Source organism: Pomacea canaliculata, linkage group LG2 (genome assembly GCF_003073045.1).
Source record: "Pomacea canaliculata isolate SZHN2017 linkage group LG2, ASM307304v1, whole genome shotgun sequence".
NCBI classification, from domain to species: Eukaryota; Metazoa; Mollusca; class Gastropoda; order Architaenioglossa; family Ampullariidae; genus Pomacea; species Pomacea canaliculata.
In genome coordinates, this window is record NC_037591.1 from 44,625,950 (window position 1) to 44,696,052 (window position 70,103).

At 43.2% G+C, this 70,103-nt stretch overlaps 6 protein-coding genes across 16 annotated transcripts in view; 1 reads left to right on the plus strand and 5 right to left on the minus strand.

The window, feature by feature from the left end:
• Positions 1–8,836: 8,836 nt before the first annotated feature.
• Positions 8,837–16,256, minus strand: LOC112556072 (thyroid hormone receptor beta-like). Its single transcript, XM_025224687.1, has 8 exons — positions 15,536–16,256; positions 12,666–12,772; positions 11,810–11,951; positions 10,986–11,182; positions 10,573–10,710; positions 9,738–9,872; positions 9,507–9,618; positions 8,837–9,225 (listed from the first exon to the last, which is right to left on the minus strand). Exons 1-8 carry the CDS (start codon positions 16,071–16,073, stop codon positions 8,987–8,989), a joined length of 1,608 nt encoding a protein of 535 aa, XP_025080472.1. The 5' UTR covers positions 16,074–16,256; the 3' UTR covers positions 8,837–8,986.
• Positions 16,257–20,670: 4,414 nt separating this feature from the next.
• LOC112556722 (serum paraoxonase/lactonase 3-like) lies at positions 20,671–31,827 on the minus strand. Of its 3 annotated transcripts, none has more exons than XM_025225979.1 (10): positions 30,900–31,827; positions 28,886–29,154; positions 28,538–28,608; positions 27,843–27,898; positions 27,267–27,462; positions 26,038–26,170; positions 24,265–24,465; positions 23,259–23,340; positions 22,707–22,844; positions 20,671–21,331 (listed from the first exon to the last, which is right to left on the minus strand). In XM_025225979.1, exons 2-10 carry the CDS (start codon positions 28,966–28,968, stop codon positions 21,161–21,163), a joined length of 1,131 nt encoding a protein of 376 aa, XP_025081764.1. In that variant the 5' UTR covers positions 28,969–29,154; positions 30,900–31,827; the 3' UTR covers positions 20,671–21,160. The 3 variants fall into 3 exon arrangements, with proteins under 3 accessions (XP_025081764.1, XP_025081766.1, XP_025081767.1); XM_025225981.1 differs by lacking the exon at positions 30,900–31,827 and adding an exon at positions 30,525–30,666; XM_025225982.1 differs by lacking the exon at positions 28,538–28,608 and having other exon boundaries at positions 30,900–31,826.
• A 3,659-nt stretch (positions 31,828–35,486) lies between these two features.
• On the minus strand, positions 35,487–57,629 carry LOC112556723 (serum paraoxonase/arylesterase 1-like). 5 transcript variants are annotated; one of them, XR_003097812.1, is made up of 11 exons: positions 41,602–43,423; positions 40,958–41,078; positions 40,042–40,112; positions 39,716–39,771; positions 39,070–39,265; positions 38,439–38,571; positions 37,908–38,108; positions 37,458–37,539; positions 36,777–36,914; positions 35,790–36,571; positions 35,487–35,746 (listed from the first exon to the last, which is right to left on the minus strand). XR_003097812.1 is itself a non-coding variant. In XM_025225986.1 (10 exons), the coding sequence occupies exons 2-10, from the start codon at positions 41,038–41,040 to the stop codon at positions 36,401–36,403; spliced, it is 1,131 nt and encodes a 376-aa protein (XP_025081771.1). In that variant the 5' UTR covers positions 41,041–41,078; positions 57,430–57,629; the 3' UTR covers positions 35,487–36,400. The 5 variants fall into 5 exon arrangements, 4 of the variants coding, with proteins under 4 accessions (XP_025081771.1, XP_025081768.1, XP_025081769.1 ...); XM_025225986.1 differs by lacking the exon at positions 41,602–43,423 and adding an exon at positions 57,430–57,629 and having other exon boundaries at positions 35,487–36,571; XM_025225983.1 differs by having other exon boundaries at positions 35,487–36,571.
• On the minus strand, positions 43,575–57,403 carry LOC112556724 (serum paraoxonase/arylesterase 2-like). Of its 5 annotated transcripts, none has more exons than XM_025225989.1 (11): positions 56,673–57,403; positions 55,230–55,316; positions 54,744–54,854; positions 54,308–54,378; positions 53,337–53,392; positions 52,857–53,052; positions 49,721–49,856; positions 48,183–48,383; positions 45,677–45,758; positions 45,267–45,401; positions 43,575–45,135 (listed from the first exon to the last, which is right to left on the minus strand). In XM_025225989.1, exons 3-11 carry the CDS (start codon positions 54,821–54,823, stop codon positions 44,965–44,967), a joined length of 1,128 nt encoding a protein of 375 aa, XP_025081774.1. In that variant the 5' UTR covers positions 54,824–54,854; positions 55,230–55,316; positions 56,673–57,403; the 3' UTR covers positions 43,575–44,964. The 5 variants fall into 5 exon arrangements, with proteins under 5 accessions (XP_025081774.1, XP_025081773.1, XP_025081772.1 ...); XM_025225988.1 differs by having other exon boundaries at positions 55,226–55,316; XM_025225987.1 differs by lacking the exon at positions 55,230–55,316.
• Positions 57,630–63,630: 6,001 nt separating the features above from the next.
• Positions 63,631–65,614, plus strand: LOC112556349 (40S ribosomal protein S26). The gene is made up of 4 exons (XM_025225267.1): positions 63,631–63,782; positions 64,600–64,777; positions 65,255–65,388; positions 65,535–65,614. The coding sequence occupies exons 1-4, from the start codon at positions 63,780–63,782 to the stop codon at positions 65,574–65,576; spliced, it is 357 nt and encodes a 118-aa protein (XP_025081052.1). The 5' UTR covers positions 63,631–63,779; the 3' UTR covers positions 65,577–65,614.
• Positions 65,615–69,394: 3,780 nt separating this feature from the next.
• Positions 69,395–70,103, minus strand: part of LOC112556348 (cell division control protein 6 homolog) — an 11,819-nt gene continuing 11,110 nt past the window's right edge. Inside the window, exon 13 of the mRNA XM_025225266.1 lies at positions 69,395–69,678. Within this exon, the coding sequence (XP_025081051.1) occupies positions 69,586–69,678 (93 nt within the window). The 3' untranslated portion in view covers positions 69,395–69,585. The remainder of the gene's footprint in view (positions 69,679–70,103) is intronic.

A 70,103-nucleotide genomic window follows, 5' to 3' on the forward strand; every position in this document is an offset into this window, starting at 1 on the left:
AATGTCCGGCCTCATCGTAGAGACACCAAGTCGGAGAACTGAATCGAAATGCTCGTCCATCGAAAAAAAGATTGAGAGACGCCCCTAAGTGGGGATAAATACTTCTTCTTCACTTTTTTCGGTTTTTTTTTTTTTTTTTTTTTTTATTATTATTACTAACATGGCCGATTTCCTGCACTGTGGGCAGAAGTTTCGCGGGCCGGATATGGCCCGCGGGCCGTAGGTTGGGCATCCCTGCTGTAACATAACAGGCAAAAGCTGAATAAACAACACCGGCATAAACAACAGCACTGGAATAAACAACATTGGCATAAACAACACTGAAATAAACACTGGCATAAACAACACTGAAATAAACAACACTGGAGTAAACAACACTGGAGTAAACAACACCGACATGACCACGGCTTGCATGGCCTGTAGTGGAGGTAGCCATGGGACATGCGCCGTGTCCTACAGGGTGGCCAGGGAGGGCCCTGCTAATACCCCCATCGTGTGCAAACTACTGGCTGAAAGCAAGATCATCTCCCCCTGGTGGCTGCCTGCACTCTGTGATTGATCTCCATCTGTAGCCTCTAAGCTTTTGTGTCTTGGTCATTTGCAATTCAAATCCCTCTGATGAACGACATGATTTCGTTTGTCCTGCGTCGTGTGAAGTCCGCTGTTCGTTAGACCAGAAGGTTCCGAATCAGGAGGTCGCGCTCAATAAGAAATTCTAAAGCAGGTCTTCCTTAACACACCTTTATTTTTTTCAATATTATTACAAATTCACAAAACAACTTTGTTAGTCGTGGCTCAGCTCTCACCTGTCAGCGTGTCAGCCATTCAGGACTCAACTCTCGTCACCTGTCAGTCGTGGTGCACATCTCATCGCTTGTTATCAACAGTTTGACCTCGTCTCCGTACCTCAGGGTGGAATACGAGTACATGTACATCCGGCAACACCCCGTGGTCCCCTGAAAGTATCAGCGGGAAGGACATGTATAGGGTGGTGATCTCACACCACAAGGTTATGTCTGTGTACAGAGAAGATCTCACACCACAAGGACATGTGTGTATAACCTGATAATCTCACACCATAAGGACATGTGTGTATAACCTGATAATCTCACACCATAAGGACATGTGTGTATAACATGATAATCTCACACCATAAGGACATGTGTGTATAACCTGATAATCTCACACCATAAGGACATGTGTGTATAACATGATAATCTCACACCATAAGGACATGTGTGTATAACATGATAATCTCACACCATAAGGACATGCATGTACATCAACAAGACAGTCTGATACCACAAGACATGTGTGTATAAGACGATAATTTTCTCACACTACAAGGACATGCATGCACCTGATGGCAATCTTCTCGCACACGTTAGTAGGTGGGGTAGCTATATGTCTAGCAAATGTCATGTATAAATACAAGTCGTATACAGCTAGACTTATAGGCTAATACTTCACAAAATTATTTACTAAAATTATAATGTTATAGGTTTGTTAGATTTGTTGAGTGAAGATAATTCAGACAGACAGGTAGTCATCAAATGCTCTTTATCAGCGAGCATGCCGGCATTGGCGCCCACAACTGTGGAAGACAACTTCTTTCTCCAGACATGAGCAACATCTATGACAGGCTTCCTACATTAATCTAGCATTTATTTTCTTATCAACAGACTATTATATAAAAGGTTTCATAGAAATGATGCCAGCTACGTTCCACAAGGGTTTTCATCGAGTTTTGATCAGCTTCTCTTTCTTCTTGTTCAAAGCTCACTGGCGGAAGCTCCAGGCTTGTTCATCATTACAGAAGCAATAGCTGATCACCTTTGTCACTTTGTTTCTCTCAAGGCCTGTCTTGCAGGGGGGCAATTTTTCCTCCCTGCATGTTTGATATAGTGAATGTAAATGTGGCCACATAGCCACATGTTGTCTTAAATGAGACAAGCCAGACAGTGATGTAACACTCTCTGCTGCCCACATCCTAGCTCCATATTTAATTAAGGTTCTGTGTTGTGAATCTTTAGAGTGCTCAATGAATGGAATTAATTAATCTTAAGAAATTCAAGGTACTTTTCTCTTCTCTTTTTTCAGTGTTAAAATAATACATCTCAATCAAAGTCAGCATTTCAAACGTCCAGATCTCTTGAGACAAATCAGAAATAAACAAGAATATTTTGTGGTTTGACATTCTTTTCCGATAATCCACACTAAATTTGGAAGCCCAAATCTATACTTCCATAAATTTTACTTGTCATAGAAAATACTGAAGAAAATGGTCATTTTGATAAATTAACCCCAGACTTTTGATTTCTCTTCTGATTTCTAATGGGCTAATCAATATGTGATGTAAGCCTTCATGGTCGTGCAGTGAAAGGATATGCACTGAACACACGCAGCTACATGCACTGAACACAAGACTACCTAAATGCACTAAACACAAACCTATCTACATGCACTAAATACACGTAGCTACATACACTGAACACAAGGCTACATACACTGAACACTTGGTTAGCTACATTCACTGAATGTAAGGAGCTGCATGCACTAAACACAAGACTACCTAAATGCAAGGCTAGATAAGTGCACTGAGTACAAGGCTAGCTACATCTACTGAACACAAGTAGTTACATGCACCAAATGTAAGGTCAGCTACATTAACCAAACACAAGTAGCTACATGCACTGAATACTTAGCATTAGTACGTTTGAATCCAGCATCCACTAAACACTGCTAAACCCACGAAAAGCACTTTTGCACATTTGATAAAGCCATGAGTAACAGTTGAATCTAACATTACTAAGCATTACTTCAGCCATCAGTAACACTTCTACAGGTGCTTTGTTAAGACAGACACACACACATACACACTGTACATGCGCGCGTGCGCTCTCACACTCAGTGGTATCGGGTGAAGACTGTAATTTCCGTGTTGACTAGAAAGACGGGCTGCGTGGAAGGATGGAAATTGGGCTAAAACCTGGTTTGACCAGCTCCATTTGGACTCGTTTCCTTCCTACAGCTATGGTGAAATGTGGTTAGAGAAAGAAAACTAAAACCTTTCAAGCAAAAGACAAGGCAATGGGAAATAAATGACCGTCTGCTTCAGGCGTAATGTCCTCCACTTTTTGTGAGGCTCTGTCTGATCTCCAGCCAGGAAAAGTAATTTGCCCGTCACTTTATGAGAGCAGAAGTGAATCAGGGACCAGCACGAAGTAGGGCGAGTAATGTGCCAAGAAGGTATTGGCATGCCACAGCCACGATGCCATTCCAAAAGGGACATAACCTTTGTTCTTTCCAGGCTTTTACACGGAGTTATCGTTATTGTGTGAAGGGAGAGAGGGCTGGGTCACAGCCATGTTGGTGAACGAGGTTATCTTGTTTGTCTCTTAGTACATGTGCACATCTCCTTGTGTTTAGTAAACTACAACATGCTGACTGTCATGATCAGTATTCACTACAACATGCTGACTGTCATGATCAGTATTCACTACAACATGCTGACTGTCATGTACAACATGCTGAATGTCATGATCAGTATACACTACAACATGCTGACTGTCATGATTCTGACTGTCATGATCAGTATACACTACAACATGCTGACTGTCATGATCAGTACAACATGCTGACTGTGTCATGATGTACAACATGCTGACTGTCATGATCAGTAACACTACAACAATGCTGTACAACACATGTCATGATCAGTATACACTACAACATGCTGACTGTCATGATCAGTATACACAACAACATGCTGACTGTCATGATCAGTATACACTACAACATGCTGACTGTCATGATCAGTATGCACTACAACATGCTGTCTGTCATCTACCACATGCTGTCATGATCAGTATATACACTAAACATGCTGACTGTCATGATCAGTATACACTACAACATGCTGTCATGATCAGCATACACCATAACATGCTGACTGTCATGAAGTGTGATTAGTAAACTACAACATGCTATATGTCATGACATCCATTCATTCCTTCATCCGTTGCTTTACCTTCAACCCTTGTACCTCATCTTTATGTTGTTCAGTGTGTCTATATTAGACTTACCTCACTGTCCACTGCTGTTATCTTGTACCTCATCTTTATGTTGTTCAGTATCTGTACATACCTCACCAAAACTACTTTTGTATACTTTATTTTAGAATGTTTTGGTTTACTTTTCAAAATTGTTTAACTCAACCTAAACCTAAATGCTATGAGACTTTATTTATTCATGACTTGTTGTTGCCTGTTTTGCCTCACTCTCACCTGCACTATCAGAGCCCGAGTTACAAGCTTTATGCTACGACATGCAAAGGACACGAGCTCATATAGCAAATGTCCACTCGTAAGTAAGAACACAATTTGCCACTAATTGTTGGCTTGTATCTTGATTTAATCATCTATTGGTTCACTCGTATGTACAGGTCTTACTGCAGTCTTAGTAATTGTTTGTTACGTAAGCATTCAAAGGGCATGTGCGGGGCCCTCACGCCACGATCACACTTGGGATCTAAAGTCACTTTTGTTCCTCTATCTCGTCTTTATCACTGACAGCACGCTGCATACACATTACAACATAAGCCTACGATTATTTATTGTAACACTTCATAAGTCAAAGCGCGGGGCCCTATGCTCGTCCGCCTGCCCCTAAACTGAGTGTAAATATAGTGTTGTTGTCTCCTGTCTGTTCTCCGGCTCCCTCCCTCCTCCCCCCAACATCTGCCTCCTCCAAGGTCAAATTGATAAATATAAAATATTTTTATTATCTTATTATCTATATTATTGTGCCATTAACATTTACTATACAGGGCTGTATAGTATGTCGTATTTACATATAAACTGTGTTGTTGTGGAAGGGTTGAACGCATTAATCCTGCTTCATTTATTTTGTATGTGAAAAGTAGTTTCAATATACCAGATTTTTGACACGGAACCTAAGTTGTGGAACGGATTAAACTTGTATGTAGAGGTACTAGTGTACTTAAACAATCACTGACATCGGTGGTATAACTAATGTTAGTGTAGCAGTGTTACTGACCAGTGTGTCAGCTGACCAGTGTGTCAGCTTAGTATCACAACACGTGACCCTTTACTATGGTGTGCAAAGTGTTTCACTGTTAATCTGTAGCACGCGCTGCTGCTTGTGAAACAACAAACGTCATTGTGAAAGCCAGACGACTTCACCTTCACAGTTCCCCGGTGATGACTCCGTTCGCATCGCCTCTGTTCTTTCTCACCGTTTAGGGGAATAATATCTTTGCTACCTGCAGAAGTACTAGTGTCTGAATATTACTACTTGACACCTGATCATTGCTGTAAAAGGTGTGGAAAAGATTTCCGCTTCAGCGCTCCCTATGGAATCATTCCACATTCCAGGGGAGATAATAAAGGCAACCTTGACGATTAAGACGCGCTTAATTCCCTTTGTGAGATCATCTTGAGCAGCTTTGGGGGTACAGTCAAATCTCGCTACTATGCCACCTACCGGGACCGAGCAAAAGTGGCATAGTAGCGAGATTTGACTGTATTGCCAAGAGCAAAGAATACAACTGTTTTCTCGTATCTGTCGAGAGCAGAAGGTTGCTGATGTGTATGTCGTTTCATCCTCATTAATGTCTCTGTAGATGACACCACGTGGTGAATGTGTGGAGACTAGCTTGCCCTTAAGCTGACCCAATAGGTCAGTTCTACCACCAACGTGTATTAATGGATTGCTGGCAGATGACTGTTTTCCCCAGTTAGCTGCTAGAACGAGACACAAAGTTGAGTGACATTCATGGTTTAAACTCGCTTCACCTTCACACAGTCAGCGGCCGGTAGTGATCGCCACACACCACACACAGCTCCACACCGTTAATATAGATAGGAAAATACTGCTGGCATGTGCACACACACACGCACACATATAAACACACAGACACACAGGTATGTAGGTAGTTATGTAGGCAGGTATGTAGGTATGCAGGTATGTAGGCAGAGTTTTATGCGAGTGACCTGCGTCTTTTGTTGCTGATCTTTCAGTGGCTTTCTGGACAACACCAACTACTAGCTCAACTCTGTAGGCAACAGCAACACCGGTTTATTCGAGATAAAAAACATTACAATGGAAATGGTAAAATCACACGAATGAAAAAGGCACATAATCATGCATATCGAGGTTCATGGAGCAGAAAAAAACTTCTCCGAAATAAGACAATGGAAACTGTCAAGGGTGTGGCACCGGTTTCTATTCCAATTCATATGTTCGTAGTTGTTTACAGAAATGCAGCAATTTTTTTATTTTTTAATTTCTTTTTATTTGTTTGTAGCACACAGTGGTGTAAATCTTGATAGAAATAGCGAAGGCAAGATACAGAGCGACACAAGTGTGTGAACAGCACCAGTCACGTGTGCGTATACGCCTGCGAGTGTTTAAAGAGACACAGAATATCTGAATAATTACAATTGCATGAATAATTACAACATGAATGGTGCGACTGTCTCAAAATAAAAAAAAAAAACACAACTAAATGTCCTTTCTAGATTATGTCCTTAATTTCCTTTGAGCTTTTGTGTTCTGCTGTACAGAGGCTGGACCTAGTGACTTTTCAACTGAAAAGACTTGTAGGAAAGACTGATCATTTGTCACAGAAAATTCTACCATCATCCTCTGTAATCAGCTCACACAGGCAGCAGGGGGCAGGGACGAAAATATAACACTAAAGGCACTAAAGACACAAAGTGCTAAACAGTAAAAAGTTAGCGAAAAGCTACTAAGAAAAAAATGGCGTTGATGATCTCAGAAACTTCTTGGTCTGGACAACAAAGCCTTACAATGGTCTAAACAACTATGTTGCTAAAAGTGAAAAGGGAAGCATTGCAATGGTCTCCACGTTAGTGGACCTGTAAACAACACATTTCTTCATGTTGTTGTTTATTGGATGAGCCACCTTGATCAGTCTCCGTGACATGTCGGTCGGTCTCCTATTCGCTCGGACTAACACCACAACTGGAAGCAGCGATTCACACAAGAGACAACTGGAGACGACTCACGGCTACTCACCTCCCACTCTCTCCCTCTCTCCTGTTGTCAAGTGCGCGCTGCTGGACTCACACAAATAACGACGTAGACTCACGTGGTTGTTTCACTATTTCCAGAGAGGATGAATGGTCAACAAAGAACCCGTAATTAATGGTCAGGTGACCAGCTGAGTAAGTAAACAAAGTACCCGTTAGTAAAATGTGTGCGCAAAGAATCTTTGGTAAAAACCAGAAAAACAAAAAGTAGGTAACAAAGTCACTAGCACAAAATATTTTAAAACAAAGCAAACAGAAGTAAATTCTGCTTTTGACCGTTTATGATTAAAAACCAGATAATAATATAAATGTGATCGTGGAGTGCGGATTTCATGAGCTGTCAGTAGTACGCGAGTTTGCAAATCTCACAAAAACAATATGGCCTCAAGAAGTGCACTCTTGTTTCAACAAACATATCAGGACTCCCTTTTGCTGTTAATGAAGGGAAGTTGTTACAGGAAATGTCCAAAGACAATCATCCCGTCATCCAAATAATCTCTTCTTTTATACAGGCAATCTCCAAAGTTTCAATGAATCATCCATAGCCATATTCTCTTCAAACTACCCCATTATCCACCCGTCTTTAATTCACAGACTCTCTCAAAGTACACTACTGAAAACAATTATCTTTATACTTACACGATACTGACCCCTCACAACGCGACCGTTCCTCACTGACCCCTCTCCTCACTACCTGCTTCTGTCTGAACCCTTCTCGCTCCCTATGGACAACATGTCACGACCTCTCGTTTGGTGTCCTGTCAACTGCCCCGTTTCCTGGCACAAACACGGTATGGACTAGTATTACTGACCTGTCCTTGCTGACCTGTCCTGGCGCTACAACTCTACTGACCTGTCTCAGTATGACAGCACGTGACTATACTCCCGATGACAAGCATGTCTGCTCTCGGAGTAGTTAGAATACCTTCCCAGAAGTAACACTGGTGTACAAGAAGTGTCTTCTTCAGCTGCACTAACCCCTTGTAATCACCGACCACAGCTCACACACCACCCGATACCCAAAGGTTCCCAGCACTAGGCAACCTTCACCTTCACTTGTTGTGGAGCCATTAAGCAAATTCTTCTTACTAAGATGAGTTCGATGGTCATTTAAAGCTGGAAAGTATAAAGGAAAAAACTGCCTTTATAACTGACACACTCACTTCTGAATGCACTGCGAGAGGTACCCTATGATCCCAAAATTGATAACAATTTCGAACCATCCTACACATCACAATCTCTCGGGCTGCTGAAAACAGAAAAATATCCCAAGAAAAATCAAATAAAAAATATGTTGGCATCACTGATTATGACGGTCACCCTGAATCGCCATCTGAGGTTGTGTGTCGTAAAAAATACTGACAATGTCACAATTGCAAAAAAGGTGAAGCTGAGAACAGACGTGATGACCAGCATCATATCGTCCGAACCACCGGAAGTACATCACCGGAAATACATATTAGCCTTCCTCTCCCCAAAACACACACGTGCACGTAAAAACACCCACACCCACACACTCACCCACACACCCACACTCACCCACACCCACACACTCACCCACATACTCACCCACACATACACACCCACACACATAAACCCACACACACCCACACCCCCACATACACACCCACACCCCCACATACACACCCACACACCCCACATACACACCCACACACCCCACATACACACCCACACACACACACCCCACACACACACCCACACTCGCTCTCATCGCTGTCCGACGTTTGCACAAGTGAGGAAGCCTCCATGGTCCCTGTCCGAGTACTGTGTGCGAGTGTGTGTAGACTTTGTATACTGTACGAGATGTATGCGGTTGTTCTCGCAATGGGTCGAGCTGACGTGCGGGGCTGACCTAGTCGACCGGCCCGATGTCTCGGTCAGCCGCCGGACTAAGCAAGCAGCGGGTAGAGCGATGACGTCACTTCATCTGCATTGTCGTCAAGCGGCTTGTGCATCAGCTCATTGTAGTGGCCAGTGCTCAAGCCTCGAATTTCTCTCAAAAGCATCAGAATGCGCGGCCATCGCAGCGGCTGGTCGGCGTGCTGCTGCCTCATGTGGCGGCGAAATGCGGTCAGCAGGTTGTCTTGGTGCTGGTCGATGGCCGCCCCCTCTTCCAATCCCGTCAGGTCTGAAAGATAAAAACATCTGATTCTTGCAACATGTCTGGTAGTTCTCGCAAGTCTTCCGAGCAGACCTGGGGATTCTTACAATTAATCCGGCGAAGCTTGTAGCAGATGAATGTCACAAACAAGCAGTTACCTACCTTGAGCCTGACTGGCAGCGTAGAGGGAGCCACTGGTGTTCACAGTTCACTTCGCATTCAAATTTATTTTTTACACCAGGAGATAAGGTGGAACAACGATACAAGACATCCAGCATCCCTTTCACCCACTAGTTGACTGTCCTCACCTGAGTGCATGATCAACAAAGCTGTCAGCAGCGACAACTCCGTGTCGTCGAGGTCAAGGCCAGACACTCTCTCGAAAAAACGCTGGAGCTCGGTCAAGGCCGGGTTCATCTCCTACGTCATAAGGAAAGACACGATCTTGCTAGTTGATACTCGATCATTGCAATAATAATAATAGCTCTCGTCAGTCAGGCTCAGCTCAGTCCCAGCTCTCATCCAATGTCTGTTCTCACCTGGTCCACCGTCATGATGCCTCCACACTTCAAGGTCAGCGCCCTGGTCGTCCTGTCGTAACGGCTGGCAGCCTGCAGGATCATCACCTCCACGCAGCAATTCCGGATCATCAGTTTCTGGTCCCCCATCGTCAGCTGAAACACGGGCCCCGAACAGCTAAAACACTGCCCACGGTCAGCTGAAACAGGGTCCCTCCCCCCAACTGAGACATTGTCCCCTCCCCCCGTCAACAACGCCCTCGTGAGTGAAGTAGCTGAGGACTGTCCTGGCTTCTGGTCACCAACCTTCACTAGTGGTCAGGGTTAGTCTTGCAGGACATAACGGAGCAAGGAGACGATCCCTGCCCTGTGTGGTGTGTGGTGTCTGCTGAGTGGTGTGTGGTGTGTTGTGTGTGGTGTCTACTGTGTGGTGTCTGCTGTGTGGTGTCTGCTGTGTGGTGTCTGCTGTGTGGTGTGTGGTGTGTTGTGTGTGGTGTCTACTGTGTGGTGTCTGCTGTGTGGTGTCTGCTGTGTGGTGTCTGCTGTGTGTGGTGTGTGTGTTGTGTGTGTGTCTACTGTGTGGTGTCTGCTGTGTGGTGTCTGCTGTGTGGTGTCTGCTGAGTGGTGTGTGGTGTGTTGTGTGTGGTGTCTACTGTGTGGTGTCTGCTGAGTGATGTGTGGTCTGCTGTGTGGTGTCTGCTGTGTGGTGTCTGCTGTGTGGTGTGTGGTGTCTACTGCGTGGTGTGTGGTGTCTGCTGTGTGGTGTCTGCTGTGTGGTGTCTGCTGAGTGGTGTCTGCTGTGTGGTGTCTGCTGTGTGGTGTCTCGTGCGTGGTGTAGGAAACAAAGTCTACTCACAGACGTGAAGCCGGGTAGAGTGTTGGCAAAGGCGTGGATGTTAGCAACTGCGGGTGCTAACCTCTTTAACACGCAGGGCAGGCTGGACCAGACCTCCTGGCCTAATGCCTCCTCAGCACAGTCCGACTCCGGCGAAACCTGTAGAAATACACATGAGCAGGGTGAGGTGAGGTGTTTATTCTTCACATGCTCCTTGACCTAGTGGCTCACACTGAAAATCGACGAATAAGGGCTTTAAACATTTATAGATGGTTCCCTATCACTACTTGCCACGGAATGCCTGTAAACATGATCTGTATGAGGTAATTTGTAGGAGAGAGCGCACACAAGAAGCAGTTACGGGACGGAGTGAACGGGGGAAGAAAGAAGAAGAATGAGGGTGAGGGAGAGAGAATGACAAGAGAAGATCTTACCGGCTTGGAGGTCATCGTGATGAAGGAGGCGAGGATTGTGGCGATGAGAGAGCTGTCGGAGTCAGTCAGATGGTCAGGACAGCTGATGGTGTCGCTGGTGTCGGTGCGGCTGCGCTTTGCCTGCTGTATCTGTCGCAGCTGACGATTCTTCTCAATCAACTTCCGCTTGGCCTGTCGCTGGGGCTCGTCCAGCACCACTGTCAACACAGCGCAGTGACCGGTGGTCAGTAAGTGGGGGGAGAGCTGTAAATAAGTGTTTACCCCGCAACATGTTTCTGGGAAGTGATGTAACTTGCAATCATGAAGTTTGTGAACCGACAGGATGCAGGGTGAGTGGAACACGTGAAGCATAGAGATGCAATCGGTGAACTATGTCATGCATGTGAACCCAGGAAACGTGTGAACTAAAATGACGTGACAGCAAGATGACTGAGCACTTATCATAAAGTGTAACTGTTTATCCACCCGACTAAAAATTGGCCATAAATAGTTACACTCTTCATTGTAATAACACAACAGTTGGATGCACGAGCACTAACAAACACTTCATTAATGTCAGTGCAGTCGGGGTAATGAGCAGTCAGCGACAGCGCTGCCCATGGCCAGCAATGATTGGATCAACATCATCTCCTGTGAGCCAAACACTAATCACGTGATCATCTACAGTGAGCTAAACACCAGGGATGTCAACAAGTTGCAGAGAAGAGAGAGAAGACAAGACCCGTTCTCTGTGATCTTTAAACCTGAAAGAATTGTATGTCAAACAACCTTAGGGGGATGAAGCTGGAGAGAGGTGGGGGTACAGGGGTGGGAGAAAAACTCACAGTCCGCGGCCATGCCGACTTGAATGCACTTGCGGTAGCGACAGTCTTGACATTGGTTTCTCGTGTTCTTGTTAATAACACAGGTCTTGTTGTACTTGCACTGATATACCAGCTTCTTTTGATTTGTTCGTCGGAAAAAACCCTGAAGGAAAAAGAAAAAAAGGAATGACTGGCACAGAATGAAAGACATCTCAGTCCAGGTCTGCGCATGCGCAAGACGGGAACGAAAGTAGCTGGCGATCCAGTTACAGGTAGTCCTCGACTTACGACGGGGATCCGTTCCTAACGCGGCGTCGTAAACCGAATTTCGACGTAAGTCGGATCATACGTTGATACAGTACTGTAGCATAATAACAGTACAGTACTGCGAACACTTAGCCTATCCAAACACCTATCCTAACACAGTATCCTACATCATTATCAATAAACATAAGTACAGTAAGATATTGTGCAGTACAGTACGCTTTGTTATCACTGTCGCTTTCATAGGAGCAGATCTTGTCACGTGTTCAAGGATGCGATCTTTATCTTGATAATCGTAGCGACAGTCGAACGACTAAGTCCTAATGACCTGCTAATTTCTGTTGCTGTTTCCACCTTCTCAGATTGCCTTATGAAATCCACTTTCACCTCCATGGTGATGGCCTTCCTTTTCTTTGATGCACTGACCTCGTAAGTCGGAATGAGCGTCGTAACCACGAAACGACGTAACTCGAGACCGTCGTAACCCGAGGACTACCTGTATTAATCTTCAACTGATTGTAACACTTGTTAAACAATTCTAGATTGTGTTATCGTGAAAACAGAGCTACTCAGGTTTGGAGAAATGGTTTGCCGCACTGTGATTTTGTCTCACCTTGCACCCTTCACACGTCATCGTCCGGTAGTGGTAGCCAGTGGACGCGTCGCCACACACCATGCACAGCTCCACCCCGTTCATGTAGTTGGGGAAATACTGCTGGCCTGTGCACACACACACACACACACACACGAACACGCACAAATACACACGCACACACACGAACACATAATCAAACACGAACACGCACACATAAACACACACGAACACGCCCACACACACCAACATGAACACAGAAAAAGAACTCAATGTAAAGTGTGCGAGATTTGTTTTCACTCATGAATTTCTAGTGAAACTGTCCTCTGCTGACTAAAGACAGACGAAAGGCTTTGAATACCTTGTCATTACAGGTACATCGTTGTGGAATAATGAGGTCACACACACACACCCTACAGTCCACCCCAAACACCTTTCACAGCCTAGCAAGCAGGGGACCAACCAACCAACCATGTTTTTCCTCACTTGACCTTTTGACTTCCAGAAACACTCCCCGGTCTGGTTATCCCTTCCCCCCTCCACATCCACTGCTCAAGGCCAGGTGTCAGGGTGGGAGGCCGTGTAGGAGGGGCCACGGCGGCCAGGGGGGCCAGGGGGCAAGGGTCAAAGTGACACGCGTGCTGTTTGTTCTCGAGAAGCGAGCCGCTAGCGAAGACGAGAGGCGGGCATCGTCGCACACGTCGATGACAACGATGACTTAAATGATAATGAGAAGAGCTCAACACTAATGAGGCAAAGAGAGAATGATGATTTTGTTTTTACTTTTCCAGTCTGCACAGTCCTTTTCTTTGAGATGGGGGCATCTTTCATCGCACATTTCTTGAATTTAGACAACTTTATGGAGCTCGCCACCTCTTTCTCTCCTTCCAGCAAATCTTCAGGAAGGAGAGTTACACAAAGAGACGGGAGGGTACGGAAGATGGAGCCACTAGGGGAGAACGGTCGGGTGGCGGGTGGGGGCAGTTGGCGTTCCACTCAGAGGTCAATAAGTGAAAGCAGAAGACGCTGTGAAGCTCATGTTTAGGCTTTTGGTACAGCCAGCCAAGTCTGGAAGTTGTGTGACGCCGAGTCCACAAAGATGGCCACCAGCGTCCACCATGAAGCTTTGTACAACTGATCGCACAAACTGGGAAAATGCACCTCACTCTACAACTGATCCGAGTTTTGTCGGGTTAGGTGGGCTTTTTTTTTTTGTTTTCACTGATAATTAAAAGTTTAGTAACAAGCAAATGTACCCAGGATTTGTGCTTGTTGTACTTTGAATCTTATTGCGTGCATTCAGTTTTCTATCAAAGTATCATCAGGAGTGTGTAGCTACAGACGATGAGCCACATGGTCATGCTCGGGAGTTACCCATACACAGAACTGAAAGGGGGTGGGGAGGTGTGCTTGTTGGTGTAGACATGAGTGTCACTAAAACTCTGTCATGGGTGTCACTAAAACTCTGTCATGGGTGTCACTAAAATTCTGTCATGAGTGTCACTAAAACTCTGTCATGAGTGTCACTAAAACTCTGTCATGAGTGTCACTAAAACTCTGTCATGGGTGTCACTAAAACTCTGTCATGAGTGTCACTAAAACTCCACTGTCACGAATGTAGCGTGCGGTTGTTGCTTGTTTATTTCTGCTTCTTTCTCACTTTGTCCAACCGATCTGTTGCACTGATCACGCCCGGGACTAGGCGGCCATGTTTGCGTGACGCACCAGACGGAAGACGCGAGTTCACTCGAGACCACGTGACGCTTGTCCAAAGGGAACTAACTCCGTACTTCTTCCTAGACATAACGTCCTTTGCCCCTCCCCACCGTCTGCACTGACACTTTAGTCTTTGCGCATGTGCGTGGAAAGCGCACGAAGAAACTGAAGAACCACTGGAGGGGGGGGGGGATAGCCACGTGACCTAAGGACCTGCTAGCCTGTTGGCGTCCACCCGGTAATGAATTGGGGGTTAGCGCCGCAGGACGAACGTGTTATGTAGACCCGGGGTGTGGGAGGTGGCAAGGTGAAGCCGGGGTCAAGGTGGTCCAGTTGTTTATGAAGAGTGCGACCAGGGGCCCCAGCAACTTGAGCCCAACCCTAACCCTGTGACGTACTGCAGCTGCCGGCGTGCACGTGCTTGAGTTTACTGGTGACTGAGACATAATATCCAATAACTGACACCTCACCTCACACCTCACACGGTCACACACTAGCACAATTAGCTCACCGGCCTGCTCTGACCTGATTGCTTTGTCAGGACAGAGGGCATTGCTGGTCAGTCATGCTTGACTCGGACACACGCCGCTGGTCAGTCATGCTTCACTGACAGACGGTGCCCCCTCCCTCTCAGTCGCGACATGTTAACACGTGGTCTCAATAGCGAGCACATGGACTGACTGACCACTCATTGCCCTCCCCTACTCCCCCACTCCCCCAGCCAAGCGGTGCGGTGTGTCTACAGAACTACGGAGGGTGCCACAGCTTCAGTCACACACACTACACACGAGCTACAAGGGTCAGCCAGCAGATAACCTGCCCTCGACCCTCAGCAAGGCGCTGTGCCATTGGTCAGAGCTCAACACATGTAAACATATGTAAACACAACCACGTGTAGTCTAAGAAGCGTTGAGTAAGTTATCCACAGCTATTTTCAAACTTGAAATTCATGTTCCGACATAAGGTGTACACAAACTCAATCCCTAACATTCCAACGAATGTTTTGAACAAGTGTGAAAATTGAAATCTGGAGGAAAAACAAAACAAGAAATAACGAGCAAACGAACGCCAACACCGATGTGACAAACATGTAAAGTCTCCAGTAAACAACAAAGCGGGATACAAGGACCGACATATGAGCAAATCTTAAATCATGAAAGTAGGTAAAATCTTACCTTTCTTGCTGCCAGTGGTGGATCTCTTTGAGGTTCCCGCGTTGCTGGCTTCATTGGAAGAGCAATGTTCTTGGGAACCGCTGCTAGAATCAGAGTCGTTGCTATCCACCCTGGGTGATCGCTGATGGAAGCTTGTGTTGCTGTCAGGCTGACTAGCAGACGCACCAGGAGGCGAGCGAATGTCCTCAAAGCTGCCCGTGGTGCCGGAGCTGTGTCCTTGGCTGGAGGAGCCGGGAATGTTTCGCCGAGAATAATTTGGAGAAATAACTTCAAGACGAGAGGAAACCAACGTTTCGTCTTCACTGTCGCCAACATTTTTCTCTGCCACAACTACCCCGTCGTCCTGTGTGAGCGGCTGTGTGACGACGTGCACCTCTGCAGCCTCAGGGGACACTGGGGACACGGACTCCGGGAAGCACTCTAAGAGTTGCCATGCTTGCGGGTGAGGAAGCTGCGTCCAAGACGACGAGAAGCGCGCAGGCTGATGCTCCCGGCGTCCTCCAGCAGACCAGTTACGTGAACAAACGCCGTTGTCCATCCCTCAGTCCGTGATGATCCCCCACCATCACCTCATGCGCATTGTTCTTCACCGACCTCTTCCCCTAGTGTCTCCATCCACCTGAAGTCTGTTAGCTTCATGCACCTGTCTGGTGTGCAGACTAACCAACGTGTCAGTAGACCCAAGCTAGCGTGGTGACCTCACAACAAATTTCAAATTTCAAAGACCGTCAACATGGTGCGCACCCAGCGACCCCTGTGCAGCCAGCGCCTAACACACGATGGAGACTTCCCCAGACAAGCCAGCCCCCGGGGCCTCCCTGGCTAGAGAGATGCCCGTCCACCAGACCATCGGGCGGCTTTGCTCAGCTGACTGTCACTGCTCGGTGGTCGTGACATGACCTCTCGGTGGTAGGGCACCGTGTCCTCCTTCCGCTCGCCGCGTGAGTGGCGTTCACGTCTCGTCTGGGCGAATCGCAGGTTTCGCTGTTTTTACAGGGGCGTGACCTTTGCACCTTGTAATACTTGCACCTTGTATTCTTAAACGAAATCAAGTTTCAGGCACCGAAACTTCCACAAGCAAAATGACCTGAAAGTCCACATGGTGCACCACTCACATCTACATGATGCCACTTAAAACTAGTCTCGTCGAACTAAAACAAGGTCACACACCCACATACACCCACACACACCCCTGCAACGAAAGCGAGGCTGTGCGCGCAATGGCTGTGTCGTCATAGAGGGGCAGGGTAGCCGCCAGATGGCCTTGCCCTTTATGCCACGTCGTATGATGGAATCTTGCTGATTGAACTCGGCATCATCAATACAAACTGAGCTCGGAAGAAAAATGAGATTAATGTGTCTTATGAAAACGTTTTGCAGTTTGTTTTCAGGATGGGTCAGCTTGACCTTTGTGTGGTCACGTGGCTCCATAAGCTGGCCTAGACGCGGACAAAGCTGCTGTGTAGCTCTGTGCTGCCTGAGGTTAAGGTGGGTGTGTCGTGACCTAGCAGGTCGGGATGGTCAGCGAGGGTCGTTCCGGGGTCACAAATATCTGTTTAGACAAAAAGCCATCGCTGACCGTAGCAGACCTCGCTGGCAATGCACGCATAAACAACTTGACCAACGGCCTGCAAGTCAACGAAAATGCTTGCATTAATACTTTGACGAACAGTCTGCAGGTAGGTGACAATACACACGTGACTAGCATGCACGAGTGACCACGAGCATTACCCAGCAAGCTCAGCGCGACTACACAGCCTGGCGAGATGACAGTCTGCACATCCACTCACTGACTTTACTTTCGGTTCAATCAGTTTTTTATGCATTTCGTTTCACAGTGAAATAATTTTCACTAACTGTTACAGTTAACTGGAAATAGTCGTCTGCCAGCAGGCCAGGGATATTAGCTCGTGGCATCACTGATGGCGCCTCAAGGGCCTCCATTGTACGTCACGTACTCACGTGCCTCAATTGACCCACAATCAACGTGCCGACGACGTAACCCATGAGGCAACTGCTCTCTCCGTCTGTCGCACCCTCAATACCCCGGGTCGGACGCGAGTGATAACATTTCTTGGGACCAGAATTTGAATCCGCACAGATAATCCAAAAGTGTCCGTGCAACTAGTTAGTGTGTTTTGTCGTCTGTTTATTTGGCATAGTGGTTGTTTATCTTTGACGTGTACATTTTATTTTCAGTTATTCATCTTGTGCTGAGGCCACATTGTGATATGAACACCCTCTTCGCAAGAAGCAGTCAAGACACGACAAACATGCGCCGTAACAACAGATACAACCCTCAGATCCTCAGGCGGACTACAGCTCTCCACCCACTCCCCACTTACACGCCCCTCCCGTCAGGCAAGTCTGCCATCTGGGCTTGACCCTTCATCCTTCTCCCCGAGCTACACCTTCCAGCGGGAAATACAGTCAGCCTGGGACAGAACAGTCAGACGGGGACAGAACGACAGGCTGGGACAGAACAGTCAGACGGGGACAGAACACTACCTTCTGTTCTTCCCTCCATCTTACGGGTGCGAAGCATGAGGGTAGCGACATAACATCGCTGCACCCGGTCCTACTTTCATGTGCTTACAATTTTTGCATCAATGGAGCATCCTCATCAGTTATCCGCATTCATCCATCAGTTACCGCGCTGTTCCTCCATCACTCCGTGCCTTTATCATGCAAACCGTATTTCGTGCAACAGAAGGGAACCAGCAGTATGGCCAACAGACATCCGAGTACATTTCCAACGACCGGTCTTGTAGAAAAACAACTGAATTAGTTTTTCAAAGTATTTATTATTTGTGATACAAACTGTGTGATCAGGTAGACTACTGACAGACTACCTTAGGTACAAAGTGATCTGATGACATGACATGACAGTGACACGTGCTATGGATATTAGCGGTTGTTGACAGCACGCTAGCAGACCTGCTCCTCTCACTTTTCTAAACGCTAATTTATTTATTAATTCTGTTAGGACCAGACAGACAATAAAGATGTATTGTATTGTAATTGTCAGTAAGACTAATGGAGCTTGTTTTCTTGTGAGAAACTGACTTTATTGCAAGTTGTGACTGGACACGGGTGGAGGCGGTGAGCGGCTTACTGTGTCTAATGTTGTCTAAGGCTGCGCTGTATTCTCACGCCATAGACTTACTGTTACGTTCCTGGAGAAACGGGTATTGCGGTTGATATTTGGGTACTTGAGTGACAAGATCAGTTAGTGTGTCTCACAGCCGCACCCTCATTCAGGCTGGCTGCTAACTCGCCACAAGTCACGTGACCAAATTGTTCGCCAAAACTGTCAACACCTCCACCCCACCCACCCGCCACCCCGACCACTTTCCTGGCCCCCTCCAGCCTAACGACTGCATGTTGTTTCTTCTTCCTCATCATCTTCGTCGTCAGCAGCTTCTTGATTACGACACAGCCGTCAAACGGCCGCCATCATCAAGGGAGACAAACAATGCGCTGACCTCTGACCCCTCAGCCCAGTGCTACCGGGATTGTGAAGGGTAAAGGTCATGACACCTACCTTGTGTACAGAATGGACCTTCAGCTAGCGCCATCTTGAGAGTAGAGCGAAGTGGGTGGTGCCCCCCCCGACCCCTCTTGTGGAAATGGACATGGTGATGATCCCAAAGTGTAAAATAATGACTTGCCCAAGCATCCTTTAATTTACATGTTAATTAAACCATGGCATTGTTTATTAAAGCAATGTTTATTCCACGTCTGACCTTCCCACGCAGTACAACCTCATCCTCAGTTGTGTGCTGTGATTGGACTGTCCTTCCACAAAATGTTTTTCAGAGGAATGAATGTTTTTTCGGTATCCCTGTTTCCTGGCTGACAGAGCTTCTGGCGCTTGAGACAAGGACAACACGGGAAGGAAAACGGAAGGATGAACAACAGAATATTAATGACTCTTGAAAGAGTAACCCGTATGAGGTCTACTGACCCTTCCCTTCTACAGCCTCAGGGGCGGTGACAAGTGGAGTGGGTGGTGAAAGCAGGAGGGCGAGGCAGGCTGTGGTAAGAGTTGACTGTAGAATCAAGAGACAAGATGGCGGTGGACAACTCGACCCACGCTCACCCTTCTGACAGCTCTGGGTGCAGCTGGCCGGGTGGAGAGAAGTATATCCCTGCTCCCGGTGCTGCTAGGATGACCAGCGGTAGGACGTGATGGTCTGAAAGTGTTGACTGTGTGGTGTATCCGTCTCTGAGGAATGTCATCTTTGTTGTTTCCTTCCTGGCTGAACTTCACAGGAAACGTCTTTCCTTATAAAAGTCACGTGACAGTTGTCTCACTTCTTGTCTTTTCTTTTTTATTTACTTTCAGCTTCCTTCTGTCTGCTGTGTGGTTCACTTCTGTCTCTTTCGTCTCATTCCTTTCTATCACTCGTGGGTAGATATGGAGGAACACCACCATTTCCTGAGCTACCCGAATAAAGTGAATGTCCACAGCGCCCTGACGCATTTCCAGGGTAGTTGGACTAACGGCTGCTGTGGGGAGAAAGTGCGCGTTGCTACCGATATTTTAAAAAGTTATATCTAGTAACATACAACGTTGACAATTATCGGGGATGCTCCGTTTAAAACGAGAATTTTCAAACATTTACGTGGTGTAAATTTTAAGAAATGTAGTTTGTTTACTGGTAGTAAAATCAAATGAAAGATTGTAACTGTATGCGACAGAGAATTCACAAATCGGATGCAGGTGAACTGTTAGAAACTAACCAAAAAATTATTTAAACGATATAAACAAACATAAAGTACCAAAGAAACACATTGTGGAATACTCGCACCTGTCGACTTGACTTCTGTTACCTCACTATAGTTTGCTTACAGCCAGGGTCATTTAGGTAGTTTGGTTGTAGCACTTGTAGCTCTACCAACAGTTGTATTCTGGCTCTGTATATTGTGATGTAGCTCTGTATATTGTGATGTAGCTCTGCTTAGTCTGATTATAGCTGTGTATATTCTGATTATAGCTGTGTATATTTCGATTGTAGCTCAGTATAATATAAAAGACAAAAGGCAAAGACACACCAGACAAACTACTTTTGTTTACAAATGATACCTGTGCTTAAACAGCTTATTCAATAAAGGGACTTGTGTCACTAAAGTTTATATTTGTAAAGACAATTTATTCAACATTCGCTGTGTCGATGTTGTTTAGCAGGTAGTGTAAACTCAGGTGAGTAAGAAACATACTACAATGATCGACAAGGGAGAGGACTAGGAGGCAGCGGTGTCAAGGTGCAATCCATCACATAGTTATCTGCCTCCTACCAACAGTTTCATGACACTGACACTAACAAACTGCCTAGTGTCATGACATACAGTCACTGCTCTGTCCTCGCCACTCACACTTGCCAAACCTTCCATCGACACATTGTGTGGATTGTGCTGTAATAAAAGTATTGTGCTCTAAACATTGGTCTTGTGTATACATCCTTCCTTCCTGCCTGTACACCATGTCGGGGGCATCACGTGTCTGCTGAAAACCGTAGAAGTTGGAGGTGAACATTGTAGCAGGCAGAGCTGGAATCACTGTCAACAAATGGAATGGAATGCCAATCCAAAGACTCGCTCTCTTCGCTTGGTGTGCAGTCGTTACATAGGAACTGTGACGTCACAGTGGAGCAGTTTGTGTAACACGGAGCCCACCAGCAGCCGACCGTTGAAGACAACGGCAGATGAGGACGCCGCCAGTTGTCCCCCGTCATCGTACAACAGCTCCTGTGCTGACACCACCCGGCCCTCCTTCACCCGTATATGTAGTACCTGAGAATATGAGACCTGACTATGCTCAGCTCTCTATATGGACTATACTCAGCTCTCTATAGGGACTATACTCAGCTCTCTATAACGACTATACTCAGCTCTCTATAGGGACTATACTCAGCTCTCTATAGGGACTATACTTAGCTCTCTATAAGGACTATACTCAGCTCTCTATAGGGACTATACTCAGCTCTCTATATGGACTATACTTAGCTCTCTATAGGGACTATACTCAGCTCTCTATAGGGACTATGCTCAGCTCTCTATATGGACTATACTCAGCTCTCTATAGGGACTATGCTCAGCTCTCTATATGGACTATACTCAGCTCTCTATATGGACTATACTCAGCTCTCTACATGGACTATACTTAGCTCTCTATAGGGACTATACTCACCTCTCTATATGGACTATACTTAGCTCTCTATATGGACTATACTCAGCTCTCTATATGGACTGTACTCAGCTCTCTATAGGGACTATACTTAGCTCTCTATAGGGACTATACTCAGCTCTCTATATCGATTATACTCAGCTCTTTATAGGGACTGTACTCAGCTCTCTATATGGACTACACTCAGCTCTCTATAAGGACTATACTTAGCTCTCTATATGGACTATACTTAGCTCTCTATATGGACTATACTAAGCTCTCTATATGGACTATACTTAGCTCTCTGTAGGGACTATACTTAGCTCTCTATATGGACTATACTTAGCTCTCTATAAGGACTATACTTAGCTCTCTATAGGGACTATACTTAGCTCTCTATATGGACTATACTCAGCTCTCTATATGGACTATACTTAGCTCTCTATAGGGACTATACTCAGCTCTCTATAGGGACTGTACTCAGCTCTCTATAGGGACTATACTCAGCTCTCTATATGGACTATACTCAGCTCTCTATATGGACTATACTCAGCTCTCTATAGGGACTGTACTCAGCTCTCTATAGGGACTATACTCAGCTCTCTATAGGGACTATACTCAGCTCTCTATAGGGACTGTACTCAGCTCTCTATAGGGACTATACTCAGCTCTCTATATGGACTATACTCAGCTCTCTATAGGGACTGTACTCAGCTCTCTATAGGGACTATACTCAGCTCTCTATATGGACTATACTCAGCTCTCTATAGGGACTGTACTCAGTTCTCTATAGGGACTGTACTCAGTTCTCTACTCAGCTCTCTATAGGGACTGTACTCAGCTCTCTATAGGGACTGTACTCAGCTCTCTACTCAGCTCTCTATAGGGACTGTACTCAGCTCTCTATATGGACTGTACTCAGCTCTCTACTCAGCTCTCTATAGGGACTGTACTCAGCTCTCTACTCAGCTCTCTATAGGCACTAATATGGTAATCATATACCTGTGAAGGAGCAGCCGAGGAACCCGGATGTTGCATAAACTGCAGCAGCTTGAAGAGGATTGGATGGCTGCCCAGGTACAGGTCGCCCGACACACGGTCGACAATAATATTGTCAGGTGACGAGTACAATGGATACACCTGCAAACACGTGCAAAACCAAAAAGTTTAATTTGAAAATCTGCAAGAAAAGAAGCGTTTGACTGATATGAAGCAAGATATTTATAAATAATTGCTAACATAAATAGTTAATTACTAACAGTCAGCCCCATGAACTGAGGAGCTGATTTCACCAAGTCTCAGGCTTGATTGCACTGACGACTGACGTCACGAGGGTCACCAGTCCGTCTTATCTTTCTCTTGTGACTAGCTTGTGACTAGCTTGTGACTAGCTTGTGACTAGCTTGTGACTAGCTTGTGACTAGCTTGTGACTAGCACTTGTTTTGTCTGTGGAACTGAGCACACTTCCTGTGTAGAGCTGCCCAGTGGAATTAATGCACTAGGCCATGATGGTTGTTATTATCAGTCTTACTGTAATGTTCAGCAAACCTCACCTGCTGTTCGGTCAGAGAGCTGTCGTTGTTCCTCTTAAAGATCCACAACTCTTGTCCAGTAATGGCGGCTACATAAACATACCTGAGGTGTAGAGAGACATCACACTATACTCATTACTCACTGACTTATAGTAGCTATAGACTCATAGTAGTCAATAGTTATTTAGGATTAATTATTAATTATCAAGATTATTTATAAAGGATAGTTTTCATCCAAATGAAATATTTATCAGTTATAATTAGTTCTACAAGACTGATTGTCTGTTAGTGGTGACTCTAGGTCTCGGTGTCTCCATGGTGTGGTTCAATCCACATAAAGCAACATATTGTGTGCATGTTGTATAGTGTGCTGAACATCCAACAGAATGTACAAATGTTTAAAAATTATACTCATTACATACTCAGTTTTGAACATCACTTTCTGTTAAAAAACTCGTTTAGTAGTAGGCAATGCTTTTGTGTAACAAGACGCAAAATGTGCTTGAGTAAACATCAGTTGTAATTGTCGTTTGTGTTGGTGCATAAATTGTTTTCTTGTGTCAGACTTCAAGTATATTGCCACGTGACAACAAATGAAGAGTGTGTTGTGGAGGGTCCAGTGTCTTGTCTGTCAGCACGCCAGGTGTGTCGTTAAGGAGGGTGTTAGCGACTTCACTTTTCTCGGTACCTATCTCCTCTCCCTCGCTGTCTTACCTTCCCCAACCCTCTATGGAGTCAGGCACCCATTCCCGCCAACTGGGTCGACTAGGAAAAGTGAGCTGCGCTACACGGGTATCGAACCGTCAGTTCGGACGCAAGCGCTCTAACCACTCGGCTCTCCGCCTCCCCAAATATTCGAATGGATCACTTGAGACATGAACAGTTGTTATGTATTCATCATATAACACATCAAGATTTAACTTCAATGTATCTCAGTTGGGTTTATTCGTGTCACGTGGAATGGCGGGTAGTATATTACACACGCAATATGTGTCCACACCTTTGTCTGTGCGCGTGCCACACTCACCTCCGGTCGTGGGACATGTAAATACCGTTGGCTGACCTAATGCCATCCGCAACAACAGAGTAAAATCTTCCGTCAAAGTAAACCACGTTTGTGCAGGGCAAGTCCAGCAGCACTTCCAGCAGAATCCTCAAGATGGAATGGCTGGCGTGCGAGTTGGTGAAGTAGAAGCTGTTGTCACTTGTAGCCTGAACGTCGTTCATCCTGAGACAAACAATGAGCTGAGGTTCCAGACAAACACGACAGCAGGCAGGCCCACAGGTGGCAATGGGGGAAGTAGGCAAATACTAATAATATTATGTTTATTTATGTAGTGGGTTTCCCCACCATTAAAGGTGGGCTCAAAGCGCTTTACTAAAAACACACAAACATAATAATGGTCTCAAAAACAATCACTGACAAATAGCCAAATTGTAGCAGTAAGATCATTGGGTTAGTTTCACAATCACCGAGAAATGGCCACATTCTGTTCAAGAATTTCCGGACTGAAATACTGGAGGCAGCCATCAGCATGTTGGGGTGGTCATACACTGTGTACAAGCCTCCTACGACTGTGGAGAGAGAGAGAGAGTTGTGGTCAGTGAGACACACCTGTCCGCTACCTGATATTAAAACATGGCTACCTTCACACTGCTGTGTATGACACCTTTATTGACTTTGAGAAAGCAATTGTCATCATACACGATGAGTCATTGGGGAAAATCATGCCTCATTATGAAATACCACAGATAATAGTAAAATGTGATAAAAGCTACACACACACTTTCACACCAGGTGGTTTGTAGAAACAACAAGCTCACGGATAACTTCAGCATTACCACTGGAGTCAAACAGGGATGAAATGTTTATACTGGCCAGGGACTGGCTCATGAAACAAATAACAGTAGACAAGAAAATGGGAATAAGTTGGACACTTATATCTGTACTGCAAGAAACATGATGGTGATGACATTGTTACACTATCCAGCCAACAAAAAGATGTTCAGGAAAGAACAACAATCTGACTAAAACTACATGAAAAGTAGGAGTTAAAATAAACACAGGAAAAATAAAAACAAAATGAGACAGAATGCCAACTCAGCAGAACCCATCACAATTGACAACAAAGTAGAGAAAGTCCAAGAATTTACATACCATGACAGTCGAGTAGCAACAGATGGAGATTCAGAAAAGGATGTGAAAAACACTCATCAAAGCAACCCAAGCCTTTGCCTTGCTAAAAGAAACTTGGAAGTCCAAAGCTCTAAGGAGGAATACACAATTAAGAATCTGTACAAGCAATGTCCTTTCGTATGGAAGTGAGTGCTGGACGATAGCAGCAAAAGTTCGGCAGAGGCTAAAGACTTTTCAAACCAAATGTCCGATGAAACTCTTCAAGATATTGTGCTCTAACACAATCACTAATGAAGAAATCCTTACAAGAGCCAGCTGGACAAATATCACAACCACAATTCAAATAAATAAAAAGAAGAAGGAAATGGCTACTGCATGTGTGCAGAATGAAACCAGAGACACCACCCAAAATACTCCTTCACTGCACAGGTGATGGCAAGAGGAAGCCAGTGGTCAGTAGAGAGAGAACTACAGGACCAGAAACTGTCCTGGAACAGCATGGCTGACCGTGCTGATGACAGTCTCTAGCGGATGTCTTATGTACCACTTTAGGTAAGTAACAGTCTCATCTCGACACACCAATATATTAACTAACAGTCTCATCTCGACACACCAATATATTAACTAACAGTCTCATCTCGACACACCAATATATTAACTAACAGTCTCATCTCGGGAGAGGAGAACGTGGCCTGATGAAGCAGCTGTTGTTGCTCGGGGTCATAGGTGAACTTCTCGATGGTGTCCACTGGCGGCTCTCGTTGTGGGTGGTTGACCACAAACACTGTGTGGCGACCTGTCAGGGAAGGGGTTAAAGTTCAACATGTGATCAAAGTGTGAAGTTTAGAGAACAGCATGCTGTCATGATGGCAGTGAAATACTAGGGTTAGAGAGGACTAACAACGAGAGAGGTCAGCATTAGAAATAGATGTTCGCAAAAGAAAAGGCGAGGGAAGTAGAGAAGAGGAGTAGGAGAAGAAGAGAGAGGAGAAAGAGAAGTAAATGAATCGCTAGTAAGAACGACCTCATGTTTGTGTTTGCATATTTCCTATCCGTGTTATTATATTTCACTTACATATTGGTGTATATCTTAATGATTTCTACACGTTTTGGGACACTTTCATGGTACACAGGTTACATGGTGGTTTACACATGCTACACTATGACACTTACTTCACACATAAACATTTTACTACTGTTTCCTAACTTCCTCCCTAACTGCAAGTTCATTTCTTATCTTTGCGCTCCTGTGGATATTACCTGAGTTTAAGGTGCACTCAAGGCAGAATAAAACTGTTTAGACTCTCATAAAGCGTGTGATCATCTTGAATCTCATCTTTTTTTCGGGTGTCTTCTAATACAAAACGTTGAAGGTTATGCAGGGTGTTGTGTTTAATGAGAGAAGATACGCCGAACTCTTCTCGTCTGCTTCAAGGCAGTCTCCTCAGTCACGTGACCTGATGACGTATGCCAGGGACTGCTTACCAAGCCAAACGATTGCCGAGAAAAAGATGGAGGGAATTCAAAAATAGTTGTTGTGTTTACAAATGCAGAAACTTGAGAAGAGAATAAAAGTAAGGAGGCCAAGACTCGGGTACTAAACTACAGTCAAAGCTCTTGGAGCCTAAAGGGTAGCACTTGTGCTCAAAGTAAACACTCTGTCCTGCCATGAATGTGTCTATTTTTATAAACATCTACCAAATGATAATAAAGTGAGGAAGGAAACAATGAAATCTTCTGTAGTGTCCTCGTGCTCTGCAATCGTAAATAAATATAATTTTTAAACGTTTTGGACTGTCGCCACAGCCTTATCAGCGCCTTGACTCTAACTTTAATATCCTTGCACCCACATGACTGTTTACATTTACCTTTATTGACATGTTTTCATCTACCTGTGATCTTGTCCTCCCATACGCTGATGCCATGAGGCGCGAATGTGCCGCGGTCCAGGTGAGGCGTGGACACAATCTTGAGCTGTCGGACACCTTGCTGGGGTTGTTTGAAGTCGTACAGGTACACGTGTCCCGCCAGGTTGTTACGCCGGTAATGTTCTTTGTACCCCGCAGCCGACGTCGTCAGGAGGAGTCCCTGGAGGGCAACGACCTTTAGTCATCTTGAAATCATTTATTAGTTATAGAAAGCCATCTTGAAGTCATTTGATAATCATCTAATAGGTCTAGTCAGCATGTATGAAACAGTAGTCCACCCTTATAGAATGACCCGCCAGAACTACAACTGTGGATGAGACGACTATCGAGGGCGGGTCATTTCGGTGTTGATGACAATTTAAAAGGTCTGCGATGCTCAACAGTACAAATGATTCAGCATTAATTTTTTTTTCAGTTAGCGTTTTTTCCTTTTGCTAAGACTTCATATATTTGTAGATGCTGCATGTGTGTGTGTTACGAGAGAGAGAGAGACACACACAGGTCGTGTCACATGTCATGCCAATGAAGGAAGCCTCTCACAGACGTGATGAAGGTCAGTCCATCTGAGAGAGTCTCCATGTCCTCTGACCCTAGTTCTGGAGAAAGGAGGAAAAGCAAATGTTAGGGATTCCTCTGGATGATAGTGTACATCAAAGACCACAAACATTCCATCCTCCTTAAATACCAACGCATTATACGTTTGTGTGTACGTGTGTCTGTATACGCGTTTCTTGCCTGTCTGCCTTGGGACGTGAGGACTGGAAGCAGGAGATGGAGCTGTACAGTGTGTCACCAAGTGTACATAGACTGTGTCACGTGTCAGCTCGCTCTTGTGTGTCACTCAGTGTACATAGACTGTGTCACGTGTCAGCTCGCTCTTGTATGTCACTCAGTGTACATAGACTGTGTCACGTGTCAGCTCGCTCTTGTGTGTCACTCAGTGTACATAGACTGTGTCACGTGTCAGCTCGCTCTTGTGTGTCACTCAGTGTACTGTAGACTGTGTCACGTGTCAGCTCGCTTTAGTGTGTCATGAAGTGTGATCACTATTCTGTATACTTAGTGTAGGTGTGGAGCTGTGTGATGTTTGAAGTCGCTCTGTTGTGTGCGGGGTGACCTTGTGGAGACACGGGGTGGACACGGGGTGGACACACACAAACACACATCAGAGTGTAAATACAACTCTTCTCTCGTCAATATAGCTTGTCAATAAAACTGTCTCTCGTCTGACTTACGTATACCCTCTACAGGTTTGCAATCTCCTGGATAGTGTGGATAGAAATGTCTGAAGACGCCCATTTTCACTCTGTAACATATGGACAACAGGACAGCACGTTGTTTAGCAGACAGAAGACTGTTGGCGTCCCGCACACGTGTTTCATTCACGTCCGTCTGTGTGTCGGTGTTATCTATGTCTGTATCCGTGCAGCTGTATCCGTGACTTAGTATCCGCTGTTAGCTGTTAGTCTGATACACCGACATGAACACACACACACACACAAACAAATATACAAACACAGTGGTACACACCAGGAGACAGTCGTGACGTGCAGACAAACAAAGACCAAACATGTGTGACGTACGTCATTTTGACAGCGTGACGTGCAATGACGCCGAGTACGGCGACGAAGATGGCAATGGTTATCAACTTTCGTGGGGTGGACATCGCTGATAATGGATGATGCTTTCTTCCTCTGTATCTCCCTCCTTCTTGACTAAGGCTCTACAGTCGGCAATGACTGATGACTGCAGGCAGTGCTGCCTTCTCTACTTTCTTTCTCTGGCTAGTCTCAAGTCTTTGAGGTCTTCTGGCTCCAAGGGAACAACTTCTTACTCCTACTCTGTCGATTCCCTGCGGATTTTATGTAAACGACATGTTAGTTGAGGTGAATCTGTGCACGAAATAAAACAACAAAACTTATCAAGCACAAAACATCTTTAGAGCACACTTTGCTTGTTGAACTGCTCTGAGGAAGACCGATCACCACCTACCTGTGCGCACGTGGTGCGCAGCCAATGGACGTCACAAGCAAGGGCTGTATACATACCTGGACAGGTGAAAATACACCTCTTTTTAACGAAAATAAAAACAAATCATTTAACATTAAGTGTATATTTACATGTCTCTTTCTACACATGTGATATAAGCAGCTGGTACTGCCACCCCATTTTTTTCAACGTCTGCCACCCGAGACGTTAGCACAGAGGCTGTAAGAAGGTACCCGACACACACGTCATCCCGCTGTTGCCAAGTGGACGATCGCACAAAACCCACTCGTTTTCAAGTTAAAGTATTTTATGAACTCTCAGAAAAATATATTACATATAAATGACGAGAAGCAAAACTATTGTGTGACTGTAAGAATCGTGTGTATTTTGTGAGAAAGCATGGTACCCAGCATGCAAATCAGCAGGAGCGAGTCGGCCAGGGTTTTGATAGTTGTGTTGGTAATTATGTCCTCGTTAATAGGGGCTTGAATGTGTATTTATATATTAAATCAAATCAGAGAAGATTGGTACCAGTTCTAAGGCATAATTAAAAGCCGACGAAAATATCCATCAACGTCCAAGCGGTGTAATGAGAACATGTACTCCATACATGCCGGTTAAAGGTCACGTAAAATAAATGGAAACTTTTAATATATATTAAAACATACATGTATTTAAAATGCTTAAAATTTCAACCCAATCTGTCCGGTAGATAAAAAATTACAGCCGTTTACCGTTCATTACCTCTAAACTTGTCGTTTACCTGCCTGAAAGATTCATTTTGTAATGTTGGAGGTGGCCTATCACGAAGAGATCCTTGAAATACATGTTTGGTGTTTATATGTACAATGATGAACAGTGAAATGTATTTTTTCAGATTTTTGTGTTTTCGGTATATCCGTCTGCAACTGAGTTTTTTTTTTAGTCACGAGTAAGTGTTAGAAATATCTTGTATAAAGGATTTGTAATGTTTCAAGATGCTGTATATGAGAGCTTCAAACATGATCCAGAATACAGTAGTTACAGCTGTCACTCAAATCACAAATTTCAAACAGCAATATCGTGAACAACAGAGATTGAGACTTGGTTTTTGTTCTGTTTTTCTTATATTTTCTTGTACTTTCATAAAACAGAGAAAAATGACTCATTCAAAAAAAATAAAGCAGTTGTATATCCCGATACCTACTGTAAGGCACACACAGTAAAATAATGGCGAATGAGACACGTGCTCACCCTGCTGAGCTTTATTCACTGTTGTGGTGGACTGGATGAGGACTGTTTGTGTATCACAGTTGTAGCGGGACCGCTTGTCCTGACATTGTTCCCTCCGCCAGCACCCCTTCCACCCCATCATTGGTCGCACGAGGCACCCAGATATGTAAGTATACACACCAGGCAACAGTCGGTGCAGCTGTTTACCCAAAGGCCGGTGGTCCTACTTTGAAAACAGCAAAACTTTGGTTGTGAGTACGTGAGCGGCCACGTCACTCACACCCCTCTTTCCCCACCCCAGGGAGTTAGATGATAGGTTTTAGTAGACTAGGTAGGTAGGTTACAATACAAACAGTGATTGTATGTGTAAATAAATCTGTCTTTAAACGTACTTACCTGTGTGAGCGTGTTAGTCCCAACGAATGCTAGTGTGTCCTCTCGTGTGAGTGAGGTGAACGTGTACCACTAGCGCGAGAGAGATTTGTGTTGTCCGTGTAGTGGTGACACAGCAGACAGAACACACGTGAAGATCCGTGGAGTTGACACACCCAAGAAAAGACTTTAGTCTGGGCAAATAAAGCAGGTCTTCAGTGGACTGCAAGGTCGGCTGAGTGCGGGTGTGTAGTGGATGGCAAACAAAAAACACAGCGCGAGGTAAAAGACAACACACCCTACGAACGAAAGCTAGAATTATATTGGAAAATTCTCCTTGGGAACTCCCGTCCTCTCCCCTGGAACACCAAAGAGGAACGCCGTTCACGGACTGACGGCGCCAGGGGTCACGGTGTTGACCTGAGTGAGGAAGCGCATGGCTCCGGCTACAAGTCCATGGCGCCGTGACCCGGAGACTTTCTGTCGAGTGTCAGCCCGGTCTTGTCTGTGTTCACTGGACACCGAGCTGCTGGGTCACATTCCTGTAGAGTGTAGAGGTAGGAGCGTTTTCTTTACGCACACACTGTGTTCATCATGTTGTTAACGGCTGCTTTGTGTGCCCTGGTGTTTGCGCTCGGTGTGTCCATAGGTATCCTTGTGCTTAAGAAAGAAAGTTGGTTTCCTCAGAAAGTGACTAAAAGCAGGAAGGAAAGACATAGGATTAGGAGTCAAAGGTCCCCCAGGTGTAGTGGACATAGAAATAGCAGCAGCAGTAGCGACGAAGGTTCGTTCAGCAGTTGTTATAGCCAGTGCTCTAGTTCCAGGAGTAGGAACAGAAGTGTTGCTAACAGCACATTTCTAAATCGCACTTTCCCAGGTAGTAGAAAGGAAAGAATACCAGAAGTGTTCACAGGCACTAAAGGCGACTTTAAGGATTGGCTCCGCCATTTTGAAACAGTCGCTAGATGGAACGATTGGGACTATACAGAGAAGGGAGTGAACTTAGCCATGTGCCTGCGAGGTAATGCCCAACAGGCAGGCCTGACGAGAGGGGGGGACAGGGGGGTCTGTTGTACCCGGGCCCGCGGCTGTCAAGGGGGCCCGGCCTTGGTCAGTGGATTTTCTTTTTCTTCTTCTCCTTTTCTTTTTCTTTTAAAGAAAGGTCTAAGGACAGAACACCCAAGCATTACACATGCAGAAGTTGAGTTTGAGTGTAGATATTGAGATTCGAATTGTAAACATACATTATATATTGGGAAAATAATTTACGATTACAAGTACAAGGGGCCCGGAGAGGTCTGTCCCGGGGCCCGGGCTGGCTCTCGGCGGCCCTGCCAACAGGTTCTAGGAGAGCTGAGTGTAGGAGAGTTAGAGGACTTTGATGCTATAAAGGCAGCTTTAGAGCGCAGGTTCGACCCTGTAGAGAGAGAAAGTCTAAAGCGTGTTGAGTTCAGGTCTAGGTTCAAAAAGGTGAGAGTGTCACGGAGTATGGTTTCGTGTTGAATCGTCTTGCTGCTAGTGCGTACCCCAACATGCCATCAGAAACTAGAGAAACCATAGTGATTGACCAGTTTGTAAGTGGACTTCCATCCAAGGACTTGAAGTTCAATCACCTCTCGCTCATTTACGAAGCTGTGGCCCTGGCGGGATGTAACTACGGCCCTTGGCTAGCGAATTGGAGTCTTTTGGCGAGAGTAGGAAACCTGAGAATCAAGAAACTGTCAGAAGCATCAGTGAAAACACATCAGAACACAAACTACTCAAGGCATTGTAAAAGATTAGCAAGTTAGTGTGTAGCATGTTAGAGCAGATTTTACAGAAGGCGGTGGACAGGAAGAATAGAAGAAAGGATAGGAACGGTAGTCTGTATGTAGCGAAGAAGAAAGATGTGATGGTGAAGAAGAAAGGTGGGTTGCCCACAAAACCCTGCAGGTGCTGTAGAAGAGAAAAGTGTGTTCACTGTTGTGAGAAGCAAATCAGGGAACTGACTCGTGCTCATGCGCGTGCGCAGGGCTTGACCGACCAGGTTGCAGCTGACGACATGCAGAGGACTTGTGACTTAGGGCTGTGTCATAGGGCAGTGGCTGTCACAGTGTGGGCCGACCGCATGTCAAGATGTCAGCGGCTGACAGTCATCATATGTCAGGTGGTCAGCGGCTGACAGTCATTACATGTCAACAAAGTGATGTTTAAATCGCCAGAGACACTAATTAGCCCAGTGTTGATGTCACACCAGTGTTGCTGTCTCCATGTCCAGCTGCTCATTGACCTGACACGCTGGCTGACCCACTTAGTATTGACGTCACAGCGCGAGCATTGCGTCATTTCACCGCGTCATCCGTTGCCCTTAGTAACGCAGTGCACGTCATATTTGTAGTCACGTGTACTTTAATAAGTGTGTTGTAAACTTATTACTGTGCTACTGTCACAGGTACACTTAGTTTTGACTTGTAATGAACCACATGCCGCCATTTAAATGTGCAATTCACGGTAGAGTGATTTTAGACCTCGGTGGGCCGCCGTACGTTTTACTTGAGTCAAGTGGTCCACCGGCCCAAATACCTTGTGAACCACTGTCCTAGGGAAGTGACGAGTGTTGTGCCTGTCGGTGATAAAAGATGACACGGGTAGGTGGGGCGAGGTGGCGCAAAGCGAGCGGGCGGCACCCGGGAGAAGTGAGACATGTCCCAGGGTGACATGTCCCAGGGTGGCTGGTGGCCTAGCTAGGGTGGAATGCAGGATAACACGGCGGGTACGTCTCTGGAGGATAGAGAGGTAGAGGAACAATGATGTGAACAAAAGGAGGCTGAAGCCAAAGGAGTAGCTGGCGACTGTAGTTCTGTGTGTGTTGCTGGGGTGCCAGTCAGTACACCCTGTACAAGTACCTGGTTCTGGCCGTTTGACGTAGCGCTTTCTACCCGAACAGAGAGAATCTTTTGAATGTTGCCCACCCCAACCCCTGTAACTCATCGAGGCCGAAGTCCTGGTGGGCGTGTTATAAAATGGTTTCGCCCGTGCTAGGGAAGGTAGGAGTACCCGGTGCTGTACCAGAGGTTAGTTTTCCCTAATTGCTACCCTGGCCCCGAGGCAGGGTGGAGATCACATGCAATCAGTGGCGTAGGAACCAGGGGGGCAGCGGGGGCAGCCCTCCCCCCCCCCAGGAAAATACAGGGGGGGGCAGGAATATCCTTTTGCCCCCCCAATATTTGAGACGTAATTCCTCACAAAGAGCAAAGACTGAAAGAAATGTAGGGGAACGTAGAGAGGAGACGGTCATCACCGTCACAAAAAGCGGGCCTGAGGCAAGTGGAGGCTCTAACACCTCTGATGATCAAGATCGTGCGTGCAGTACCCCCCCCCCCATCTTTTTTACGAAATGTGCGAGTGCGAACGCCGTCACTGTCAGCAGGGAGTTTGCCAATGCGAACATCTTCCTACGCCACTGCATGCAATAAACCGAGCAATAAAACCTCTTTCTCAGCCGAGTACTTGGTGTTGGAGTTTAGAAAGCTGAAGTGAAATATTTGCAACTGAACAACTGCCTCGGGGCCAGGGTAGCAAGTAGGGAAAAGTGGCCGCTGGTAAAAGTCAGCACCACGTGTACTCCTACCTTCCCTCGCGCCCCGTCCTCCTACATGAGCCTCATCCGTCTCTCATCACGTGGTGCTTGATGGTGCACTTCCCCACCCGCACTTTTTATAAATGTTTTAGTGTTCATGTTTTCATGCAAACATTTTCAGACAGCTTGATGGTGTGACACAGTGTCACAGCTGAATGTTCGGACTAGACCAAAACAACAACAACAACAACAACAACAACAACAACAACAACAACAACAACAAATCTGAATTTAGGAAATAAATGTAATATCAGAAAAATAATCAACAAACAAAATGGTGAACCTAATTAGCTATGCATTAAATCACAGAAACAGAAAATCGCCACGACCCCACCCCTTGTTACCATGCACATCTTTGATTGAAGTTGACGTGTAGCAAGTCTGCTTCTGAAGCTGTCGCCGTCATGTGCAGACCTCCTCTTTATTTGCATCTTCACTGTGCCAAACTGTTCGACTTTTTATTTTTTTATTCACGTCTTTGTAATTTCGTGTCGCCTACGGTCTCACCATAAGGGTTTCAAAAATGTAAGTTGTCTTTACTATTGACTCTTCCTCGGCGCCAAGCGATCGTGTGCAGGTCGATCCTCTGTCTTGTGAATACATACATCACAACAGTCTCTTGACTAACTATTTTAGTACACTTGACACTTGGCCTGAGCACCCAGTCATCTGTCAACTGCAGGCAAGTGCTTCAGGCCTTTGGTCTTTACTTTGTGTTTTTGTATTTGCTAAGTGGTGGTGCAATGGTAGTTCAATATGACATCTCACCTGCTGTTTCTCTCCACTGCCAATGACACTCACACCACGTGTCAGTGCTCTGACTCCATATTTCAATGTTGTTTGCTTTTATTTGTGTAAAACGCATTTATCTGTAGTGTGAGAAATGTGCTATTTAAATAAATCTACATATTATTATTGTTATTTTTAAACTTGAGAAACTAAAACTTCACATAAAACATTTCTTTCCACAAATCAATTTACAAAGAAGTTACTACTTTAAATGGTGTTTTTATTTGTAAAATTCAGTGACTGTCAGAAAGATACACCACATACTACAGAGAGCGGACTACCAACATGAAGTCTGACATGTCATGGCACTTGTCAAATAGGTCAAGTCACGGTGGCTGGCTGCCTGGCTGTACACACACCCAGTGAGCATATTGCTCTACTAATGTCTATACTGATGTACATACCCACTGATGTATATACCTCATAGTAAAGTTGCTCTACACACAGCCACTGATGTATATACCTCACAGTAAAGTTGCTCTACACACAGCCACTGATGTATATACCTCACAGTAAAGCTGATCTGCACACCCACTCTATACCCCGAATATATATCTACCCCTAGCTGATGACGTCACGGCAGCTGCACACTACCTCATGCTGAAGCTGTTCTATATTCACCCACTGAAGTTGACCCTGAAAAATACGTTTGCCACCCCTGACTACCTCTGCAACATTTTTGTCGGGTTTATTTAATTTTTTTCCGAAGTCCCCGCCCTTCGGCCCCCGTTCCTCTCCCTGAACTAACACGTACCCGCATTACACCCGTAACCCCAGCTGTCGCCAAGGAGCTAATGGAGGCTGCACAAGACCTACCCGCACGTAAACTGCCGAAAGAATTCACTATAACCTTGTGTCTCCGGGCTCGGCCACACAGGAATTGATGAGTTGTTAGGAACAGTCAGGACAGGGAGCTGTGTGTAATAATGACAGCTGACATGACACTGATAATACATGGCAGCTGACAGTGAATGCATTACACACACAGAAACTCAGCAGCAGCACAGCAGCAGGGACTACGACTCACCGAGAGAAAATTCTCGCAACTGATCGAGGAGTACGACGACCAGACCGAGGGTGAGAGAAAGGAGTAGGAAGCGAAGATAACAGAAGTTTTCTACACGGGTACGTTGACGTCACAAATGATGGTGGTGTGGATGATGGAGCTGACGAGCAGCTTGCCACCAAAAACGATTGCAGACGACGAGGCGGAGATCATGTGACCGTCGTCATACAACAGCTCCTGTGATGACGTCATGTTGCCCTTGCTCATCCGCAGGTGGAGCACCTGTACAGGAGACATTTCCAGACGTCAGCAATTACGTCACATTTAAGTCCACAGCCTGACAGTGTTCAATGCTTTACGAAAATACCTGACATGTGGTAACTATTTTATGATGCAAATGTTTTACCATAATACCTCTTTGGCTAACGGACCGCCTCTTGACACTTCCTACCTTTATCCGCGAAACGACATCTAACAAAGGTTTTACCTGCGAAGGTGCGATTTTGTCGATGGGTGCCTCGAGGTAGCTCAGAATCTTGAGTGGGATAGGGTGACACCCGATGTAAAGGTCTTCAGTCTTGGGATCCACCATGATGTTGTCTGGCAACGTGTGGAGCGGAATGGCCTGCAACCCAACACATGTTTATCGACTGACAGCACAAGACTTTACTGACTGACAGCCCAGAGACATGTTTACCGACTGACAACCCAGAGACATGTTTACCGACTGACAACCAAAGACATGTTTACTGACTGACAACCCAGAGACATGTTTACTGACAACCCAGAGACATGTTTACCGACTGACAACACCCTTCGTCAAAAGAGGTAGCGGCATCATCGTCTTCTTGTTTTTTCTTTAATATACGTTTTTTAATGTTCACATTATCTTAGTGCTGCTCGACTTTGACACAGGGCAAACTCACTTTAGAAAGGCTTCAAAGTGGTATTCAGAGGCTGACTTTCAAGTTTTCAACTAAGTTAATTTGCATTTTTATCCTGGAGGAAAGGCAATATTCTAGTCACTCTCTCTCTCAAACACTGACACACACTCACACACACACTCACACATTCACATAGGTGGTGTGTCGAGGAAACATACACTTGGTACCTGCCTCCACTAGAAACCTCAGTGAATGAGGTGTGGTCTATAAGTAACATTGTGTACCTGCTGTAAAGTCAGTGAGTTGTCTGTCTTCCTGTGGAAAACTCGGAGTTCTTGTCCTACACTGACTGCCACGTACACGTACCTGTGTAAGTAACGACGTACATGTGTAAATATCGAGGTGTCTGTACACCTGTAACCTGTGTCACGGTTATGAAATGTGTACATCTTGTTGTCACTGAATAAACACATCACGTGTAACAGGTAAGTCTTGTTGTTGAATGAACACATCAACGTGTCAAATGTATCAGGTAATAGATCAAGTAATATACATCACAGACATGTGTCAGACAACCACGCCACGCACTCACTGAGCACAATAATACTACAATGACGTCAGTACACGTGCGTACAGACAGCACGTGAGAGTAACTCTCACACATGGACAAGAAATGTTTGAAAGGACAGGGAGCGAGCAGAACGCAGTGTAAACAGGACGACAAACAGACTAACTTGTGGTCAGTCGACATGGCAATGCCGTTGGCAGACTTGATGCCCTCGGCAACCACCGTGTAGCTCGTGCCGTCGTAGTGCACCACCGTTGACCACGGCAGGTCCAGCAGCACCTCGGCCATCATGCCTGCTGACGTCGCGTAGTAGTGGCAGTTGGTGAAGTAGAAGCTGTTGTCACCTGTTGCTTGCACGTCATTCACCCTACAGAGTACAGTGACGTCATAAACATTGCCAACGGTGGTATCAACGTGGACAATGACGTCATACAAGTGTACACTGCAATGTCATCAACATGACCAGTGACACGATAAGCACGCACAACGGAGAGTAACGTCACACACACACACACACACCCCCATACGTCGTCGAGACCTGTAGAACAATGTAGAGTGGAGATAGTTCGAAACCCATAAACACTCCCTGACATTAGCCTAGTCCTCTCTCTCTCTCATCTACACACTCACTCTCTCCCTCCCTCTCTCTCTCTCACACGGTGAGTCCGACAACAACAAACAAGCAACATCCACCTACAAGCGCATTTCCGGTGCGGAGAAGGTGGCCAGGTGCTTCAGCTCCTGTGTCGCGGGCAGGAAGACAAACTTCTCCACTGTATCGGGTGCCAGCTCTCTAAGCGGGTGGTTGACGACAAATATTGTGTGGCGACCTGCAGGATACCAGAAGTCTGGTTATTGATGCTTCACTAATAGACGCCAAGGTGGATATGCCCTCCCAGTCCAGTCCCCGTACAACAAGCTATGCTCACCACACCAACTGTCTAGTCACTGTGGACTCAAGGTACAATCACAGTACAATCCCTGTATAGACACACTAGACCAGATAGTCACTCGCAGTCAAATCGTTGTCTATTCAGTAGAATCAAGGTGTAGTCAGTAGAACCACTGCATAGTCGCAATAGACATAATGTACAGTTAACTCACAGTATGGTGGATAAGACCAAGTCCAAGTATTGCTAGTCATTGACAGCCAGGGGACAGGGAGGGACAAGGGGACACAAACAATGAACACAGGAGGTGCATTCTCTTCACTACTGCTTTCCCTTGACAGAGAGACAGAGACAAGGAGAGACACGTGATGCTCTTCACTTCAGCTATTCTCTTCCTTCGCCCCACTTCGCTCCCCTCCGGGTGGGGATGTCTGGTACCTGAAGTGTTGTCCTCCCAAACGCTGATGCCGTGGGGAGAGAAGGTGCTCTCATCGAAAGTGTCACTCGTGACGACCTTGAGCTCTTTGACCTCCTTGTCCGGAAGCTTGAGGTCGTACAGGAAGATGCGGCCCCGGATGTTGTGTTGACGAAAGTACAGTCTGAAGTTGTCCGACACAACAGGTGGCATCGCTCCCTGAAACAAGCTGTCATGATGCAAGCTTTCCCACAGTCATCACACTCCTTCTTCAGACAAGTAAGGAGAAAAAATGGACGAAAAAAACAAAACAAAACAATGAGTCATCGTCACAGCTATCATCGTTGTTGTCCTCTTGCTAAACGTCATTATCACTATCGTCATCAAAGCTGTCTAGATGAGCGAATAACTTCAACAAACTTTCCCCCTCTTACGTTCTTCGTGTAACTGTGTGTGAGGCAGACAAACACGGAGACACTAAGTGTCCGATCGTCATTTCTTGACGAAGTGATACGGGTACATGATGGAAGCACAATTAAGTGTCTGATTGTAATTTCACGAAGTACTTAAAGTGATACGGGTACATGATGGAAGGCAAAAGTATCTGTAATTTCATGAAGTACTCAGAGTTACACGGGGACATGATGCAGTGCACACGTGCTGCCTTACCGAGGAGATGAATGTCAGTCCATCTGACAAGGTGTGGAAGTCCTCAGATGCCAGGGCTACAAAAGACATCAACTGAAAGCTAAACGTTGTGTGGAACATTACACGTGACCTTACCTATGTATATATACACACACATCATACTTCATTACACGTAGCATTACATGACGTCACTGGCACACCGTCACACAGCATCTTGTACACAAGTACATAGGTACACACCACACACGCACACGTCATCGTAAAATAACCAACACTACTGGCACTAGTCTGACATCTTAGCGTCATTGTGTTGGGTCACGTGGTCAAATAATGAGACACAAACGTACGCATTCCAGGGACTGGCTTGCAGGAGCCCGGATGGTGCTGGTAGAAGTGAGAAAACACACCCAGCCTGACCCTGCAACAGCAGCCAGCAGTTACACGCAGTTTGCAGTGGATGTGGAACACAGGCAACAAGGAGTTACACAGTTACAGGAAACAAGGAGTTACACACAGTGACACGAAACAAGGAGTTACATAGTTACAGGAAACAAGGAGTTACACAGTTATAGGAAACAAGGAGTTACATAGTTACAGGAAACAAGGAGTTACATAGTTACAGGAAACAAGGAGTTACACACAGTGACAGGAAACAAGGAGTTACACAGTGACAGGAAACAAGGAGTTATACACAGTTACAGGAAACAAGGAGTTACAGTGACAGGAAACAAGGAGTTACACAAAGTGACTGGAAACAAGGAGTTACACAGTGACAGGAAACAAGGAGTTACACACAGTGACAGGAAACAAGGAGTTACACACAGTTACAGGAAACAAGGAGTTACACACAGTTACAGGAAACAAGGAGTTACACACAGTGACAGGAAACAAGGAGTTACACAGTGACAGGAAACAAGGAAGGACAGATCGAATTGTGACATGTCAGTGTTTATTTTTCTGTTTTCTCCTCGCACTTTGCTATTTCTCTGAACTCCTCTTCCCCACATGCCAGTCAGACTACTCGCCCTTCCTCTGATGACCGCACGCTCTCAACAACCACATGCGGTCAACGGAATTTTAGTTGGTGCTCTTCCCTTCCACAGCAGCCATCTACCCACCAACGAGTCCTCTAGAAACACACCCGTTACACACACACAGAAGGGCTAGAAGTGTGTATACATACATCATCTATGTACCCACCAACGAGTCCTCTAGAAACACACCCGTTACACACACAGAAGGACTAGAAGTGTGTATACATACATCAACCGACCGAAGTCTTGTATGATGACAGCCAGAAGCACAGTTGCCATGACTACAGCCAATGTCCTTCCACCAAACGCCATTACAGATTTTTCTGCCCGCACTCACAATTCCAAGATTTCTGTTGATGTTCAGAAAGAAGGAAGAATGAATCAGATTGTTAACATAAATTAAAAAAGAAAATGTAAGTAATGTGACTTCGTGAAGTCTTTCATCTTTACAGTTTATACTTCTATGTTTTATATACAGGAAGTACATGTCGGCAAGTGTTTGTCAACAATTACAATATCTGGTGTCGGTAACAAGATTAGTAGTCTACTGGCCAACCTGCTTTACAACGAAGTCAGTTTGCTGACCCTTCTGATGGACAGTCACTAGAACAGCCACCGGACTACGTGACTATCACGGTCAGAGCCAAACAGACTACGTGGCTAAAAAGCCAGACAGACTACGTGACTATCACGGTCAGAGCCAAACAGACTACGTGGCTAAAAAGCCAGACAGACTACGTGACTATCACGGTCAGAGCCAGACAGACTACGTGACTAAAACAGAATATTCAAGACGTACACAAATATTTCTCCCGCATAGTATGGGACAGTCCAGGTGACGAGTGTCCACGTCTAAAACTGCTCCATGCCTACCTGCCAGCTGAAGCTGGGGAATACTGTCAACTCCCGGCGATGGTGTGGGCTGAGTGTCTACGTTGATAGCAGATGACAGCCGGTGTCTGCTAGGTACGTTGTACTATCATTTAAACCAACAAACTGAGAAAAATTAGGTCAGGTTTTTGTGAGTTCAACTGTGGAATGAAATGGAGGAGAAGGGGCAAGAGTCGGCTGTTGCACAAGACTGTGGAGTGCAAGTCAACATTACTCAGCGATCTTCAACACGTGGGTGGGGTCTCGGGGAGGGTGGAGGGCAGTGCGTTACCGCGACTACACCAAGACAGAGAGTAGAGTGGACCACGGAGTTACATTATTAATTAGTATATATATAACTCCGTGGTGTTGACCGTCTGATATCTCTCACACACATGCTCCTGCACACCCCCAGTGAGTGCGGGTATACCGGGTAGGCTGAGCGATACGTCACACGTCTGACTTTCTGCACGTTCATCGTGACGCACTGCTTGATGACAGCGCGAGACACCTTATGACACTCAGTCAGTGTGTTCACATGTCAAGGACTCTTGTTTCTCAACATGAGGCGCCTGTTCATACGACATGCCTTCGGTGGTTCTCGGTCTCTTCAAGAAAAATAAAAAAATAAATGCATGATTTAAATATTCACCTTTTGCAAGCAAGACTGGTCCAATGCCATGGCACACAACTTATTGACTCACTCATTCAGCTAATATCCATAATTTAGTCCTTGTTACTCCTCCAGGACAGGGCCGCAACAACAGCTCGCCAGCGGACCCGGTTTTGGGCAGCCCTCTTGCTAATATCCATATTGTATTCTTATTGTCACAACACGTTGAACTCTGAACAGCAGACATAACCCATGAAAAGATCAGATAAGGTCTAAATCGTATCGACTGTACAATCACTATCAACTGCTTCTTTAGTATTGGAAGTCAGATGCTCTCTTTCCTTTCTGATGCCTATGATTGGCTATGAAAGAGGCACATGTGGCTCAAGACATTGTAAACAGTCCATCTCTGTAAGAGCCAGTCTGATTCTGTGGTGGTATTTTTTATTAATCTGTTCGTAAAGCCTATAACCTTATCATGGCAAGGATTTCAACCACCACATGTGAAACACATGAGCTTATTACAGCAATGGTCTACAAGACCTTTACAAGAGAATGAATTCCTCACACCAACATCACTTTGTATTGAAAAACAAAGATGTGCTAGCCTTTAATTAGATTGTTCATTTTGTTGGACAAGCAGTTCAGCCAATAAAAAGTCTTGTGATAATTATAAAGCAAAATAAATTTTAATTTTAAACAAACAAGAAACTGCAGGAAATAGATCAACAATACTGATATTTTCTTGCTGTGGGTAACACTATATAACAGACTTGGATAGCACTGCAATGCTATCTCCCCAAACATGCAGTGATGGAATACACACAAAACTACAAAAGCAACACAGGAGATAATGGTGTAGGGTTGAAGAAAATGAAAAAAGTCTTGAGGAACCATACAAAAATTACAGAGCATGACATGTATGAGCAGTTCTTTGTAAAAGAACAATTAAGAGACATAAAAATACTTTGAGAGATTTTTTAAAATTTAGTTTACTGTTTTAAATGTGAGAGATTATGAAGTAGAAGAATCATCCTGCTTTACTGGAGTAAAGGTTCAGAATACATAAAGCTCTGGCTAGAAATGAGATATATACTTTCTTGTAGCCACAAAAGTATGCCTTTTTTATAGATTCAAATATGTTACTAATGTATTTTTCATGATTACTATGTACTTTTCTTCAAACTAAAGTTTGCAAATTTCTTTGTGACTGTTTTCATTACTATCTCTGCAATGAGGCATCTTCACGTTTCTGCTTGTCTTTGTGTGTACATCCTTTTTGCTCTGTAGTCAATGTAATCACAATAACAGCCTCCCAGCAAAATTTAAAAAACAACATTTGTACCCAGGAAAACATATACTGTATGTTACTTTAATAAACGTGCAAATGAAGCTTGTACAGCCTACCACAAGCTATCTAAGGTTGCTTGTAATTATGGTGCTTATATGGCGCTGGTATGGACCAGATAACCTTTAAAAATATCATCTTCATCAAAATAATTTGTTTCGAAAGCACAGGTAACAAATTAGTAAGTAAAACCATTCTTCTGAATGCCACAATTTCTAACTCTTGTGTATGTATATGGCAGCTACTCAATCACAGATGAACTATCAGCGGTGTGTGTGTGTGATGGGTAGGTGTGCATGTGTGTGGGTGTGTGGTTTTTTTGTTGTTTTTTGTTGTTTTTTTTTTTGTTGTTTTTTTTTTTTCTCATATACATATATTTTGGAAACAGGGCACAGTTCCCATCTTAATTGCCCGTTGGGATTAATAAAGTCGGTTGTTATTGTTATTGTTATGTTTTAATAAAAAAAAAAACACTCCGACTAGTGCACCAAATAGCTGATGTCAAAATGTACGTGTGCTGTTTGCTAGTTTTATTTGTAGAATCTAACATAATATGAGCAGAGGTAAAAAAAAAAAAAGTAGACTCTCAAAATATTAAAACTTGTACAGCAAAAGAAACAAATGAAATGAAAAAAATCAAATAATATGCAATATTATAAAGCCTTTTAACATCAATATACGCACCACGAATCAGATAAAATATAGTATAAAAGTAATTTACTAACAGACCAAGCAGAATCCCCAAATGTTACATAAACACTTTGCTCGAACCCTAGAGTCTGGAGTAATGCCCTTTTACATACTTCTTCACCCTGTCTGTTGTGAGATAATTCAAAATAAGAAAAAATTTAACATTTCGAGCTAACAATTAAAATGCTTTAGTTTTTGTAACACCAGAAAGCACTTAACTGCCTCCCTCTCTCTCACACACACCATTTTAATATACTTGTACGTTCTTAGACTAGACTAGACATGTGCAGACTAAAGCAAACATCTATCAGTCAAACAAATGTGTCAAAGTAAGGACATCTTGAATTTAATGAAAAATGTTAAGCATCAAATTGATTGGAATCTAAAAAAAGTAAATGCACTTTTATCAAGCTAACGTCGAAGATAGAAAAAGCTTAACAAATCTGCTACATGATTATTTTGATGAAGATGACAAATTAAAATATGTACCATGCATAGCAACCCCACGAAATGTGTCACGACAGAAAGAAAGGCTCTAAAACATCACTTATTTCTCAAGTTTATCACATGATGGAGCATGGTTCCGTACATGAAGGCAGAAAGACTTCTCATTTCATCGACATAAAACAAAAGGCATTTAATGGAATATGAAATATGAAAGGTTTTCACCTTTTCATGTGATCAATTCACAATAGCAGTGATAATCAGTCTGATTCTAAATAGGAACATGGACATCACAGATAATGAGATTGTGGAAAACTGATCCTACAAGAAGTTTTCTATTATAGACCATAGCAGAAGTGGAAGCTGTAATAAGGCTGCCATCATCATATAAAAGTTCTTGAGCAGAGGTAATATTTCCATCTTTCACGTGTAGATGAAGCACCTGGAATAAGTAGTCATTTAAAAATACAGTGAGTTCATGAAAAAAAGGCCCCTCTCATGTACAAACAAAAGAAAGTGGTGAAATACCTATACCAAGTAATGAAAAATTCCCCAAACTATTTTGTTTCTTACCTGTGATGGTGATAGTTTCTCTGGTTCCGCCAAGTGCAATAAAATTTTCCACCCAAGAGGATGACACCCTGTATACAGGTCACCAGTTACTGGGTCCACAGCAACATTGTCAGGAATGGTGTGCAGTGGGAACACCTGAAAGAACATGCGAGATGATCAAGATGAAGACTGAAGCTTTAATAGGCCGTCAACAAGTTGAGCAAAATTTCCCACATGAAGCCCGGAAAGCATGAGTGCATTCGCTCACACACATTCTTGTGCATGCTCTCTGTCTCTTTTTCTTACACACACACTTGCCCACCCTTACACTCACACACACACAGAGACTGTCCACCCACATACACACTCCTGTTTACAGTCAGTAAAAACAAAACAACAAGAAGCATAGAAGGGAGAAAATGCAGCTATACCTGCTGTAGTTCTAGAGAGTTGTCTGTATTTCTCTTGAAGACACGGATCTCCTGTCCTAAACATGGTGCAATGTAAATGTACCTACAGAGACAACACAAATGTATTAGCAGGAGAATAAGCTCTTTAAACATAAATACTTCTTACAACGTGACCTCATCAGTAGTTTGAAGCACTTGTAAAACTTTGTTGCAAGTTGCTCCATTCCCACACACCACTACGCCCAGCAATAAGCTGCATGCCTAGTGAAAGATGGTGCTCTTGTCTCTAATGCTATCACTGCAATAATTGTAATGACTCTATTCTTCTTGTCATAAAATAAGTTTGAAGAAACTGTCACTTTTATAGTTTCACATAATTCAGTAAAACAGTAATAAAAAAAACACAAATCAAGCAGAAAACAGTTTGCTGTGGTCCTATTTGACCTTTGGTACAGCAAAGTCACCAATAAAGCAAGTTCTGGCTACAAGCAAAGTAGATTTTGCTCTGGGAAGCATGGTGCAGGGTGCATAATATGGATAGTGCTGCATAGTGACAAGCCACCTTAGAGATTGATCAGAGAAAAGAATTTGTGGAGTTTTGCTGTGAATGATAATAATTATTCTTCCTGTTAGTGCCCCACTATGTAATATACCATATTGCAAGTCATATTATAACACAATGGCAAACAAACCATTAGTGCCACTAACAAAATATTTATGTTACAAACAACATACTAATGCCACAAACAAAATATTAATGCCTGTCAGAAGTTTTTCTTTGGTGCCCCAAAGCTCTTCTTCCTTATGGCTCTCTGAGGCCACAGATTGTTTACTGTATCTGAGTAGTGGACTGAGCTGCAGGACATGCTCAGGGATCTGTAGGACCGTATCACATGAGCAGTTTTCAGCATCAAGTAGTACATGTGTGCACACAGTTGGCAGGCAGAAGATGATGGTCCGCTGGTGGCATTTCAGACCGAGCATCTGGTCGTCTGATGGAGGATTGTGCTCACTTGGCCACCAGCCCTCCTTTCAAGTTATCTCATGGTGAGCTGTGTTCACTTGCTTGACGAGGGTCTTGACTTTGCTGTAGAAGACTGCCTGCTTTTGCTAATCAATATTATCAGCTGCCAGAACTGGCGTTTACCTTGTTTCCTGACAGGCCACAGTGTGCAGGGATCCACTGGACAGCTACTTTCAGATGTTTAGAGAGAGTGCTCAAGAGATGCTGTGTGTCAGTTTCCAGCTTCCCCACTGAGGGACTGCAAGCTCTGGATGACTGATCTGCAGGAGAGGTGGGTGGGATTCGACACTCACATGTATTTAGACTCCAGTAGAGGAGTGAGTTCTGCCAAGTTATTTGATAATGGAGATCCAGCAGGTAGCAACCGTGATGTTCTGAGTCTATCTGTGTGGCACATGAAGATTCCACTTCCCCCATTGCAGATGGCAGCATCAAAGGATCCATCTGTGTAGAAGTGCTGATGCATTAAAGCTCTGCTGCAATGTTTCCCCGATGAGAGGCAGGAGAAGGGAGTTTGGTTGGTCTCTCTTGTCGTTTATCCCTGAAACTTCTGACAATAGCAGATATTCTGTAGCTGTGTCCCATTGCTCAGCAACCTGGAGGGGTTCTCGCTCTTCTAGGGTGTTTGCAAAAATGTCAAAATTATTCAGCTCACGTTTATGTTCAAAACACATTTGACATACACCAAATATGAAGCGGTAAACTGTTTTTAGGTATGTGGGAGCCACCCTCTCCACACTTGGTAGGAGTAGGACACCAGGAACCCGTACTGACAACAGTCAATTGGCTTATGTTGGTCTGGTATGGCTATGTGACCTGACCTGACACCTTGTTGAAGACTGTCCTTCAAAGTATCTTGGAGGGTGGTCAACACCATGGTAGCCAGAGGAAGAACTGGCTTATGAATATAAAGGAGTAGACTGGTCATGCTGTGCACGAACTGCTCGCTATCGCCAAAACCAGAAGTGCGTGGTGGGCCTTGTCAGCATCATGTGCTTATTCCCCTCCACATCGGCCGGTACCAGTCAAGGGCAGAATGATGACTGACTGACACCATAACTATAGCTAGAATATCATCTTCTAAGAAGATATAGGTAAGGACGGCAAGCTTACCAGTTTCAAAATGTGTTTGGCAGAATTATTTTCAAACTCACAGAACTGCTTACTCTTTATTTTTATACTCAGAACATTTACTATATTACACATTTTTTTAACTTAATTTGTCAAACCCTTCTTAATATCTAACCATGTATGCCACATAAGCTTTAAAAGTACCCGTGACAAGGATGGATGCAGCGACAGACGCATGTCAGCAATTAACATACAGGTCAACTGGTGATGTGTCATTCAAAACAGTCTTAGTAAATAAGCTCTGATATTTTTTATGCTTGTAGTGAAAGAAGCACAGCAGAATACACAGGCATATTTGCATGTAATTAATACCTGACGCTGGTCTGGTAACAATGTTTTACATCGTTCAGCCCTCCCCTACTCCCCTCTTACTTGTGATCATTAGACATGGCAATGCCGTTTGGAGATTTCATGTCACCAGCAACAACGCGGTAAGTTTCTCCATCAAAATACACAACATTCGTCCATGTGAGTTCGAAAAGTATTTCCATTAAATCTCCAGGGTGTCCAGGGAAGTACTGGTAATTAGTGAAATAAAAACTGTTTGTACCAGTTGCTTGGACATCATTAACACTGAAACACACAACAATTAAACAATGAATAAAAATATCCCATTAACATAAACGTTGTTGCATGTAGCTGTATATACTCTCCAATTATGAGGGCAAGCTTAACTCTGAAGTAGCCACTGAAGCATAATTATCATTCCACCATTGTCTTCATCCTGCAATGTGTCTTTTGTTCGCTGATGTTTATGGTTCTTGTTTAGTTGCATGACTGTCAGTTTGCTTAACAGTCTTTAGTGTAGTCTTTTCTGCTTGCATACACACTGGGAAATGCAACTTATAAATTAAATTATTATTTTTATAAGTAAAATCCAGAGTGAGATTGAAATATCTTACTACACATTAGTAACAAGATAAAGTCATCAGAATATTGTCATTAAAACCTTTTTCTAATTATCTTTCAGTCTTCAGCCTTTCCACCTTCACATTAATGACAAAACAGCCTTGAAAGAACTGCTGTCTTTTTTGTTGCTCATTAATCTACATGGACTTTGGTGTTTCCTGTTGATCTGTGCTTTTTGTTGTACTGTTCATCTCTGTTCTACTATGGGAGGTCCGGTGGCGCAACAGTTAGCCCTGTCACCAATACAGTGAGGGTTGGCTGTCCTGTGTTCAGCTCTCATCTAAGGCACGCCGTTCTTTCTCTGCATGTGGCATCTGTTTACAGGGCTGACTGCCTTGCCATGATATAACCTCAGTTGCTGGCTCGGCGTAAAACACTAATCCTTTCCCTCCCCCTGCACTGTTCTGCTATGCCTGCAACAGACCGTTTCCATCTGCAAACCGTTTCATCCACTAGCAATCTTTGTCTTGGCAATCTTCTCTGAAGTGTTTTGCTTTATGGGGTTGATTCTCTCTACTGTAATTTTTGCCCATCTCCTTGACCACCACAATTCAATTTCTGCTGCTTAGATTTCAGATTTCAAGCCTCAGATGTGAGCATGCAGTCTGTGTATATGCCTATATACACTTGGTGAGTATATAGTAGCGATGCTGTAAGTTTTATTTGTATGTGAGTGTGAGCATGCATATGTGTGTGTGGGCTGTGAATAATTAATGAGCCATCGCTTTATGAATGTACCAGTGAATGATGGTAATAAGTTTTGTGAACATTCCTATTAAAACTTTAAGTCCTACTCCATGAAAGAATTTGTCTGACATAAAAAAAAATGCTGCCTTGTCTTGAAATGTGTGTATTTTACTTTGTTTAGTTTTTTTGAAACACATTGCACCTACTGTAATACAGCAAGATGCATTACAAAATCTGCTTATTTAATATTAAATAAGCTATAATAAACGATAACTGAGTGATAACTGATGCATGTAATGAAACTACACACTCACACCCTCATTGCCTCTTGAGATTGATATGTCTGTTGGTGAATCAGTTCTTGCTTTTCTGGGTCATACTCAAACTTTTCAATGCTGTCTGCTATCAGCTCCTTCTTAGGGTGATTAACAGCAAACACTGTGTGTCGTCCTGGGGGAAAAAATACTCAAATAAAGAAATATTTCATGCAAATATCTTTCCTGACACTTTTATTTCCTCATTATTATTTTATTTTTTTTGTTTTTTTTTCTGTTTGCCTGACTTGCCTGGATTATTTAGTTGCCTGATGTTGATTTTTGATTTCTGTTTGATTTTATGATTAGTATTCATTTTCCTGAATCTTTATTTAGTTTACTCTTTATTCAGATCAGGTCTCACTGAGCACACTAAGTGTGGTGCTACACTATGCAAGCCCTATTATTATGAACAGCCAAAGTTATAAAGTCACATTAATTCTGAATCTAATGATATCACAGCGAAGAAGGTCATGGGGCAGTTAACAAGCATTAAATACAAAACAGTAAATCTAGATCAAGAGTTTTGAGAAGAGAATACATGCCAGGAAGATGAGGAGCTACAAGAGGTTCATTCAACAAAGATTCTGTCCCCAGTGATGAGATACAAAAGAGAATCAGGCAAATAAATGGGCCCTATCAAGACTCCTTGGCCATAGCAACAAGAAACATATATTATAAGTTGGTCTTTTTCTTGTTCTTTGACAGCTATGTTAACCCAAATGATATGAGCACAAGCATTGTTAATTAATTCTCTTCAATTTAGCAATTGGCACCAATAAATCTCCTTCATCCCTCCTGGTCCTCAGCAATCCTGCAGATTTCATTCCAGTTCACTGTGAAGAATTCCTTCAAAGTAAGGACTTCCAGATTTCATTGCTACTCTTCATACAAGTCCTCAGATCATCACAAAAGGTTTGATGACTTTTTGATGATTATTGTTGACATTTCTGTGACATCATATCTTCCTAGCCTTATGCACAACCATCCTTCTTTCTCATCCTGAACTGATGATCAGGCAATGATGAAGCAAAATTGCATCAACTTCCCGAGAATTGGCAGTCTGTGACTCCTCTAAGATTTCATATGCAAGATGGTTTATTTGATCTACCATTGTGATTTTCAGCAGATTTCAGTGAGGTTTTAACATCAGTGGTAGAGGTAATTAGATGACAGAGGTCATATTTGATTCTATGACATTGACCCTAGGCCATCATTGGATTTAGTATACTTGATAGTTATGAATACATATTCCTTGTTTGATAGCAAGCAAAAGGTGAAGTGCACAGTGTGACCAGTCACCTGGCATTGCATGCAAGCAGCCAACGATTCATGCGATTCCACCCCAGCAAAGTGTATAGACTTTGGGCTCCTGTATGTGTTACCTGTGTTGCCCTTTACCCTCATCAACACATTCCTTCCTCACCAAGCCTGCTCTAGTCTACCAATGTCACCACACTGTTGTGTAAGCCTCCCCCACCCAGTTGTCCACCAACCTACCTGCCTTGAGCAACACATTATCTTTAACAATCAGGTTGTGGTTGGGGATATAAATCTTCATTCTTACACCTGTAAGGCTGTTTCAAACATGTCAGTGCAATAGTAATGAGATCTGAGATTGGTTTTAAGCTTTAAGGAGCTTTTCTACTGCAGAGTGGAGACAGTGTGTAGGAAGATGCTGGTGGATAGAAGAAGAAAGCCTTAAAAATGATGGTAGGCTAGATAAGATCTAAAATAAAGTTAAAAATATTTTCATTATAATTGCCACAAAATTGCAGTGCGGATGCAGGGAAAGTGACTCTTGTGGTCCTCCTTGACCTGAGTGCGGCCTTCGATGTCATTGATCACACCACTCTTCTGACTCGTCTCCAGATGGAGGTGGGCATTGGTGGTTCCGCCTTGCAGTGGTTCCATTCCTACCTCAGTGACCGCACACAAAGGGTGATGGTCAATCAAGCTTCTTCAGTGACAGTTCCATTGCTGTGCGGTGTCCCGCAGGGCTCTGTTTTGGGCCCGGTTCTATTTTCTATTTACACATCTCAGCTTGGTCTCTCATTGAGAAGCATAATGTGAACCGTAAGATGTTTGCAGATGACACTGAACTCTATTTTTTCATTTAGTACTGACAGTGAGTCGGTGCTTGAGGCAGTTTGTGCTGTAGAAGATTGTTGCTTAGAGGTCAAGTCATGGATGCTGAGGAATAAACTCAAGCTTAATGATGAGAAGACAGAGGCGATGCTATGTGGTTCCAAGCTTAGCCTTAGTAAAGTCTCTCTAGACTCCATCCAAGTGGGTCAAGCTAGAATTCCTCTCTCCAGCTCCGTACGGAACCTTGGACTCTATGTTGACAATCTTCTAACTATGTCTGATCATGTCAGTTCTGTAGTCAAGGCATGTTATTTCCATATCCGCACTCTTGGACGACTCCGACCCAGTCTTAATAAGAAGACTGCAAATGCAGTTGCTGTGTCCCTCATCGGTTCTACATTAGACTATACCAACAGCTGCCTCTGGGGGATTTCAAAGAGCGAGTTGTCGAGGCTACAGCGAGTGCAGAATACGGCTGCGAGGATAGTTGCAGGAAAGAAAACAACTGACCATATTTCTCCTGTACTTCGTGACCTACATTGGCTTCCTGTGGAGAAGCGAATTGAGCATAAATTGTTAACCTTAACATATGGCTGTCTTCACGACCTTGCGCCTGTCTATCTGCAAGAACTCATTCGCTGTTACCAACCCCAGCGGAACCTTCGTTCAGCAGCACACTTCAGACTTGAACGACCGAGTGTTCAGTCAGGGAATGCTAATAAGAAGACTGCGGGTTTCAGATCCTTCTCCAATGTAGCCCCGCTTTTGTGGAACTCGCTTCCCCTCTCGACCAAGGAGTCTGATAGTATTGGATCTTTCAAGAAAAATCTTAAGACTCACTTGTTTAAACTTTTTTGAAGTTTTCATTTGACCTGCAGTTTGGTGGCTGCTGGGATCACCGCGCATTGAGCGCATCTTTGTGATGTGGATACTAGCGCGCTATAAAACTACATCATCATCATCATCATCACAATCATTACTCTCCTAATGGATCAGCATCTTTAAATGAATATATAGGTCTGAAGAATACCGTGTGATGAATATTTACCTGACTTTTTGTCCTCCCAAACACTAATACCATGGGGATAAAAATTGTCTGCATTGAAAGTAGCTGTGGAAGCAATTCTCAGTTCCTTTACACCACTCTCACTTTTGTTGAAGTCAAACAAATAAATACGACCTTTCACATTTTTTTCCTGAAAATGCTTGTCGACACTAGATGACATTTTCTGCAGGCGAAACCCCTAAAATAAGCAAATTAGCATCAGTTACATCAATGGGTCGAGAAATATGTCAAGGTAAAAATCCCAATTTAATTTTTACTTCAGTTTATCAGACAGCACCTATTAGATTTTTCTATAATTTATTTTCCTCATGGTGCAATGTGTCATGCAATTGCATGTGTATTCAAGGAGAATGATAATGTTTTTCTAAATTACATAAGTGGCAGCATGTCAACTTTTGAGTTAAGTTCAAGAGTACAGCATATTTATATTCCTTAAAAATTTCATTATATGGATGATCTTACCGAGGTGATGAATGTAAGCCCATTTGGTAAAGTCTGAAAATTCTCTGACCCTGGTTCTGCAAATTCAAATGCAATTACCAAAGATTACTCATAAAAATTATGATGATTATTTCCAGAAAAATTAATAAAGTGATAATTGCTGATAAAAATGATCACTTCGGTCAAAACTGTCCCATATATTTGTTGATTAGTGCATAAAGTGCATAAAGTGTGACCTGCCTTGGTTGTGATGCTGCATGATAAAAGTGTTCAACTGAATTAAAATTAAAGGTTGTAATTATAAACATCAATAATACCTTTAATATGGAAAATTAAAGTTATACCATACAATAGTCGCTTTAGTTGTTAAGTTAATTGACTATCCTTTTCACTTCGCTAATACATTTTGTGGACAAACTCATCTTTAGCATTTCATGTCATACATTGCCCAATGAGCCTTTTTCCTTGTGCAAACATGAAAAGTTCTGGAAAGGTACAATAAAGCAGAAAGTATTGACTCATTGTTACTAACAAGAATGGCACCATAGTATCTACAAGAGAATGATAAAAACATTACTCCTGTCTTGAAACTCATGTGAAGCTTTCAGAGATATATATATATTGAAACATATATCAGTTTAGTTCCAATTTAAAATATCATCAAGAAGAATACAGACTTAACTAGCAAGAGAATTTTTCTCAGTGTAAAGACGTTGAAAATGAAGTAGATCTGTTTTTCATAGTGTTAATATATAATTTTGAGTTGATATATATATATACACACATATACACAAAAAAGTAGTACATAGTCAATATTTTAAAAAACCTATTGACTGTATGTGAGTCAAATGGAATTTTGAGTATCTCACCTTTCAAATACACTAGTAGTGGTCTCCCCCTCACACACAAAAAGAGCATGAAACTTTCAGACACTCAAGGAGAAAAAAATTAAAATCAGATAACAAACACATCAAAGAAAGAAATTCCCTTACGTATGCCCTCTACTCTCCTGCAAGGCCCAGGGTAATGTTGATAATAATGGGAAAACACTCCCAAAGTGATACTGAAATGTCAGCAAAATATAAAACACACAGGGCATGAATGTCGATCTTGATGCAATCTGAGATAAACTATGGCTACGCAGCTACAACAAAATCATCATTGTGCACCTCAATGCTATAGGTGTACGTGTCTGTACATCTCAATACTATAGCTGTATATTTCTGTGTACTTCAATCCTACAGCTGTATATCTGTACATCTCAGTACTATATAGCTGTATGTCTGTGCACCTCACTGCTATAGCTGTATGTGTCTGTACATTTCAGTACTATAGCTGTACGTGTCTGTACATCTCAGTACTATAGCTGTGTGTCTGTGCACCCTAACCCCAAGAATAGATAATGCTCATGTCCATCGAGATACTCACATAATTCGACCAGTCAGTATTGACAAGACAGCAATAACGCCGACCATCACTATTTTCACATAAGTTCCTGTGTTCCACATTCCCTTGCAGCTTTGACACAGAACTTAAAACCTAGGAAAACATTCAGCATCTAAGTCGTAAGATATTTTATAGTATTGAAAATAAATTTTTAAAAAGTTGCTGATTGAATCTGCTTCAATAATTTCTAATTAACTGAAAGGCTATAAAAGTGGCTACTTCATATTTCAGTTCTTGTTTTTGTCATAGTTTACATTTTTTTGTGAAAACCAGAAAAGAAAACTATGTAGGTTTATGAACTAAATTGAACTTATCATATCATAAGCATCTAATCCACAAATAGAAATTAACTTATATTTAGCAAGTAAATAAATGTCAGCTCCACATGTCATTTGCTGCAGTATACATATTCCAGAAATAAAGTCTTTTTAATCATAAAATGCTAGTAGACATGATCGACAAACCTGCCTCTCAAAACCAAATATTTGCCAGTGACAAAGGACAAGTGAGGTACAGCTGTGTACAGCAATATGCTGGTAGACTGTGGAAAATTGTCTAAGACAAAAGAAGCGCAAAGATAATGAGAAGACTACTTCAATGAGTCTTGGAGTACAATGGGGGCGCTTGTTTGGGGCACCGAGTGTAGATATATATTATGGCATGTACTGCTGACAGTGTGTGTGGATATTTATTAAAGTACGTGAACACATGTATTATAGCATGTACTGCTGACAGTGTTTGTGTGTGGATATATAGTATGTACTGCTGACAGTGTGTGTGGATATTTATTAAAGTGCATGCTGCTGACACTGTGTGAACACATGTATTATAGCATGTACTGCTGACAATGTTTGTGTGTATACATATATTATAGTATGTATTGCTGACAGTGTGTGTGTGTGTGTGTACATATAGCATGTACTGCTGACAGTGTGTGAACACATGTATTATAGCGTATACTGCTGACAGTGTTTGTGTGTGTGTACATATAGCATGACCTGCTGACAGTGTGTGTATATATATACGTATACAGTCAAATCTCCCTACTATGCCACCTACCGGGACCGAGCAAAAGTGGCATAGTAGCGAGAGTGACATAGTAGAGAGGGTTCGTAAAAACGGCTTTATTTGTTCAAGTTACCCGTCAGTCCAAAGCAGGGGTGGGCAATTAATTTTCCCAAGGGGCCGCATGAGAAATTGGGATGGTTTTAGAGGGCCGGACTAATTTAGTTAACTCAGTTTTACCTAATACTGACGTATATATAGTATATATACTGGCGGGCGGGCCGGTCAGAGACAGGAGTCCTTTGCCCAGGTCTGGTCCAAAGCTCTCAAGAATCGTCGGCTTCGCTAGCTGTCTCCTCTCATTCTCCCCTCACCTCTTCATCCTCCACCCCTCCAACCACATCCGCGCACCTGCATCCTGTCGCATAGTCGACCCCCTCACACCTTCCCTCTGTCACGTGGCTGTCACCAGGCCAGCGACCCCCCCCCCCACATTGCCAGCCTCCACCCTCCCTGTGTGCGTGCTATGTTCCATCCCCACTAACAGCGATGTCCCACACTACCATACAGTATAGTAATCGAGCACTGCGCGGAATTTTACAACTTGTGTCTTTTAACAGTCACAAAAAAGTGGCATAGTAGCGAGAGTCTGGGGTGGCATAGTAAATTTTTTTTTACATTGAATTTATAGTCGGGACCGAGCAAAAGTGGCATAATACCGAGAGTGGCATAGTAGCGGGGTGGCATAGTAGCGAGATTTGACTGTATATATATTATGACATCATTGGCATGTACTCCTGCCTGTGTGTGTGTAGATACATATCATGACAATGACAAATCTTATTATAGCGTGTGTCGCTGACAACATTGTTCCCTCCACCCTGCACACCACCCCTCCCCGCTTACCTGGAGTACAGATACGCGATCAGGTAGTCCAGAAATGCAAGTCGGACTGAGACCCACACTGACAGAAGAAGGTGATGGGCTCTGTAGGGGCTGGGGGTTGCTTGTCCAGTCTCACCACAATAACGAACACAGGTCAACACTGTCGTGTGTTCAAGTGGCTAAGCGGATACAGAGCAGAATGCTTGGTGGGGTGATGCTACAACTTGTTTGCTGTCCCTTCTCTCTCTCTCCAACTCCTATCGCTGTACGTAAAAGTCTCGTCCGCGGTCAAGTGGCCCACGTATCTCGAAATCCTATTTTCTCTTCTCTTTGTTATCATTAACTTAGTAACACGAGTATTAGAAGAAGGATTAGGCGAGAAGGAGTTATGTGTAGAGTAGGATGGAATTGGTTTGCATGTGTAAATAATGTAAATAAATCCATTTTAAATTTACATAACTCTTTGTGTGTGTGTGTCTCAGACAGCACGTGTTTGTCCTCGTCGTACGAAAGAAATAACTGTACTTTTATTTTCTCTGGGTGAAGAAACCAGCTGTCGTCCCGTACACAGTAAAATAACGAAGGCGGTTGTGAAACACCGAACACACATGGCGAGTGAGAAGCTAACCCATCCGGGGCTGAACGACGAGCCTCAGACATTTTTGGAAGAAGCAGGAGGTTTTGTTGACTCAATTATAAAGGTCGACAGTGTGGGTGTGTGATAGATAGAAGGAAAAAAGAATACAACGCGAAGTATAATATACTTATATATACATACACCAAGATCGAGTTGTGTCTTGATATTACAGGCTGTAAGTATAGCTGGTGCTCATCCACATCTTTACAGACACCGACAGCAAGGGCGACATGACCTCACTAGCTGCGGCTGTTGTAAACACCACAAACGACACGTTACTACCCCATCCCTCCCAAGACCACCTCTCACTCTCAAGATTTATGACCTCTCCTGAATACACGCCCCATGGGTGGGGCCATGGAAACGTGCTCTACGTCATCGGTACTGCTACACGGCGCGACCCGTGTAGGGCAGCCAGGGCACGGAGCCTTATACGGTACACGGACTTTTCGCCGACGGACGTTTCGCCGCCGGACGTTTCGGAGCCGGACGTTTTGCCGACCAGACGTTTCGCCACCGGACGTTTCGGAGTCGGACCTTTTGCCGACCGGAATTTCGCCGCCGGACGTTTCGGCGCGGGGCACTTCATTTCGGCATTTCACGCGGGACCTTTAGCCGAAGTCAAGTGTGTGACGCCCCTTAGCTCACACATTTCTCTCGCCATTGTATCAATGTATCAGTGAACTCTCTCTCACTATCCCTCCTCATGTGAACCGTTAGCTCACACATTTCTCTCGCCATTGTATCAATGTTTTTTCTCAAAGCTATTGCGCATAATCTGTGACAATCAAAGTGAACTGTCTGTGAAGTCTGTGTGTAAAATTTGTTTGAAATAAAGAATTATTGTGTAATCTAGTAGTTACTTTCATTCTTTGAGAAGTAAGTAAGCTCTCTCTCTCTCTGACATAATGCGGCGAAACGTCCGGCGGCGAAACGCCGGTCGGCAAAACGTCCGACTCCGAAACGTCCAGCTGCGAAACGTCCAGTCGGCAAAACGTCCGACTCCGAAACGTCCGTCGGTGAAACGTCCGTCGGCGAAACGTCCGCACACGGCCTTATACAACTCTGTGGTCAGGGCAGTCAGGGCACGGAGCCTTATACAATTCTGCAGTCAGGGCACGGAGCTTCATGCAACTCTGTGGTCAGGGCAGTCAGGGCACGGAGCCTTATACAACTCTGTGGTCAGGGCAGTCAGGGCACGGAGCTTCATGCAACTCTGTGGTCAGGGCAGTCAGGGCACGGAGCCTTATACAACTCTGTGGTCAGGGCAGTCAGGGCACGGAGCTTCATGCAACTCTGTGGTCAGGGCAGTCAGGGCACGGAGCCTTATACAACTCTGTGGTCAGGGCAGTCAGGGCACGGAGCCTTATACAACTCTGTGGTCAGGGCAGTCAGGGCACGGAGCTTCATGCAACTCTGTGGTCAGGGCAGTCAGGGCACGGAGCCTTATACAACTCTGTGGTCAGGGCAGTCAGGGCACGGAGCTTCATAAAACTCTATACGTGGTCAGGGTACGGAGCTTCACACATTCTTTTCGCGGGCTGGTCTCAAAATTCTAATTAAGCTATGAGGCAGGCCGCTAAAACCAATACAACAAACCTGGTGATAATGGAATGGACAACAAAGGAGTAAATATTGTGGCCTTCACTTGCAAAAAACATCAGTCAGAAGATCAAGCTGAGAATCTTCAAGTCAACTGTGATCAGCACCCTCCTTTACGGATCAGAATCTTGGAAGATGACCAAAACCATCAGTAACAAGCTTGACGTCTTCCAAAACAGATGCCTCAGGCGCATACTTAACATCTTTTGGCCAAACACCATCACCAACGAAGAACTCCACCGAAGAACTGAAACCGAGTCCATCACCACGCAGGTTCAACGAAGGCGTTGGCGATGGATTGGACATGTGCTCCGCCAGCAGACAGCAGACCTTTCCACAGTCGCCCTACGATGGACTCCAGACGGCCGAAGAAAACGAGGCCGCCCAAAGGAAACTTGGAGAAGAACAGCGGAAAGGGAGATGAAAGGAAAGGGCTGGACATGGGGTCACCTAGAGCGAGTTTCAGCCGATCGACATCGGTGGCGGACTCTGGTTGAGGCCTTGTGTGCAACCTGATGCACGAAGAGGATAAGATAGATAGAATGGACTTCACTTACCGAATTTGTTGTGTAAAGATGAAGCTGTTTGAATTCGCCCCCGATACGCTCTAACGACTCCATCAGACACGTCAGTCGTGTTATTTTAGTGTCTTTGTACTTTGTCTGTGTTAGAATGTTACGGACTGCCGATTTCCAACGGTGTTGTGCCTAATACATTAAATTTCAATCAAACTAACCGATGCTGAATTAAAAAAATAAAAATAAGTGAACTTCACATTACGTCGGTCTAAAGACATTCGCGGACCATATATACTTTGCCCACCCCTGCTCTAGTGGTTCTGCCACTAATAAGCAGACTAAAAGTCAACAAAAGTATGCTCGTCTAATAAAATACTAGCAGACAGAATGTCCCCTAGACTTTCTACACTCTTTTCTGCCAAAATAACAAGATGGTGCCTAAATCTCAATACTGCCATACCGAGCCTCGATCAGACTCGACTTCTTCAAGACGAGCCTGAAATATTCAGGTAGCGTTCATTGAAACAACCCTCCTGTACATCTCCAACAAACGGAATCCAATGTGCACGTGTTTAAAGCTGGGTTCCTGCACAATCTATATTATAACATTTGATTGCATACAGATGCTTACTACCTATTACTAACATTGACAAAACGAACACGTGCCACAGGTTGCTTACACATTAGCCCCCTCTTTCCCCAACAAATTCCTGTCACTTCAGTCATCAGCCCCCATTTTGTAGTTATCCTAATTTTTTCTTTCATGATTGTATTGCCTTGTTTTAACGTAATTTAGCGTTTCAGTTCGTTCTACTAAGATGTTAATAAGCATACCTTTGCTTATTCTGCTACCCTCTAAATAAAGATTTGTCTTCTGTTCTCTCACCTTAGTTATTAGTAACTTAGAAACATAAGCAGAATGAGGCATTAGAATAAGCATAAACTTGTGTCGTGTCATGCACGGTAAATAGCAAACGAAAGGAGCTGTGACACACATCGCATGCACGACACACAGAAGAGAACACACTTTGGGGGAAAGCAGTGTCTCTAAAGTGGACTCCACACTCGGCTCAGAGTGGGCGTGCAGTATATGAACGGGAAAAAAGAACACAACGTGAGGTATGTTAGACTAGGTAGCACACCCGACGAGTAAGAGCTAGAACTGCAGTAGAAAATTGCCCATGGGAGCTTCGTCCTCTTTCCCTGGAACATCAAAGATGACTGGTGCTAAGTCTTTTAGGAACCACAAGCAACCGATGGTCCAGCCGCATTGTGCAGCCTTGTAGCAAAAAGCAGATCAGTCCGGCTACAATAGGTAAGTGCATACAGCGATTAGTTTGCCCGTTTGCCCAAAGGTGTATGGGGGTGATGGGTAATAAGGAAGCATCCTCTAAAAAAAAAAAAAAAAAAAAAAAAAGAAAGAAACAAACCTTCAGCCAGCTTTTTGAAGGGGTGTCCCATCCAGAGAAAAGTTGGTGTACCCCAAGACAAAATCAGGACCTGCCGGTAAGCTGCTTCTACTACAGCAAATCAATTAAATAGAGCAAACACTAGACAAATACATAGGCTTTTGTGGACCATATATTAGACAGCTGTTTAGGTTTTGTTGTATACACGTGTGCAGATAACCTATTCGACATCTCCACACACTGTAATGTAAGCTTTATAATACACTAGTTTCACACTAGTTTCCACACCAAAAAGGATATCACGGCACTACACTTGAAGTTTTTTGAGTGGACATATGCGTAGTCTTGTATTCTGGTTAATTTTTTATTGCTGTTTTAAAGGCTTTATTGGACACTTTAGGTTCACCCTGTGGTGACCCTCCTTTTTATGCAGCTTTTGAGCCGATATATGAAGGTAAAATATCCATTTTTTGCAGCACATAACTGCAGGTATCACACTTTCTTTATTTCAAGGGCAATTTTCAAGCAACTTACATAATTATAATCTACAATCGTTTCATCAAATTTGATCTCTCTCTCTCACACACACACAAGCATCAGAAATAGTATGGTTGTGATAATGGACATTCTACTCCCCTGTGCATGGAAAATACTTACTCAAGTGGGTGGACAGAACTATTCAGAAAAACGAGTTTTATGTCACATATAACAGCAGTAGCTTTTGACAGCTTGTTGCAAAGGGTCTTAGGTCATTGCACCCATCCCCCCTTCCCAATGATCTTGAAGCAAATTCTTATCGTCCGACCCAAAATGTTTTCTCTGGCTGCTTAGTTGTGACATAAAGAAAAAGTGACAATACATTTTCCAGACAAAACTTGAAGAACGTTTTAAAAAATGTTTAGTTGGCAAAAACGAAAAGACGAGTTTCCTGAGGAAAAAAATACATTGATGAGTTGGCTTCATGACGGTCTCGTATCACAGTTTTCTGTCAAAGAAGTCATACTTTGATAATTAAATGCTTCAATAATCTCCACAGCCTCAAAACAAAGGAAATATTTATAAATTTTTTCACTTGACATTCTTCTAATGTTGTAAATAAAATATTTTGCTTTCGAGATTTAGATATAAAATAATTTCATCAGTCTATGAAATTGCCTAAAGTCGAGTTATAGCTATCAACTACTGGGAAGACAAAGCAAAGCGTTTCTCGTAGAATTTGACTTATTTTCATGAATACTTCTCTCATAGAACTAAATATTCGTTGGGGTAACACGGCCTTGAGCAAGTTTTGTTTCTGTAAGAAAGTGAATGATTCACGATGCCAACTGAGTGCAATACCGTTTACTAGCCGTTTAGGTGTGCATACATTTTAGAGACAGAATGCCATTTATCTGTGAATATACAAGTAAAAAAATCAAAGCACCTTCTTTTACCCTTTCTAAGTGATACCAGTGTACTTTGACCAGCGTATCTTACACTTGATACACGATGAGCTCACTGATTAGTGGAAATAAAGTACCGTAAATTTTGGTCTATTGAGCGCACCTGGATATAAGATACACCCACTAATTTTTTTTTAATCTTTAAATCGATGGCGTCAAATGAAAACATTGTAAAATGCTTCAAGATGAAAGGCAAATAAATAAGTTCACAAATAAGACGTACTAGTTTATAAGCCACACATATATATATATAGTATACACACACTATGATTTATATATTTTCCCGCTCTGTAAATCATAGTAAATCATCAATAAAATATTATACTCAAGTACGTTATCGATCATTTTAGTAGATCTTTAGCTTAACTTTTACTCTGACAAGAGTCAGTATATATGTACAACTGACTTGCCGTTTACTCTACATTATAAACTGATCATTTTCTCTTATATCATTATACATCTTTTCTGCCCTTTAATTTCCTCATCGCTGACATGTTCATTACTAATTAGAATCTTTACATGCCAGTCCCATTAAGGGATCATTACTGTATTTTGATTTTTGTTTTGAAAACATACTCATTTTCATACACAGCTTTAAAAAGACACAAATTCAAATAATATTCATTAAATGATAAGGAAATAAAATTGTTAATCATATATGTTCACCAGGCTTTTATAACACTAATAATTAGAATTTCCAACACATATATATATATCTCTAAACCAAATCCAATCATCATGAAAAAAACATGTATACACTTCTAAAATGATTTATATTGTTTAATTTGCTCCAGGAACATCTGTAAATGTTCATAAAATATAACAACAAAAATTATATACAAATGTAAAATCTCAACAAGAGAAAAAAAATTATAACACTTTAATTGTCGTTTCACGCATGCTTACCTCAAGATTTATTTCAAGGTAGAGCAAATCACATTTCACCTTTTCTATAAATAAAATGATTAAATTTTCAAATGCTTTGAAAGTTATAAAGGAGTTCAATTCAATAGTTCACATCCTTATGACTTTTGGCAGTCTCGATCGTGTTTGACTTGAGGTAGGAAAGCTTACCCACAATGTATTTGACGATATCGATATATGTCAATACTGTCCACTTCATTCGATCCCGGCTGAATGTTTCTTTATGAATGTCTTAAGGGCAGATGCAAATCTCAGTTGTTTATATTTGTAACTTCCTTTGATATCGCAAATTGTCAAAAACCATCCTCGCTCACGGTCCAAAACAGAACAGCTATTATCGTCTGCTTAAAACGCAAAATGGCGGCCGACGTCTTGTGTATCACGTGACAGCAACAACAATAATAACAACAAAAAGAAATATGACATGTTTCCTTTCAGCTCAAATAATCATCAACCAAAAGTCGGGCCAGTTACAAAGTAATCTATGAAAGGGTATAAGTACAAAAGCAAGTATCGGGCTTCTCTTTTTATCGCGTATGAATATTTCCCATGAAGCATTTGTCAACTTCCTTTTTCGCGTCAGAAAGTGAGGCAAGATGGTGAGACATCATGATTCTAACTAATTTTATCTATTATGAATTCTAGGATGCTTTACTTGTGTTGACCATTTTCCAAAATATTGATTAAGCTTTATTAACACGTTTTAGATACTGGAGGTTTATTTTATGGTTAGCTGTAACGTTTTGTAAATTTGTATAAAGACCACGTGCTTCGATAAGTCGCTGTCCATATCCATGGCATAGAGCCATAGACAGTTGTATGTAGTAAGACCAAAATGTCAGCAGGTCCTCAAAATGTGAAGCATAGGGCAACATTGAACCTTCGAGGAAATTAGTCTTTGTGGACTATACGGACTGTGGATTCGCTGAAGTTAAAATTATTTTAAATCATTGCGATTGGTAATTTTAACCAATTGGAGTGCTGATTACGGGTCCTCGGACATACTTTGAAGGTGTGACTGCAATATGAATTGCATAAATAAGAAAGTTCTCACTAAAGGGAAGGGGTCGGTGAGGCTCAAGGCTCAAGAGGCTTGTTCCAGACAAGTATGCATATAACCAAGCGCATAGTGTGCGGTGTTTCAAGAATCTAAACGCCGAGCCTACTGACTAATGAATCGATAAATGCATTTTGAGATTACAACAATTTTCTGAAGAAAATCTGCAGTATCTTTTGATTTTTTTAATGTGCGACGTGGATTGTGTACTCAGTTGCTTTGACATTGGAATTTTAGAAAAAGCAAGGTATATTACTACTGAAATAAAAAGTTGGGTAACTGATAGAGTAATAAATTGGTAATACTAGTATGACTGCCATTTATGTCTAATCAGTCTAATTTTATGTGGATTTTGGCAGACCCAGAAGCGCAGGAACAATGGTCGCTCCAAGAAGGGACGCGGACACGTGAAGTTTGTCCGCTGCACCAATTGTGCTCGTTGCGTTCCCAAGGACAAGGCCATCAAGAAATTTGTCATCAGAAACATTGTAGAAGCAGCAGCTGTTCGGGATATATCAGATGCCAGTGTTTATGAAGGTGGGTTATTCCAGACTAAGTATCTATCAAAAGTGTGTGCTTGGATTTAAGATTTGAAAGGATGAAAAATCAAGAGTAACATAACTCTAGTTGCCAGACACATCTCCTGATGGGTTGGAATAGCAGGATTTATGGGTTAAATTTTTGAAGGCTAAGAGTGCCCATTCCCTAAAAATTTGCTGTGACTTTTGCGGACTGATACTGCAGCTCTTGGGCAGATAATGTTAGTACTTGCTGTCAGTTTTATTGTTCTGTGCTCTTATTGATTTGCCTTTATATGTGAATTTTTGTTTTGCGATTAATGTTTTCTGGTAATAGTGCTTTGTCTGGTTCATAACATTGTTTATACAAAGTTTCAGGCAGCTTCATTTTGCTTGACAGAATGGCTGCTGACCTGTTTATCTGATTACTTTCAACGTACCAGATTTAGAAAATTGTGGATTCATTTCATTAATCACGTTGATATTGTTTTTACAGTCTATGCCCTGCCCAAGCTGTATGCCAAGCTGTTGTACTGCGTGTCCTGTGCTATCCACTCAAAAGTGGTGCGCAACCGTTCACGTGAGGCCAGGAAAGATCGAACCCCTCCGATTAGGTTCCGACCGATCAGGGTATGCTATTTTCTTAAAACCTTTTACCATCAATTTTGTACCATCCCTTTTAAGTTCTTCTGTTTTAAAAGAATGTCTACTAAGTTGTCTATATAAAACTTGTTGATTTTGTCAATGTTGTTACTGAATTTTTTGATAATTTCCAGGAGGGAGCAGGTCCAAGAGCTGGAACTGGTGGACAGCGTTGAGAGATAGACAGAGAGAAATAAACTTTTGTCCACACATTTGTGCATTTTCCCTTTTTGTTTGTGCTATGATTGGCATTGAAATCTAGATGTCTTTCCAACAGTGTCTAGCATGCTGCTGTATATTGGTTCTTTTGGCTAAATATGTTTTTATTTTAGTGTGCAGATTTCATTCGCTAATATTTGGAGAAAATGTCTGCAATACATTTACATGTAGATTAAAATGTCTCCTTTGCCATCGTTTAGACTTGTGTAAAGAGGCATCCACCAGTAGCTTTGTACATCCACCTGGGTTCCTTGTACGTATAATGCAGTCTAAACCTTGTATGTGCAGCAAATCATTGCTACAGCTAAATCAAGTAAAGCAATATGAGCAAACAATTTTGTAATAAAGAACATACAGGTCACCTGGTTAGCACCATACCGAGTATACAGAGATAGCTGTCTAAAAGGCACACTCATTATGCGACAAATGCTGTCCTGACATTCCTGTCGTCTGTCCATCGCATACTCAGTGCTCTACATTAACAAGGGATTTAACTCTGACCACAATACTGAGTACATGGTGCAAATCAGCTGTACAGGCCTTAGTTAAATAATGCCAGCTTTACCACTTGTAGTGTGCAGAGGGTTGATACAATTTCTGTAGTACTTTACCCCAGTGGTTCTCCAAGTATTTCGGACCGCTTAAGTAAAAAAATATGGCAGACCACCAAGACCTATGTACTATGAATTTCAAATTTAAATTGCCGCATTTGTTTCATTACAATTCAAAACTAAATGTCCTTTTGTGACAGTAGTATAGTAATAAGGACATAAAACTACCTACCTCATTATTTGTAATTAAAATGTTAACGCGAGGAATGCATCACTTTGTTGACATGACGACTGCAGCCGTGGACCACCTGACTTATGCTCCTGGACCACACTTTGAGAACCACTGCTTTACCCCCCCCCCCCCCCAAAAAAAGTTGACTTGTTAAAAAATGCAGCAATATTAAGGACACTAGGTAGTTACTTCTGAGAACTATGTCAAAAATTTAACAAAGGATTAAAATCGGATTTAAGGCCTAGTGTAAAATGAATGCTGTGATGACCACTAGTGGAATTAGTGCAGGCATAGGATTTTTGAAGAGGTATATATGGTGCAACAAGCACAGCCATGAGATGCACAAGTTGATGTAGTTCCAGGTTAGAAGTTCCAATGAGAAAACATATCTCACTCTGCTGTCCATTAAACAATCTTTTGATGGAAATACTTTTGTAGCAATGTAGACAAGAATGAATTGCAAGTCAGAAGTGTGCCAAGCCTGTTCTTCAAGAATTAAAAGCAATAAAATATAAATGTGTAAAGCTACATACCATATAATTTTAAAAAAGTGATATGTTATATATATTTTATTTGCGTCACGTGCAGTTTAAAAAAATTGAATAGAGAAAGTTTTTATCTTTGCAAACTAGAATCGACCCAAAGGAAAATAGACCTTCATTAACACTAGTGCGAGTGGATGAGTGATGCTGGGCCTTGGACAGAATGACTGGAAATAAAGTGGTTAAGAAGGAACAAATTTGAGACGGTTATCGGGCCCTGCATGGAATGACGGTTCACTCCTTCGTATGTGCCAGTTGCCATAAATTTCAATCCATCGAGCGCACCTGTGGATAAGCTGCAGCCAGTAACATTTTATTTCACAAATAAGCTGCATCATAGGCATTTCATCTTGTTTATGGCCTCATAAGGATCTGCTCCAGCAACTGATCTGAATTCTTCAATTGTATGCAGCTTTGGTTTAGTGAACAATTAACACTTAATTGAACATATAGCTCACTTAAATCTGAAAAAAGCTGCTGGATTTAAGGCTAGGGTAAATGTGGCTTATAATCCAAAATTAACAGCACTCAGGTCAGCCTTGAAGTGTACCTTGAAGAATGAAGTTAACCAGAAATGCTGGAACTACTGCCCAGTTGAAAGGGTTCATGGTATCCTATGAGGGTAGTGACTGATCCTTAGAAAGTCACCGGCTTGGCATCGTGTGAGGCACATAGTCTAGAACACCGTTTTCTCTTTAAAGCAAGGTAGCAAAATTGATGGTACTGCTTTGCTAAATCCTAATCATCACCCCTGGTAATGCTGCAGTTGGCTGCCAACTTTGGAAGGGGGCTCCCATGTAATTTGCAAAACAAAAAAGTAGCAAGAAACGAAAAAAGTGATGGGGTTAAAAAAAGTAGAATTTGTTTAGACTGTTAAATACTCATGGCTGAAACTTCTATGTCTTGTCATCAACTTGGTATCGAAACTAGGGTCCTTATCCAGAATAACCCGTTCAAACTTAGTACTTCATAGTCCCTGATCTGGATAGGGTTACTATTGTCTTGCCCCCTAAATTCTTGTCATCTTTACTTGCCAAAAGTGAAGGCATGGTGTAAAGTTTTCAATGTGAATGAGATTGCAATAATATAAAAATATTTGCGCAAGGATTTCCCCAGTTAAAAACCTAAGGTTCAGTAACAGTTATTGTTGAAAGCAGGGATGATGAACAAACCATCTGGCAAAGCTTTGTGGGCTGGTGTGGTCAAGAACCTATATAAAGGAATAATCAGAGGTACAGAATAGCAAAGAATGATCAGCACACTGGGTCCTTAGCCCATGAAATTTAGCCCTTTCTCTGCATACCCCATAATAAAGCATTGCTTCATTTTCATGCAAATGATAGTAAGAATTAACTTTGTCTAAAGGAAGCACCAACTTTCAGCTTTCTCTTTAGGTGATACCTCATAGAAATAAATTCACAAATACTTGCTTTATGCTTCGTACATCCATGAAAAGGTTGAATGGTTGGCTGTTTTATGCCATGCTAGCAACTTAGGCTGTTCAACGAAGGCGTTGGCGATGGATTGGACATGTGCTCCGCCAGCAGACAGCAGACCTTTCCAGAGTCGCCCTATGATGGACTCCAGACGGCCGAAGAAAACGAGGCTGCCCAAAGGAAACTTGGAGAAGAACAGTGGAAAGGGAGATGAAGGGAAAGGGCTGGACATGGGGTCACCTAGAGCGGGTTTCAGCCGATCGACATCGGTGGCGGACTCTGGTTGAGGCCTTATGTGCAACCTGATGCAGGAAGAGGAATAGATAGATAGCAACTTAGGCTATATTATGGCAACATAAAGCAAACTTATTTTAAAAAGTTTAGGGACAAGTTTCCCAAGTGTTGTTGCCACAAAATCTTTAGTAAAAGCCAAGACAAGAAGCATGAGTAATGGAAAAGAGTGAATAAAGTGTAAAAGAAGGGTTGTGGCCAAAAAGGCCACAAACTAATCATAACCTAAAGCCATCAGAACATAAAAATTTAAATTTTATGAAAAGCTGATGGCAGATACTCAGAACATGTAATTAAAACGTACTACACTAAAATTTCCTTGACACCACAAACTGGTGGTGATTTGCCTCATAAAAGTGCGATTCATTGTTTTAAATGTAGCCTCATAAAAAAGGTAAAGAATGCATACAAAAATAAATTTTATCATGAATCTTGTTGGGCGAGCTCTGCATCATTATAGCTTGTTCCTTCTCAGCTACCCTTTGAGCATCAAGGCAGTGAAGAGCCAAATGGCTGTAGGACCTGAAGGTATGCATAGACTGGTTAAACGCCCCTCAACACATTTTCTCTAGATAACAAAGCATGGACGCCCGACTTCAGATGATTAGGGAATGTAAGGGAGCATGTGAATGATTAGCTACAAGGTGGCAACAAGCAAGAGAAGTAATGCAAACATAAAACTGACGTTACAAATCCCAGCATCAATCTGAAACACGACACTTGTGTTTTATAAAACCTTTATATCACGAGATTTCAGCACAATGTCTTTAAATTAAAAAAATCATCTGTACAATGCTTAAATGAACAGAACTGAAATGCATGTAAATTCATCAATTCCAAATAAACATTTAGAGATTTGTAGATGGCTTTTTCCTGTGTCAAGATGGGTCCAAGAACACTGTTGTCAGCTTGAACTACTTTGGGAGACCATCTTTTAAAATGGTGGATACCAAAACACGATCCTGTAAAGTCTGTTCAAGTTCTTTTTCATCTTGCCGCAGTGTTATCTGAGAAAGAGAACAGATGATTCATGAAAATAAAGCCACATGAATACATGCATTAGAATTTGTATTTGTTGAAAGTACAGGTGAACATCTTCATTAAGACTTTCTCTGATTGGTTGCTTTGGCAGGAAAGTGCTTCTACCTAGAGGCGATTTTAAACTATGAGGGAAGAAGAGGAAACCGCAGTACCCATCGAAAAACACCAACCAACAGGTGTTGCATACAGAGATCTGAACTGAGCACCTATACATAGTGGTGGCTAGCGAGTGTATTATCCACTACACCAGCAGTTCTCAACCTGTGGGGCACGACGTGTCATTTTTTAAAAAGTTTCTTATACCGGTATTAGTGAAATTAGCTTACATTGTGTGGCTAAGGGGGGCGCGTGGACGTACCTTTGTTCGTCAGGGGGGCGTCACAAGTAAAAG

What these genes read in the sequence shown, in the direction of transcription:
- LOC112556072 (XM_025224687.1), bottom strand. Translation starts at nt 16,073, where the DNA reads ATGGACAACGGCGTTTGTTCACGTAACTGGTCTGCTGGAGGACGCCGG. An exon ending in CTCTACCCGGCTTCACGTCT is followed by an intron (nt 9,873 to 10,572) that starts GTGAGTAGACTT and finishes CCCGTGTTTCAG; the next exon opens with CTGACGATGGGGGACCAGAA. An exon ending in GCATCATGACGGTGGACCAG is followed by an intron (nt 9,619 to 9,737) that starts GTGAGAACAGAC and finishes CTTATGACGTAG; the next exon opens with GAGATGAACCCGGCCTTGAC.
- LOC112556722 (XM_025225979.1), bottom strand. Translation starts at nt 28,968, where the DNA reads ATGTCCACCCCACGAAAGTTGATAACCATTGCCATCTTCGTCGCCGTA. An exon ending in ATGGGAGGACAAGATCACAG is followed by an intron (nt 26,171 to 27,266) that starts GTAGATGAAAAC and finishes CTTCCCTGACAG; the next exon opens with GTCGCCACACAGTGTTTGTG. An exon ending in TCCTCTCCCGAGATGAGACT is followed by an intron (nt 24,466 to 26,037) that starts GTTAGTTAATAT and finishes TGTTTGTCTCAG; the next exon opens with GATGAACGACGTTCAGGCTA.
- LOC112556723 (XM_025225986.1), bottom strand. Translation starts at nt 41,040, where the DNA reads ATGGCGTTTGGTGGAAGGACATTGGCTGTAGTCATGGCAACTGTGCTT. An exon ending in CAAGACTTCGGTCGGTTGAT is followed by an intron (nt 40,113 to 40,957) that starts GTATGTATACAC and finishes CTGCTGTTGCAG; the next exon opens with GGTCAGGCTGGGTGTGTTTT. An exon ending in TCCGCACCGGAAATGCGCTT is followed by an intron (nt 38,109 to 38,438) that starts GTAGGTGGATGT and finishes TGTACTCTGTAG; the next exon opens with GGTGAATGACGTGCAAGCAA.
- LOC112556724 (XM_025225987.1), bottom strand. Translation starts at nt 54,823, where the DNA reads ATGTGGAACACAGGAACTTATGTGAAAATAGTGATGGTCGGCGTTATT. An exon ending in ACTCTCTAGAACTACAGCAG is followed by an intron (nt 45,402 to 45,676) that starts GTATAGCTGCAT and finishes ATGTTCTTTCAG; the next exon opens with GTGTTCCCACTGCACACCAT. An exon ending in AGAAACTATCACCATCACAG is followed by an intron (nt 45,136 to 45,266) that starts GTAAGAAACAAA and finishes TACTTATTCCAG; the next exon opens with GTGCTTCATCTACACGTGAA.
- LOC112556349 (XM_025225267.1), top strand. An exon ending in AGATGCCAGTGTTTATGAAG is followed by an intron (nt 64,778 to 65,254) that starts GTGGGTTATTCC and finishes TTGTTTTTACAG; the next exon opens with TCTATGCCCTGCCCAAGCTG. An exon ending in TTAGGTTCCGACCGATCAGG is followed by an intron (nt 65,389 to 65,534) that starts GTATGCTATTTT and finishes GATAATTTCCAG; the next exon opens with GAGGGAGCAGGTCCAAGAGC.